General features: G+C 35.7%; 1 protein-coding gene across 1 annotated transcript; it reads right to left on the bottom strand.

The window, feature by feature from the left end:
• Window positions 1-31,468: 31,468 nt before the first annotated feature.
• On the bottom strand, window positions 31,469-53,411 carry LOC149223791 (zinc finger (C3HC4-type RING finger) family protein). The gene is made up of 6 exons (XM_089385925.1): window positions 52,441-53,411; window positions 33,997-34,106; window positions 33,622-33,879; window positions 33,413-33,523; window positions 32,344-33,265; window positions 31,469-32,213 (listed from the first exon to the last, which is right to left on the bottom strand). The coding sequence occupies exons 1-6, from the start codon at window positions 52,682-52,684 to the stop codon at window positions 32,131-32,133; spliced, it is 1,728 nt and encodes a 575-aa protein (XP_089242051.1). The 5' UTR covers window positions 52,685-53,411; the 3' UTR covers window positions 31,469-32,130.
• Between the last annotated feature and the right edge of the window lie 18,678 nt (window positions 53,412-72,089).

Genomic DNA, 72,089 nt, shown 5'->3' with positions numbered 1-72,089 from the left:
ATGCATCTTATAAAGTTGCATGCAAATTGGTGGTGAATGCAAAAATGTTTTACACGGAACTCAATGTTAAATGTTAAGATTGATACATGGTCTCATGGCAAGTGGAGATTTGACAATATTTACTTTCTTCGATTCTGACGGCGACCTCTATAACCACTGGGTACCTCTATACAAGGCCAGGGTAAATTTGGGGATTTGAACTCGTGACCTTCAATAGAAGCCCGCCTTTCTAATAAACTTCACCCCATTGTGATTACCAACTTACCTATACCGTGAGGCTAATATTTACTTTCGATAGAATGGCGTGTGAAATATTCTTACCATTTACAATTTCAATTAGGTAATTCACGTGGATTTCAAACAAACAAATGGATGCAATAGAAACCCAATCACCAATTTAAATGGAAAACTTTTATTTGAGTAATATTTTCAGGGAGATGGAGGCCATTCCTGGATTCTGGGGGCGAAAATGTAGCCTGTCTGGCGCGTTAGGGTTTTCCTTTGATACATTTTCTCAGATGATGCCGCCACAGACTTTGAGACCGTGATTTACAGAGGAGGCAGACCTTGGATTGCAGATGATATGCTCATTTTTCTCGAAGGGGATGAACACTGGTGACCCTGGGTTCATATTTCGAGGAATGTTTAAATTTCTCGAATGAGCGATGGCTCTGTTCATCGTTTTCTCTTTTAGCTTTGGTCGCACGACGCTTTTAGAACCAAGGTTCAGAGCTTTTACAAGTTCCCCAAGGTTCGTCGCCCTGGTTGGGGTATTACCAGTGCGAGGTGCCTGCGAATGGAAAGGCCAGCTGGGTCGGCGACCGTTTGCTTTGTTACAGGATTCCTTGCTCGTCAAACTCTGTTTGTGTTGGGGTCTGCGGAAATGGAGCGACTTCTTGTCATGAGGGCTTTGTCCTTCGATGGGATCTTCTTCTAGTTGAAGGAGGGAAAACGCTACAAGACTCCTAGTTGAAGGACTTTGGCATCGTGAGAACTCCAACATCATTTTAAACATGACATTGCGTGGTGGGAGCTCTGCGCTTTAGAAAACACAGTGGCCGTTTCTTTCAAGCAATGCAAGGGAAGGCTTCAATACCAGCAAATCATATCCAAAGCAACCTTACATCTTTGAATAAATGGAACAAGCACTATCACTATCCATGGAAGTAAATCTTGAGACAAATTCTCTTTTTCTTACTCTTCAATCCAAGGCTGTAATATGTAGAGCCAATGGAGCTATGGGAGTAAATTTTACAGAGACAAATTCTCTTTTTCCTACTCTTCAATGCAAGGTTGTAATATGTAGAGCCAATGGTTTTCAAATCATGTTTAACAAATATTAAAGTTTATATAAGAATTATATTGCGAAAATTTAATGGGACTATAGTAATAGATATAATGGTGTGTTCTTCTTTATTATAAGGTAATTTGTCTAATCATTTAAATAATTGTAATAAGGTTTTTAAAAACAATTTATCTAAATGGAAGAGTATAGTTTATTACACACAAATATATTGAAAGCTTTATATTAACATTCTAAAAGTACAAAATATAAATATAAGAAACTTAGGTTTAAAGTAGTTTTAATATCTTAGTCAACCAACTATTTGAAACAATATTTTAACCAAAACCAATCTAGAAAGCTAAATAGTTGGAGAGAAGCTTTAGACCAACTAGCCCTAAACGACCTCCTTAATTCTAGGAACAAACTCCTTTTTGGTAGAGATTGGAACTCTATCAATAATAACCAATAATCCAAGCAACAAATATGATCACACACACATAAGATAAGTAGATGTTACACATTCCAACAAATAAATATATAGTATTGTTTAGAGAATATCACTACAATGTCTAATCCAAAATTTAAAAATATAACTATTTAAAACTTCCTACATATCATTTTTCCCTAGAATAAATATAACTTATTAGAATATTGTTCTAACTTTAATCATTGATGCACATGTGCATTGTATGCATTATGATGCAGAACATCATTTAGATTAGACATATCAATAACATTACCAAATGTTTAAATTAAATACCAATTATTTAGTATAAATTTCTAAGAGTAAAGAATCAAATTTTCTTTCATTCTTTTGATTCTTGGTGTGCATTGTCATGTCTTAAATGTGTCTAGAATTTAATGTTATGGCTCCGAAAACCCTTCGAAAAGATTCAGTGACAAGGTTTGTGATTCCCTAGCCCCACATGGATGCATACAATTTTGTTATTGTAAAACATACAAGTGTTTAAAAAATCAAAATGGACAATTCTGATCACCGTCCATTTAAGAAAATGATATATCACATTGAAACGAGAATAAGAACATAATGCAAGGAAAATAGAAAATAAAAATACATACAAGCAGCTCATTCCAAGAAAATGATCTCTAATTCATAACTACGAGTATGATATCTATAGTTGTTGTAATTTATTGCCACAAAATAAAGCCTCCATATAATTTTACCTTTTAAAAAACAATAAAAATATAAGCCTAAATTGAGCGATAGGGGATCACCTTAGTTTGCCTTGGTGGACCTTTCCCAAGTGAGTTTCTAGCTCAATGGATCCCATGAAAATAAGTCATCAAAATCAACTAATCAGCCAGTGCCCAACTAGGTAGGGCTTGCCCTTCAACGCAAGCAGAGGCAAGGCAATGTGATTTACCATATACTCCCCTCTCCTTTTCTCAAGAAACCTTATTAGATCCTTTTGATGGGGGGTTATTTAAAATGCACTAGATATCATAACCATAACAATAATAATCATAAGCTTGTAGACTATGATGACAGAAACTCATACATGGTCAATGTAAAATTCATAAGCCTTGTGAATGAATAAATGGGTCCACATTACCACTTTTAATCTTTCTATTTCTTGAGATCCTTTTAAAACTTGTTTTTATTATTCATTTGAGGGTCAACAATGCCACACGACATCTCAGTTCTAGTTTTTAAAACTATGGTTGAAAGGGTTATTTGGAGATTGCAGAAGAAAATAAAGGGATTATGTGGTGTTATGATGCAACAATTAGTTGCATTACTTCCACAAAGAATCCATATTTCTAGGAAGAATCAAACCTGGATATAAGGAATTATTTTGTGAAAGAAAGTTGTAATTGAGTTGGATTTGAAGACATGGTAGGAGCCCCACATATTGGAATTTTTCCAGAAATGGAAAATAATAGGAAATGGGTTTCTTGACACATGCATTGCAAGAGTTAAAAATTATCAGGAACATGGAGCTAGATTTCTTAGGAAACCACAAGAAAAATGCCATGAAACAGTTCCTAGAGTAGGAAACAAAATTTCCCATATTAAAATCTATTTACTATTAAGACAAAGAAAAAAAAGTTAACAAACCCGACTTGGTAAATGAATTGTTTTGGCCTAAGGGTCGAGAGTCAACTTGAGACTCGGCAAGGATTGAGGGTTGACTCAACAATGACATGGAAAATAGAAGACATATACAATGACTTGAAAAATAGAAGAATTTAGCTCTCTCTCTCTCTCTCTCTCTCTCTCTCTCTCTCTATAGATATATATATATATATATATATATAAACCCAAGGGTTTAGCTCAGTTAGTCATTGCCAGTAGCATTGTTCATTTGGCTAGTTCCATGTCAACAAGTGCCTAGTTGAATCGTCTTTCGTGAGTTGCCCAAGTCTCCAATGCGTTTACAAGGGATGCCATCCACAAATGTGGGGAAGTATCCTTGGGTTACCAATGATGTTTTCCTTGGAATTTATATTCAAGTCTAAACATTCTATTTTTCAACTTTTTATGGTTTGTCATCATTGGAATCTGGCCAAGCATTCTTTGCCAAAATTTGCAATTTTGGATTGATGAAATTTTTATTTTTAACACAAGTCGATTAAGCTCCCTCAAATTCTCAGCTGCAACTAGATTGTGCAATGTTAACATCTGATATTTGCAGTTCCATCAATCCAAAATGATTCTTGTTGAATTTTAAGCCAAAAATACTAGTTTGCATTCTTGTTATTTTGAGTAGGCAAGAGAGAAAAAAATTGTACTGCATTTAGACCATGGTTATCTATTTTTCTTTGAGATGAAAGTTAACAATTTACATAATTTGAAATTAATGCATTTAATCTGAATATACTGCCAAAATTTAATTTTTGTGCACCTTCTTCGCACCCTCTTTGATTGTTGTATGGTAGTTCCAAGCAATCCCTTTCCCTCAATAGTTTACAAATCAGCTGAGAAAAATCTAGAAATTTTCTACATTAGTTGATTCAGCTAAGAAGATATGGAAAATGCTCCCTTATCTCTACAAGGACACTACCTAAAATTTTATGTTGAAGATAAACCCCTCAGTGAATTTCAGCTTATAAATCATTTGAGAACTATGCCCTTACTGCCATTATGAAGTCTACAAATTTTATGAAGAATTGAAACATTAATATGGTGAAAATATACAGAGAGATCGTTGTTGGCTTAACAGGGTTGTCTCAGATGTTGTTTGGGTGCTAGAAAAATGTTGCAAAGGATGCTCTAGAAAAATGTTCGTAAACTGTTGAAAAAACAAGCTCAAATGAAGTTTTAAGTACATTTTTGTCCCAAATTAAATTCATGACCAAGTTGACTCTCTGAGTATGAGCGAGTCAACTTCATAGACCCAGACAGATACAACCTTGGGTCTAAGTGAGTGTGCAAACCTGGAAGGGTTTGACCTGGTCTATATGGGTCTAGTTTGACTCAACCTATTTTTAGACCTACATCAAATCAAACTTCTGATTCCATTCAAATCTCATTGGCTCTAATAACTAGGACTCACTTTTTTTCTTCCCTATTTTGCTACTCTCTTTTTGCAAAATCTAAAATTTGTCCTCTATTTCATGAGGTTTTTCCTCATCTTCAAGTTTCAAGGCTTACATTTTTACATGTGGGGTTGTCTAGTCCTTTTTTTTCCTTTTTCTCGTTTTTTTAGATTTAGACAAACACAAAAAAAAAATCAGAACCCACTGCAAGATTTTGAAAATAGTTGGGAAACCACTCAAGAAATTTCCAAAGGTTTATGAAAATTGGAGCCTTTTTGACATTTGTTAGACATTAATAAACTTATCTTATCTTACATTCTAGTTACGTTTTAGGGAAGTTTCCAAGGTCCTAAAACATTCACAATATCATAAATGCATTCTAGGCCTACTGAGAATGGTTACCAGGATACATTGGGTAGTAGATATCATTGCTAAAGCCCTCTTGTGTAAGTTTTAATTACATTTTAATCAATAAATGTGTGCACGTGATCTTTTAGTCGATAAAAGAATGTGGGACTGTTGAATGACAACCTAGTATCAATGGTCTTGTGTTAATAGTTAGGAGAGGAGGCAAAAGATTGGTAGATTCATTGGCAGCTCAATCGTTCTTGTCCATTAGTAACCTCTCACAAGATACGGAAGTTACGCATATACACATATATGCTCAACTTCCGTATATGTGCATATCTTCTGTATATAAACAAATCTTCTATATATGTGTATCTTTTATGCGCATATCTTCCATATATGTGCAACTTTCGTATATGCGTATTTTCTGTATGTGTGCAACTTACGTATATACGAAAGATATGCACATATATGGAAGATACACATATACAGAAGCTGCACATATACAGAATATATATGCATATATGGAAGATACACATATATGGGAGTTGCACATATAGAAAAGATATGTGCATATACGTAAGATAATACACATATACGTGAAAAAAACAAAAGAAAAAAACAATAATTGCCACCCCACATTACTATTATGAAGAACATTGTACAAATTTCAAGCGAGTCTAGATTTTGATGTCTTGCATGACGTATTGTCCATTTAAAATCGTATGAACATGGTTCAGTAACTGACATCTAATTCTACACTAATATTTTGTACGGGTGGTTAGATCACATATCATGATTATCTTACAAAGAGGACCTTGCAAGGTAATTTTAGATGAAAGACATGGGCTTAATGCATTACTTCCTAGGGCTGAAGGTATGGCTAGGTGATGGTGAATTGAAATACTTCAGAGATTTCACATAGATAATTGCAAGCCTATGGACACACCTCTAGCTACAAACTAGAGGAAGGAGAATACCACTTCAGGCAAAGAGGTTGATGCTACCATTTACAGATAGCTTATGGGATCTTTGATGTATCTTGTGAACACAATACCCGACATGTGTTATGTAGTAAACCAACTTAGTCAATCTATGGTGAGGCCTACCAAGATGTATTGGAAGGAAGCATAGTACCTCAGAGGAACTACCAAGTATGGATTACGGTATAGGAGGACAGAGGAATTGAAGCTCCAAGGCTTTACAAATTTAGATTTGGCAGGGAGTCCATCATACAAGAAAATTACTTCAGGCAGTATCTTCAGTGATGGGTCCACAACTATTTCCTAGTGTAGCAGAAAGGAGAGGTATGTGTCGCTTAGCTCAACAGAGGTTGAATACATGTCTGCGAGTTAAGCAGCAAGTGAGGCCATATGGATGAGGAAAATACTCGTGGGTCTTTTCAATCAGGAGATGGATCCGAAATTGATATATTATGATAATCAAAGTTGCACTAAGCTTTCTGATAATCCAATATTTCATGATAGGTCCAAGCACATTGATATCTGGTATCATCATTTGCGGGAATATGTGCAAAGGAGAATTATGTTGCTACAATACATTCCATCTGAGGAGAAAGATGTTGACATCTTGAATTATCCTATTCATTCACATCATAAAAAACATTGGTTCATCAAAGCTTCATTATGGTTTACCAAGATTCCCCTAACATAATAGAAGATTGACACTCTACAAGATGCATTGGAGAAGTCTATGAAGATTAAGTCAATGGTGGGATACCCTCATGATTACAAGATATGATCTTCCTCTAGTGACCCTGTTATCATTAGGTTACAACATCATATTGATAATCTAACTAAGAGATTGAAGGACATGATCATTATAGAGCCATCTCGTCCGCAAGTTTGGTGTACCATATTTCATGTTAAAGGCCATCATGCTATGGAATTGCCAAGGTCACGAGGTGAAGGACCTTCTGTTGTACCAATGAGACCACCAACTCCGCAGTCAGGAGCTTATGGAGTGGTTGCACAAGTTTCAATCGATGTTCCTTACCAAGGGAATACCTAATCTCACGCTTTTCCTAATCAGCAAGGTATGTCTACTAATGAATATCATGAAACATGTCACACTTATGGCCATGACCTTTGACTTTCTCCTTTGTTGCAAAAATATTCCAATGTTTCTGTATTCAAGCTTCCGTGATCCATAATGAATTAAACAAAGTCTTTTGGTAGAAATCACATGAGAGAATTTTTTTGCTGACGCGTTTCAAACCAACAAGTGTAGTTCATCATCAGGACCAGATGAAGAGGCAGACTATGGCAAAGGCTTAAATAGGGAGCAATGTAGAGACATAATTTCAAGTAACGGCTATATTTGAACAATAATGTTTAAATTATAATATTAATTTATTAATATATTAAAAACAAATATTATCAAGTAACGGATATATTAAACGGCTAGTTTTTGAAAAAACTATTTAAATAATGATATTATTTCATTAATTTATTAATTTATTAAAAATATTAATAGGTAACGGCTATATTAAACAACTAGTTTTTGAAAAATAATATTTAAATTAATTTATTAAAACCAAATATTACTAGTTCTTGAAAAATAATATTTAAATAATGATATTATTTTATTAATTTATATTCCAATGTTCCAAATAATATGTTTTGTGAGTTATGTGGGTATCCAACTCACCATACTGACCAATACAAAGCTTTGGATTCTCTAGATGATTCTTCCTTCTTCCAAGGCGACTTGAATCTTCTCGATACATCCCTTCTTGTCACTGGTCGTTCGGATCTAGATTCTTCAACCAAGACTCTGGCCTAGGTGTCCTTCGGGCTCTTGAAACAATTATAGATCTTGTCTATCGTTCTTCCTTGCTTATACTTCCATGGCTTGGTTAAGGAAGTTCAGTTACACCCACTGCAATTCCTTAGACAGGGATCTCTACAATCTCCCCAAGGACAAGTTCTACCACCACGCAAGCTTTATCGAACCAGTCTCCTTGATCGTGGCCTTGTCTATAAGGCCTGGTAGACCTCAAGATCCTCTTCAGGGTTCCGCCACTCTACCAAGGTTAATATAAAGCTTCTCACGATGTTACCACTCCTGAGCTTGGGTGATAGCTACATTGAGGATTTTCTAGCCCATAGGCCTTCCCTTCCCCTGGGTAGGGAATTCCTCGCATGGCGACATTTATGGATTTTCGACCTGCTTGAAATATGAGGTTGTAGGGCCTATAGATAAAGTGGCAGGACACTTAGGGAAATTTGTAGGGCTCGACTGGCCTGGGAAATCTCTCCTTTCCATTCACCCATTTCTTGCCTAGCGACATAACAACAGAACTTGGAGAATCCCACTCAAAAGTGGATGATGGTTATCAAGACCATAAAATTGAAACCCATTATGTAAGCATGCATATGGATGAAGAAGATGTAACATAGATTGAAAAGAGAAAAGTTGAAGCCTCTGTGTGTGAATCAGAGCAACAGCATATAAATTCTCAAGGACTCCACTATAACACGGATGGTGCAGATGATGGTGAATCCCACAGTGAAAAAACACATGTGGATGATGACTGCAAAGTGAGATGTGAATTGTTGCATCCAGACACAGCTGATGGATTTGATGAAGTTGAAATTGTCAATGAGCACATGCATGCTCGGATAACCCACCATAGGGTGGATGAACATTATGTCACATGTTCGAAACTATGTGGGTAAAAATCCAGCCACTCTAAGGGGGATCCACATCTCAAAAAAAAATTACACACTTCTTTGTATTCTTACCATACATATTTTGTGTGCCCTATTTATAGATAATAATAATAATAAATAAATAAAAAATAATAATAATAATAATACACCACTTATCAATAAAGTTTTCATCTTTAAATGTTAGTATTGAAGTGGTAAAGGCTCAAATCTTTATCTATTTTTGCAGATTTTCTTATAAGGCATGTATAGTGTACTTTTCTTTTTCATAAATTCAACTTTAGTTTTCTTTTTCGTAAATTAAAAAATAAAATAAATCGAAATCCATATATATGTTATCTTCATGTACATGAAACATCTATTATTATAACTGAGCAAAGTTCCTTGGTAATGATATGTTGGTTCATGCATGCAACATTGAGTAAGATATAAATATAAAAGCAACTTAACTTGCAAACTTGATAATTTGTAAATGAAACAAATAAATCCATTCTAACTACATTCATCAAAACTAATGTAACATTGATAGAATATAACATCAAATCCACATCATGAATTTAAAATTCAGTGAAACATTGTCATACACACAAGTTCAAATTCATGTATTTGTATTCCAAATTTGTCTAGCTATACATTTTTATTTTCTAAAAAATGGAACTTCATTCCCAACATAGATAATGGAAGTTCATGCCCATGAATGACATTATGGAAAACCAACCTCATCACTGATCTAGAAAATGGGTGTATACGTCACCATCGCCACTCTTGGCACTCCCAAGTGCATTTCCAAATTGATATTGCTGCAAAAATTCAATAACCAATTAGTTGTAAGATCAAAAATGCAAATAATCAATTTCGTTAATTAATGATAAGTTTTTTATCAACTACTCATTCTCACCATGAAGATCTAAGGCAATGGAGAAGACTGCCCTTCATAGGTAGATGGTGGAGCACTTGGTGATGGATATAGGCACGGTTCAGGGGTGATGGATAAAGGCATGTTGGGAGAAAAAAAGGAAAAAGGTAGTGGGTTTGGGTGATGATACATCCTCGTCGGTTGTACAATAGTGGGAATAACCCTAGGGCGAGGGATCACCCTAAGGGGAGGAATTGGAATGTTAAGGGTGGATGATTGGAACAATGAGAAGGGTGGATGGTTAAAGGTTAGGGGTGGGAATTGGGAAGGGTTTGGGGAGGCAGTTATAGGCATGGGAGAATTTATGAAGGAAAAAGGTGGTGGGTGTGGCCGACAATACATCCCCATTGGTTGTACAATAGGGGGAAGCACCCTCGGTGAGGAAATTGAGATGGTACTGACTGGAGAAGTGTTCCCAATGCTATAGTTTCTTTCACCGACATGCTCATCAAATAATTGAAGTCGAAAAGTTGGTCCCTCAACTGTAACAACAAAAAAAGTTCATATAGTTATGCCTATGCATTGCAAATGATAATATATCATATTTCACATGAAACAATGCATAACATCAAATTTCCATACCATTTTTGTGTATAATAGAATGTTGCACTAACTCAGGCATGTGGTCCACATTTCTTTGTTGTTGAGAAGATAACTCCAGTTGTTCATTCATGCTCTTTTTTTTGCACGAATTCGTCCAACCCTTTCAAATTGTAGTTTATCTTTCCCTGCTTTTGACTTGTGACCACATTGCCTTTTCTTATTGACTGGGCTCAAGAAACTATGTTTTCTCTTGGTAGTGATCTTGGATGCAGTTATAGTATTGAAAAACATGTTGTATTCTTGACTTGCTTTGTCTACCAAGTTGTTTAATGCATATGCCAGTTACAAATTTGTAGGTATGATGGATCTCAATTTCTCATGAGTTGATGAGTTAACACGTTTCATCTCATCATCTTCAAATAATGCATTATCTGGTCGTACATTGGTTTATTCAACATTATATCAGAAATTATCTAAATCATCAATGCTTGTTTCGTTATGATAATTTAGATTGGGAGGAGAATCAAAGCATGGCAGAAGCTTTGTTTGGATTTCTGGGCCCAATATAGCTGATTCATTCAAATCAAATAAAATTCTAGGAATTTATGTAGTAGGATTAGTGACATTAGGCAGTACATTTTCACCCAAACTAATGTTACTCACCAACATCTCAACTTTCAATACATGTTTACAGACATTTCCATTTAGGCCCCACTTGCAATTACAAAATTGGAGATTGGAATCTTTATATATGACATTGTACCAAATATCACAAGTATTCTTATTTTGGCTACGAACCCAATAATTTTTGTTACTATTTTCATCAGGCACTCAATCTTCATTTGGGATTTGGTTAGCTCTACACTTGGATGAATTCAACTGTTCCTCAATTTTTCTGGGTCGTACAAAACCAACTTCTTTTAAACGTTGCATATGATTGTAATATAATACAACCTTTGTCAACAATACATAAATCAATCAATCAACCCGCCTATGGCATGCATTATTTGTTAGGTCCCTATAATACTAGTGATTACCCCATTACTATTGTAGTTGTATCCCTTATTGATATTGTTGTGCCCCTATTGTCCCCATATTGTTATTACTGTGCCCCATAGAATCCCTCTATTGTTATTTTTGTGCCTTTATATTATTATTGTTAGGTTGGCTGGGTTATATTGTGACTCCTTAGACTCCTATATATAGAAAGGAGGTTTTTTCATTTGAATCATCAAAGAATCATTCATTTGTGCAATGTAAAGGAATTTTCCCCCTCGAAGAGGTTGAATTCTAAGGCGTTGATCTATCTTTTCTATCTTTTTGTGAGCTGGTTTCATAACATTTGGTATCAGAGCTTTGGATTCTATGGTTTCGCTGCTCCAAACAGGTCATCATGGAATTTTCGCTATAACTTTTTTTCTACGACGTTTCAGAAGCGAAAAAAAAAAAAACCCATTTGATACGAAATCACACTGAACCTCAGATCCGAATTTTAGATATTTTTGCACTATATTTACGGAGATATGATCTAAGGAAGTTGGTCTTTTTGTAGACTCCTGAATTACATTCCAAATAGGTGACCTGGGGAAAATCGTCATAAATTTTTCTCTGAGCATCGAATTGAAATTTCGTAAGAAGGTACAGAAAGAGGACAGACTTTAGTTTCTTGTATATATTTTTTAGAGCCAAAGGTCGAAACAGTGACACGTGGAATGTCGTACAAGTTCGCTCTATTGGACTAGTCTATAATCAAGTCATTGTGGGATATTTGGAATAACTCTTCCCTAGAGAATCCAATTTGGATCAGACTGGTGGCATTGGAAAGAGGACGTAGAGGGCTACTACAAGTCGAAATTTCAGAACTTTATGATCCAAAATTACAGAGATACATCAGATTCAATATCAAGCTCCTAAAAAGTGAAAAAAGGTGTGTAGTTTTTTTTTAATTTTTGCAAAAGCTTGGTTTGAAAAATTAGTTTGAAGGAATTCAAAGGGCATAGTAAAGCATAATTATCGGTAATTGATGCCCCAAGGAAAGAAAATGCAAACACCTAGTAAGCAACCTGGAAGCTCTAGCATGACTCATGAAGAAGAGGAAGAAATGCAACATGATATATCAAAATTACGAGACCAAGTGCAACAAGTGTCACTTGCACAAAAGGTAACAGAATCTAAGATGGATGGTTTAAAGAAAGATGTAGAAGCTAAGATGGATTGTTTAAAGAAAGGTGTAGAAGCTAATATGAATGACGTGGAAGCTAAGATGGACAATTTGAAGATAGATTTGAAGACATGCATGGAAGATTTGAAGACAGATTTGACAAAGTTTCTACAAGAAATGCTTACTAATGGTGAAATGGTAGTAAAGGAAACTCATGATGAGAACAAAAGAAATGTTAATCATGATTTCATAGACTCTAATGTTGGATCGAAGACCCACCATATTCCAAAAATCGATATGAGGAAGTTTGATGGCAAGGATCCCGCAACATGGATATTACAGATGGAGCAATTTTTTTATCTCAATAATGTGCAAAACACACAAAAGGTATGTATTGCAACTTTATATTTGGAACCAAATCAGTTTGTATGGTATCAATGGCTTTGATCTCGTAAACAAATTATCACTTGGGCAATTTTTACAGAAGAATTGACAGCACATTATGAGGATACAAAAAGCAACACTTTTTTTAGCCAATTAATAAGTCTCAAACAAAAGGGTTCAATAATGGAGCACACTGAGGAGTTCCAAAAATTGAACATAAGGGTAAAAAAATATTCCAGAGGAGCATAGGATCGATGTGTTCATAGGGACTTTAAAGGATAATATCCAACATGATGTTCGCCTTTGGGAACCTGATTCATTAGAGAAGGCATTCAGGTTAGCGAGAAAAATGGAAAGCAAAATTATGGCAACCAGGAAGCATACCACTCACAACTATAAAGATGGAAGTGTTGTTGCCCCTAGTCTTCTACAACCTATAAGGTTGACACCACAACAATTGGAACAAAAAAGAGCAAAAGGGCTTTGTTACAGTTTTGATAGCAAATACACTAAAGGTCATAAGTGCGCTGAGAAGAAATTATTCTGCATAGATTGTGAAGAGGAAGAAGAAAAGGAGCAAGAAAGGTCAAAAGAAGAGGATATACTCCAGGAACAAATCCTAGATAAAGAAGAAATGAATCTGACCATATCTTGTAATGCATTGGCTGGAATTACGACTCCTCAAACCATCAAGGAAGGACAAATCAAGAAGAAAAAGGTAATACTGTTGATTGATTCAGGGAGTACCCACAATTTTATTCATTGTAAGATAGAAAAAGAATTGAATTGCTTCCTATATCCAGCACCAGAGTGTCAAGTGATGGTTGCAAATGGGGGAACGATAAATTGCTCTGGAAAGTGCCATAATATCAAGCTATCCATGGGAGAATATGTATTGACTAGCCCAATTCTTTGCATTCCAATGGGAGGTGTTGATGTTGTACTAGGAGTCCAATGGCTACAATCCTTGGGTACAATAGCTTTTAATTTTCAAAAACTTTTCATGAAATTTTCTGCGGAAGGAAAGGAAGTTGAATTAAGGGGTATTGCAGGGAAACCGGGAAATATAATCAGCTCTAACGGTATGACAAAGCTTCTAAAAAAGGAACAAAGAGGTGTAATTGCACAATTATGTTCGCTAGATGTTTCCACATCGAAATCATCTATTTCTCTAGATCTACAAAAAGTCATGGACAATCATTCCAAGGTATTTGAGACTCCCAAAGGTCTCCCACCTATTCGTGATCATAATCATGCTATTCATCTGATTCCAGGAAGTGTTCCTCCAAACATCAGGCCGTACAAATATCTGTATGCCCAAAAGAGTGAAATTGAACGTATGGTTGCAGAAATGCTAGAGGCTGGTATAATTCAACCTAGTCAAAGTTCTTTCTCTGCTCTAGTAGTATTGGTGCACAAGAAGGATGGATCATGGTGCATGTGTCTGAATTATAGGGAGCTCAACAAGCTCACTATTAAAGATAATTTTCCCATTCCTGTCATTGATGAATTACTGGATGAATTGCATGGATCAATTTACTTCACCAAGTTGGATCTTCGTTCAGGATATCATCAAATTAGAATGAAGACTGAAGACATTCCGAAAACAGCATTTAGAACTCATGAGGGTCATTATGAATTTTTGGTCATGCCTTTTGGCCTTACCAATGCACCTTCTACATTTCAAGGTTTGATGAATTCCATTTTCAAATCCTTCCTTAGAAAATTTGTGTTAGTATGTTTCGATGATATACTATTCTACAGCAAGTCTTGGAAGGATCATGTTGAACATGTTGACAGGGTGCTACAACTATTGAAGGAGAAACAATTATATGCAAAAAGATCCAAATGTTTCTTTGGAGTACAAGAGGTGGAATATCAGGGTCATATTGTATCTCATGAACGAGTTAAGGTAGACCCTAGCAAAATTAAAGCCATTAAGGAATGAAAAATCCCCACATCCATAAAGCATCTGCGAGGATTTCTCGGGTTGACAGGGTATTATCTCAAGTTTGTTAAAAATTATGGGAGAATAGCAGCACCTCTAACAACATTATTGAAGAAAGATGCATTTTCATGGACTCTAGAAGCAACAAAGGCCTTCGAACATATTAAAGAGGCAATGTGCCAAGCATCGGTCTTAGCTACACCGAACTTCACAAAAACCTTTATTGTGGAATGTGATGCTTCAAGAAATGGAATTGGTGTTGTTTTAATGCAAGATGAAAGACCCATTACTTTTGAAAGTAGTCCAATGAAGGGAAAGTTTTTACACAAACCTATTTATGAGAAGGAAATGTTGGCAATATTACATGCACTTAAGAAATGGCGACCCTACCTAATGGGAAGACACTTCAAGGTAAAAACGGATCATGATAGCCTTAAATACTTTTTAGAACAAAGATTATGCTCTGAAGAGCAACAAAAGTGGGTCACAAAGATGTTGGGTTATGACTTTGAAATCATCTACAAAAAATGGAAGCAAAATGTGGTGGCAGATGCACTCTCAAGAAAGGATGAGGATGTGGAAGCATTGTTGTGCGCCATTTCTATTATCCAACCAGATTGGATAAACTAAGCAAGGGAGGAATGGAAGAATGATGAAGAAGTGTGGGCACTTATTCGAAAGTTACAACAAGATTCCAGTACATCTGATACATTTAGCTGGCAAATTGATTCGTTATGGTACAAATATCGCTTATACCTCTGTAAGAATTCCCAACTCAAACAAAAGATTCTTATGGAATTGCACACTTCTCCGTTAGGAGGGCACTCAGGATTTTTAAAAACTTACCACAGGGTTAAGAAGGAATTTTTTTGGGATGGACTTAAATCGGATATTCAAAAGTTTGTGGCAGAATGTTTGGTTTGCCAACAAAATAAAGTTGAAACAATTAAGACCCCGGTCTATTACAACCTTTATCCATTCCAAGCCAATGTTGAGAGGAGTTTTCAATGGATTTTATCACAGGTTTACCCAAGTCTGAGGGAAAGAGTGTCATCATGGTGGTAGTTGACAGACTTACCAAGTATGCACACTTTTGTGCATTATCACATCCATTTAAAGCCAGTACAGTTTCTACTGCATTTATGGAAACAGTTCAAAAGCTACATGGAAACCCAAAGATTATTGTAAGTGACAGAGATCCCATTTTCACTGGAAATTTTTGGATAGATTTTCTTGTCTTGGTACTCAGTTAGCTCATGGCTCATCTTATCATCCTCAATCTGATGGGCAAACTGAGATAGTAAACAAATGTTTGGAAGGATATCTTCATTGTTTTGTATCTGATAAACAGACACAATGGGTCAAATGGTTGCCTCTGGCTGAATGGTGGTATAACACTTCCTTCCATACAACAACAAAAATGACCCCATTTATGGCACTTTATGGATATCAGCCACCATCCATCACATCATATTTAAGAGAAAATTCTAACGTTCAAGCAGTGGAACGTCACATCGAGCATCAACAACAAGTCCTCCAACTCTTAAAGGATAACCTCGTGTTGGCGCAGAATAGAATGAAACAACAGGCAGATCAACATCGCAACAAAAGAAGTTTTGATGTAGGTGATTGGGTATTCCTATGGCTACAACCATATGACAAATGTCCCTCAAGCAAGCTAAGAAGGATAATAAATTATCACCAAAGTATTATGGTCCGTACAAGGTGTTGCAAAAGATTGGTACTATGGCATACAAATTAGAGGTTCCTGTAGCTTCTCGAGTGCACCCAGTTTTCCATGTTTCATGTTTAAAGAAGGTTATAGGCAACAAGATCCCAGTTCAAACAATATTTCAAGAACTTGATGAAGAAGGAAAAATTATATTGGAACCGGAAGCAGTCACAGAAACAAGAACTCTACAACTACGAAATCAATCAATTTCGGAGTATCTCATCAAGTGGAAGAACTTATCCACTGAAGATTTCACATGGGAGGATGAGAATTTTAGACAGAAGCATCCAGAACTACTCAAGCGTTGAGGACAACACGTTTTTGAAAGAGGGGCATGTGAGGTCCCTATAATACTAGTGATTACCCCATTACTATTGTATTTGTATCCCTTATTAATATTGTTGTGCCCCTATTGTCCCCATATTGTTATTACTGTGCCCCATAGAATCCCTCTATTGTTATTTTTGTGCCTTTATATTATTATTGTTAAGTCGACTGGGTTATATTGTGACTCATTAGACTCCTATATATAGAAATGAGGTTTTGTCATTTGAATCATCAAAGAATCATTCATCTGTGCAATGTAAAGGAGGTTGCCCCCTCGAAGAGGCTGAATTCTAAGGCGTTGATCTATCTTTTCTATCTTTTTGTGAGCTGGTTTCATAACATCGTTCTTCTCACTTAGGTACCTTTGCTTGATATATCGATGGTAAGACTCAATTGCATTATTTTTATCTTGATTGGAATGTGGAAAATTTATGTACGCTTTTGCCCACATATCTGTAGAAAGAAATTTATTAATTATGGATTAATAACTATACATATGACATGCAAAAAAGAGTCATTAAAGCCACTTATAAGAAACTTACATATTTTTTTGTTGGCTAACCAAGTTGTTTTAAAATATTCCAAAAACTTTGTATGGTCATTGAATCCTTCAAATAAATTTTCAACTTCCTTTTTTACAGATTCATCATCTTCACATGTGTGCATGATTTCTCCTAAAGCATGAAAAATGTGGATTTGGTTTTCCCTTCCTTGGACTTTATTTCCAACATTCTTCAACCATGCATGACGAACATGCCACACACATAATAATATTGTACAGTTGATTGAAGACTTGGAATAACATAATTTTTAGAGAGAATATACATTAACAATATTTTTATGTCTCTTATAAAAAGAATAAACACATCACCTTAACGCTTCAATTTCAGCAATAGCATCATCTGTAATGAAGGCTTGAACATGCCAATTTGGTCGCTCTTTCTTCCCAATGGCAAAGAGAGTTGACATCCATTTAGAAATATTAGCTATAGTATTGTGTGATGATATCACCCAAGCTACTGGAACCCCATTGTGATTTTTGTTGGAAACCATTAAAGTGTAAAGTTGATACTACATTACAAACAAAGTACATAATTATATTTATATAAGATACAAGCATTAAAATGGGGTTGAATAAATGAATTAGATTTAGGATAAATTTGTACTCACCCCATACTTATTTGTACTAAATGTTGAATCCATTGAGATTATATCGTTGTGAGAATATTTTAGCATCATTGATTGCATCCACTTTGTCGGTATGCTTATGATAAAAGGGATGTTTTTAGGAAGATCTTGTTTCGGGTAGAAGAAAAAGCTCTCAGAGTGTTCCTTATACCAACATTCTACACTGATTGGATCACTTTGATCTTTAACATACTCTAGCCTTGTAGTATCATTGTAAATTTTAATATATCTTGTATTGTCATGTATGTATCTCGATATGTCCTTGTGTATAACTCACCGAGTCCATCCTTCACATCAGAGATGAACTTGTCCCATATCATTGTAACATTAAAACCTATTTGGATTAAATGTTAGACAATAGATCGCATATCCCTCGTTAAATGTGGTGCATAACTGAATCTCATAGGCCAACTGATTGCATCTTTTCCATGACAAAGAACATTGGATTTATCAATATGCCTACATGCATTATATATTATTATAGCATCATATGGTTTAAGTTGAAGTCGTTGCACAATGAAGTGACATTGACAACCAACTTTAATAGTTTCATGTTGATTGTGTTTTTCGTTTTGATCTGAGGATGCACTCATAATTTTGTTTTTGCACTTCGGACCACATGCACACCAATAACTATATATAAAACATTTACGACAAATTAGATATAACATTTATGCATATTGAAAAAAATTATACGTATATTGAAAAAAGATATAAAGACTCACATAATGTACTCTAGATATGTTGAAAAATATGTTTGTTTGATATCCTCTACTTTTTTACTTCGTTGAGAAGTAAGAAGAAATTGAGTGGGTGCATGTTCACTCGATTCCTCTCCTCTTATAAAATCATCAAGTCGACAATATGGAATAATTGCAACTTGGTCCCCATCAATCTCTGTCCATGTTAAGTCTTCTGCTGAAAATTCAATCATATCCTCTAGGTCTTCAACTTCCAACCCATTAATCCTCTCCCACTTATTCATTCTTCAAATACCTATAAAAATTGCATTGAAAATAATTTGGTTTGAGTAAATATTATGGTCTTGATTAATGCATATCACTGAGAATATAAATCACATTTTTAGGTAAATATTGTATAGTTTTCAGGTAAACCACTTTGGTAAAGGTAATATTTGGGTCATTAATCAACTTAGAGATTTCTGACAAATTTAGACTAACCATGTATGGCATATGATGTCTTTGTGGAGGTGGTGTCACCATGTTGGCCTCATGGTACAACTTGTGATGAGTGGTTGAGGTGGAAGGGGTCAAAGGGAATCTCATAAAAGAAAGGATGTGCCCAACACCGAGGCATGAGATGGTGTGCTAATAGAGGCCCTTCAAAGAGGGACCGAAGGGAGAGACATAACACCTCTCTCAAAGGAAGAGGTTTTGTAACCTCCTAGATTGACGGTTTGGGTCAAAACTAATGCAGGAATGTCACACCACTTTGAGTTTGATCAGGAAAGAAATAAGTTTACTAAAGTGAGCAAGACTCGACACATTGTCCATAGAAAAAGTGGACATTCTGAACAAAGTTGATTTAGACAATTTAGAGGCTACATCCATATGAGGGAAAAGGTGATTTTGATGCCTCCCTTCAAATAACCTACAAGGAAACCTAACTTTACCCTTTTCCCCAAGAACTTAAGAATCACTAGTCAATGGATCAACCATAAGTTGATGGGAATATTTATACCACACTTCTAAGACTCTAGGTATACCAGAACAATCCTTAAGAAGGTGAGCACCCTTACAAAGCTTGCAAAGGTATTTGGGCTTGCGTTGCATGTTGGAGGGTTCCTCAACATTACCAACACTCACAGCCATGGTTGGTTTGTTAAACCCTTTCTTATGTTGCTTCTTCTTCTTCTTCCTTCTCTTATTCTTCTTAGCCTCCTAGTTACCAGCATCAAGACTTTCACCAGGAGAAGAAGAAGAAAGGGTAGAAGACATGATGGGAGAAGAACTGATTTATTCATGATAAAAGAATAATAAAGTTTTATACAAGATTAATCAACATCCTACTCACTTGGCCCTTGTTCTCCTAATGGTGTATTTTATTAATTTTGTTAAAAGTATAAATATGAACATTCATTAATCAACTAATTAGCTAGTGGTTGGGTTGTTGAAATAATGGCCAACAACACAAACATTCAGTAAAATCTTGGAAGTGCCATGAAGCTTCAGAAAGCAACGACGTTTGTTTCTTTTATCGTTAATCAACATATGAAGAACTGCTACTTTGCATTTCACTATGTAGTCTCGGAAGGTCCTTCACTCTATAGAAATTTAAAAATATATTTAATATATTTATGTGTTATTCTTGTTATAAACAAAATTGAACAAAACAAAACATTGTTGAAGAAGGTTTATACCTTGATGAATGTCATAGATCCATCAATAAATTTCATTCATATTAAAAAAAACCATAGTAAGTAGATACTAATTAGTTAGTTTCTGTAAAGACAATGTGAATTAATTTTTAATATTTATTATTTATCGTATACCACTTTTTAAAATGCTAAATTGGAAGGTCCTAGTGGGGACCCAAGTTTTCTTTCCTATAACCTATTAGCTAGAGTCTATGATTGTTTCCTACAAGGATTTCTTTACAATGCACATGAAATTATTTTTATTTATACAATAAGTTGCATTTATCATGGGATGATATATTGTGCTTTGTTTATCATATACTTGTGTTTTATGTTTTTTTTTAAGAAAGTTTCTAATATTTTTCGTTTAAAACAAAGAATGATTATTTATGTATGGTACTCCCAAGTGAATTTCCAAATTGATATTTCTGCAAAAATTACATTAATCAATTAGTTGTAAAAAATATAATGCATAGAATCAATTTTATTAATTCATGAAGAGATTTTGATTAACTACTCATTCTCACTATGAAGATCTAAGGCAATGGAGAAGATTGCCCTTCCTGGGTAGATGTCGGACCACTTGGTGATGGATATAGGCATGGTTTAGGCTTGATGGATAAAGGCATGGTGGAAGTGAAATAGGAAAAAGGTAGTGGGTGTGGGCGATGATACACCCCCACTGATTGTACAATAGTGGGAATCAGTGTGCTAATTGGGGCCCTTCGAAGAGGGATCAAAGGGAGAGACATAACACCTCTCCCCAACAAACCCCCCAATATCGAGAGTAAAACCACTAAAAAATGTTGTGAATTAAGACAAGAGGCAATCCCCTCTATTAAATCTTCTTTGAGAAAACAAGACACAATGGTGGTGACTTACTAATGTTATAGAATAGGATAAGGATCATGCAAATCAACTAGCTCCGAAAGTCAAGACTCACCAAATCAAACCTTATTTTGCAATCTAGTTCCTCTAGCTAAAAATCCAAAGCCTATAACCATAATCCCTAAAGAATAAAGGGTGGAACCTCTCGCCAGATCAAAATTGTGTGGAACCAAATAGTTGCTCACGTAAGCAACGTGCGGATTGATTTGCATATATCTCGATCAAGGCATTATGCTCTGTTAAAGTATGCAAGAAGTTAACCCTAGAGAGGTCTTAGATACCTTCTTCACCCACTTTAGTATTAAAGCCAAAAGAGTGTTCAATGGAGTAATGTGAACCATACGCCTTGTTACATTCTAAAAATCCATCACCACCTTCAAAATTTGAAAATCAAAGTTAATGGAAGCCTTCAAACCTTTCCATATTGTATAAGATTCAGCATGATTATTTATTGAAATATCAAGATCCCAAACAAATGCACTTTCAATTAATCCTATAGGATCTATAATAACCCCTCTATCACCCACCACCCCACTATATAACATGTTAATTAGTAAGTTAAGAAAATTAGTAGAGTTTTTAGAATTTCAATTGAATCATCAATAATTATTAGTGGTAGGAATTTAATTTTGGTGGAATGTTCTAGAATATTTGTGTTTTTTTTGTCTTTTTAATTAAATTGATTAATTGAAAAAAAAAATTATACAACCAAGTGTCATATAAAACAAGTTATGGTTTTTGGTCATGTGGTATTGATAAGCCTTGATATCCTATCAAAGCTTATTTACATTAACAAATTTCCATGGTAAAGTGAGTGCAAATCCTCATGACTAAAAATCTAGTTACATGTTTTTCTAAATGTATAGATGTTTAATTTATGTATCACTTGTTTTTGTAATTAATAATAATAATATAATTTAAAATAAAATTATAATTTAGTTAAGTTTTATGTTTTTTTAAATCTTAATAATATGAGATATACTAAAGTAGTGCGTATTATTATTGATTATGAATTGATATCTATTGTTTACTAGTCATCTAATTTATATGGTTGCACTAGTTTCATTAAACTTTTGTAATCAAACACATTTTTTTTCAAAAACACAAGCTTTGGAAGTAAATTTTTTACTTTGATATATATTGAGAAAGGCATGTCTCCTTGAAAATTGATATCTACCAATATTTATTAGCCATCTCATTTTTACGGCTGCACTAGTTTTATTATTTTGAATTTTTCTAACCAAACATAAACTTTGCAGCTAGTTCTAAGAATTAGAATCTTACTTTTGTTATTTCATTTGACGAATTTGATAGGTTATTTATTTATTCAATATGTCTGTGCTTTTATTAAAATGTGTTAGTTATATTTCTTTCTCCACTTATAAATAAATGTTAAGAAAACTGATTTGGCTCCTAAAACATAAAACTTAATAAACCATAACCAGTGCTATATCATTTAGTAACAAATTTCAAAATCTCAATGACAAATACGTTTATTATTTCCATTTTAATATAACAAAATTTACATTTAGATATTAACAACAGTATTTTGGGAACATATTTCAATTCGTACAAAATATATTATGAAGTAATTTTACACTTATTTTCATTTTTTTAATGGATAATTCAAATTTTATTAAATTATTAAATTTTGTTATTAATAATAGTATATTTTACAATCGTAATTACATTTCCACACTAGATAATGGACAAAAAAGAAACATTATTTATAAGTAATTAGAATTTATAATTATAGTGAATGAAATATAGTTAATGGTTTCAATTTTCTTAATTAATTATAATTTGATTAATTATTTTTATTATTTAAAAATATTTTGTTCGTAAACTTAAATATTTCATTTCAATTTTTATTTGTAGAATTTATTTTAATGTATATTTAGATGAAACGGGAATTGGAATGTTTTGTGTATCATTGTCTTATTATTCTTAATATGAAAAAGTAAGGTATTTATGTATTCTTAAATGGATTGTGTGTCACTTATGTGGTGGGGCAAGGGATATGTATACAAAAAAAATTACATACATAAAACAAAGTGAAAAATAAATTGTTACTTTCTCTTTAAGTTAAGCTATGTGATCAATCAAACAAGAAAAATGGTTTTAGTTTGTTTTGCATATGATAAAAGATCCTATGAAGACCTATTCGTCCTTTCCACTCTCAAAGTAGTTGGGCCTTACGGAGATATCTTTTATGACGGGTGTTGGGGCTATGTCTCAAAAGCACTGGTGACGCTTCTAGCAGCCAAAATAATCAACCAAGGTAATGAATGAGGCTTTAGTGCTTCCCGCACGTCCACCTATAGGGAAATATTCCCTAAAATTTGGCCAATAAGATACCTTCGTCTCACAGGGGCAGTCGAGTCTTTAGCTTCTTAGTAATCAGTTATCAGTACCGAGCATTATACAAGTCGGGTAGCCCCATATAGTACTGCACGCACTGAGCCTAAGTCGAACCCCCTCTGAATTGAGTCTTTGTGTTGCTCGGGTAGTCTTTTCCGTAGGATGATTGAAGGATTTGAAGCACCCTAAAAGACAACTTCTCTGTTTCAAAATGTAACATGACCATGGTGGCTTATTGGATGCCTAACCCCAACATTCCTAACATAAACTATAAATTATTTTATGGCCCCTATAGGGAAATTTAGTTTTTTCAAGTTATGATTGCTTTTAGGCGTCTTCTTTCACTTATGGTGTGAAAAAAAAGCTCTTGAAACTTGATGTTGTTCGTTCAAAGTATAGAGTAGCTTAGTGTGTGTAGTGCAATGTGTGTGTAAGTAACAAAGTGAACATAAAAAGTGTGAAGTGATGTGGATATACGATGATCCTTTACAAAATCTCCTACTTACATTAAGTTATGTTTGTTCCTTCCCTGCAAAGAAAATAATGTGTGGTTGATGGGCCACTCACTACCTTCCTATTACAATATGTGAACCTAAAAAGGGAGATGGGAAACCAAGTTTTTTGAGAAAATTTTCAAATGCAAGCCCAAGATCGTCTAAAAGACGTAAGGGACACAGGGGCTACTCCCTTTCTTTAATAACACTTTGCTCCTAGTCCCAATGCTAATGAAGTGAAAATGATTTGGTTAGTAAAAATTATATGTGGATTATGGACCACTTACTCCTTTACTAATTAAACTATGTGAGGTGTGAAAAATAGCAAAACAAATTGAAAAATATGTCATTTCATTTCTCTTAAGAAACTAGTTATAAGCTTTCATTTATAAATATAATATTCAATTAAATAAACAAAATTATATTTAATATTTCCATATTTTCACAAATGTGTATTATATATTGAATGTATTTAGATAAATATGAGTAAAGATGCAACTTTGAAACCAAAATCATAACAAATTCACATGCAAAAGTAGGCCAAATTAAATTAAATTGAAAAAGCATGCAACCCAATATGGTAGAAATATAATGTCATACTCAACCCCGTCAAAATAAAATAAAACATAAAATTAATAATTATAATTTAATTAATTATGAATAATAATTAAATCCTAAATCTATTTCACCTCTGAATCTACCGAGCTCCTATTATGCAACTTTGAAACCAAAATCATAACAAATTCATATGCAAAATTAAATCAAATTAAATTAAAGAAACATGCAACCCAATATCGGGATGTGCACCCCTTTTAACCTATTATTATTATTATTCTACAAATTCAAATAAATAAAATAATATATATACTTTATATTATAAATCATTCTTTATAATCCATCTATATTTTATAATTAATATGTATATTTATTTATTTATAATACATGCCTAACAATAATTTTATCATAATCACCTAAATTATTACCAAAAATAAATTTGGGGAGATTTGGTTTAGGAGCTTTGGGTAATTGTTTTTTTAGATTAAATATGTTGTGAAACAAAATAAGATTGGAGCGATTAGGAGATTTTTCTAGCCCTGAGTATTTAAATAAAATTGTTCTAACCATGGCTTTAAAATATTCGGGTCATTAAGTTATCGAAAAAGATTAGAGTAAGGGAGATTGGAAGCTTATTCTAACCCCGAATGTTGTGAAACAAAATAAAATTGGAGAGATTAGGAGATTTTTCTAGCCCTGACTATTTAGATAAAATTTGTTATAACGATGGCTTTAAAATCTTCAGGTCATTAAGTTATGGAAAAAGATTAGAGTTAGGGAGATTGGAAGCTTATTCTAACCCTGACAGTTTAGAAAGAATTTTTTGTATGTTTCCAATTTTGCAGAGTTTGGGTTATGGTGTTTAGATTAAATACTCTACGAAAACATAATAGATTTGGGGAGAGTCGCAGAGTTTTCTAGCCCAATTGTTTAGATAAAATTTGTCATATATTTCTAAATTTGCAAAGATGGGTTTGAGAGCTTTGGGTTAGGTTATAGAGATGAAATATGTTATGAAGGCAAAATACAATTGAAGTGATTGGCTAGCTTTTCTAGCCTTGATTGTTTAAATTATGAATATTTTATATTTCCAAATTTGCAGAGATTGGGTTTAAGAGCTTTGGGTCATCGTTGTTTCGATGAAATGTGATATGCTTCCAAACATTGTTATAACACTGTCTTTGCGCCCTGAGAAGGTTGACCCTGTGAAAGAGCAACTGGCTAATATACATCCTTTTCTTAATTTTGTTTAGGTCTAAAATCAAAAAATTATATATTCGTGAATAAAATGAAGACTAAGAGTTAATGCAATCTGTGTTTCACGAGAAACAAAATTGGTAACCACCAAAAATGAGTAAATCATTTATGAAATGTGCATTTACGAAATGCGAAGTTATAACAAAACTTTGCCGCCTAAGAAGATTCACCTTGTGAAAATGAAGTTAGCTAATATACATCCTTTTCTTAATTTTGTTTATGTCTAAAATCAAAAAATTATCTGTTAGTAAATAAAATAATGCAATATGTGTTTCATGAGAAATAAAATTTGCACAGGTCAAAAATCAACACAGTAAATCATTTATGAAATGTGCACACAAGCTGTGTTTCACGAGAAACAAAATTGGCAAACACCAAAAATGAGTAAATCCTTTATGAAATGTGCATTTACGAAATGCGAAGTTATAACAAAAAATACTTTGCGGCCTGAGAAGATTGACCCTGTGAAAGAGCAGTTGGCTAATATACATCATTTTCTTAATTTTGTTTATGTCTAAAATCAAATAGTTATCTATTCGTAAATAAAATGAAGGCTACAATTTTAATGCAATATGTGTTTCACGAGAAACTGAATTTGCAAGGGTCAAAAATCAACACAGTAAATCATTTACGAAATGTGAATTATAACAAAAAAATACTTATAACAAAGTTATTGCAAAAAATACTTAAAAACGTCGTTGATTACCTTAATCTACGGATCTTGTGGAGTGGAAAGTTGAAAACAACACTCCCTGCAAACACAAACGATGGTTATTTACCAATTAGATCTTACTGTGCATATGCTCATTCTTCAGACGCTACCAGGAAGGGTAAGGGTATGGCTAAATGAAGCTGAGAGTAACTAGCGGAAATAGTTGGGGACATCTCGAGATAAGATTCAGTGGAAGATTTTTAGGCCGGGTTGCATTCATTGCTCGCCAATTTGCATGGGATGGTGATGGTATGATGGGGTGCGTCTCATGGTCTTATGTCAGACTGCATACATAAGGGTTGTTTAAAGGGAGGTCCCGTCAAGGTCTTGAGCTACATTAAATATCGTATAGCATAGGATCTATTGCTTGCCAACTGCGACATCTATTTAAGCCAAGCCATCGATCCATATACCTAGCATCGTTGTCGCTATGTAATCCCTTATATAAAGGCAGACAACTAAGAGTCTTCATGGAATTGTCAATCCATAAAAAGGTGACTAAGTGTAAGTTGGTGGATGAAGAAAGGCAATGAGTATCATGTGGATCAAAATCAATCCCATCCATAAACAACTAGCACTGGCATTGGTTTCTCCGAGCTCCTTAGGGTTTTTATCACTCTATGGTTCCTATATTTTGATGTCACAAATATAGTGATCCCATCAATGCCAATATGGGTGAGACTATTAAATCTCCCTCTTCCCTTCTAGCACCCTAAGGTCCTAAAAATATTGAGAATACTCTAGGAAATTCAAAAAGATGGACCATGAAAGATCTAAGAAATGACGCTTTACTTTTGCCAAAATTTGCGTAGAGATAGATCTCAACAAAAATTTACTTGACCACATTCAACTAAAACATAAATTTTCAGTGGACCCGAGTATTAGACTACGAGAACAAGACATTTCGATGCCAATTATGCTTTCAAATAGAGCACTTACAAAACACATGCCCACAAGCTAAAAAGACTAAAAAAAATGTAGGCCCACAAACCAAAAAAATGGCAGGTCTATGATCCTCTCCTCGAAGAAGAAGAAGAAGAAGAAGCCATCGAAAATAATCCAATCCAAGTTGATGTGGATGCATAGAACCAACACGATAACCATATAGATGGGGGCGTTGAGGTTCAACATGAAATTGCTCCCCATATTCTTATGAGTATCGAATCTATTGTAATCTGAGTACCAGATTAGCAAAAAGAGGAAACACACAATGGAAGGGGCGTTGTGGTGTATAAAGAGAACTCATGCATCTAAGAGTTCAGACTCAGAGAAAAAAGCCCCTTTGCACAAAGTTGGAAATGAATTGGCAATGGTACTAGTTGACCCCAATCTAAAAGGTTGGCAAACATTCAAATAAAGAATAGCAATGTATGCGCGCGAAGGTGCTTTAGGAGATATAGCTTATCACCATACTAAGTAGGGTCAAACAGCAAGGAAAGGGTTCCCTCCTGGCATGAAAGCCCCTCAATCAAAGTTAGTACGAACTCCGCTAGGCCAATCCCAAGAAAGGTTTCAGAGGCAAACAACCAAGCTTGGGAGCTATGTATATTCGGTAAGGGATATCACCTCAAGAGTCTAATGAGAAAGGGGGTAAGGGGGACTCCCTATCGGCTCCGCGGAACCCAAAAGAGTATAGGGAGTAGGTTAACTCCCTATCCTATTGGTTGGGCAATGTCTGTTGGATCTTCAAATTGCGAATTAACGTATGTAACGCATCGTCATGGCATCCAGTTGAGGTAGGAACATATAATGTTCCATAGATGTAAGCCCAGGGGTATGATGGGTAAGTTCTCTTCTCGTAATGTAAGGGTAACAACCTCTTTTCTAGCAATGATGGGGCTAGCTATCTATGACAGGTCCCTTCTCTTCTCGACCATTGGGAACATCTCTCAAAAAAAAAGAAGTTAAGTAACTTTTATCACACTTAACTTTGATACATTGATGTAAATTTTTATGTTTTTTATCTGCGTATAAGCTTTGTGGTTTATCTCTCTAAATGCTATCAGCATATTCAAAATGTAATTTTATTACTTGTTTCAAATTGAATAAAATTAAAAATAAAAGCTCTATAGAAAATATATATATATATATATATATATAATAATATATATATATATATATATATATATATATCAAAATAAAATATATGATTGGTTTTCAAAATCTAGTATAAAAAGAGTGATAAATATTTATAATAATTTTACCAGCTCATATCAATTTTTTTCAAAAAATAGTTACATAAAAGTGTTTTATAATATAAACATTATTCAAAACTAATATGAAAAATGACCTGTAACTTTCTTTACGTTATTAAATAATTTAATGGGCAAAATGACTTGTAACACTAATTACATAAAATTTATGTTATTAGGGAAAAATTGGCATCAGATTCTTCTGAAAACCACTTTTAAAAAAACACCCTATTTTATAATTTAAAGCTTATATTCACCTAAAACATAATAACCACTACATAATTCTGGCCTCCCTCCGTGTTATTGCATAGACTAATAAACTTCATTTCCCTCCATGTTATCGCATAGACTAATAAACTAATCTAATCTCCCTCCATGTTATCGCATAGACTAATGCACTTCATTTCCCCGATAAAGTTGTCTTGATTTTAGTATCATTGCGTATATACAGCTTTTTCATATATTTTTTCGTTTTGACTTTTGGTCCGGAATATCATGGAAGTATTTGATTTACATATGTACAGCTTTTAATATTTTTAGTTTGTTTTGCCCTTTGGTTCAGGTTTGTAAGACCGTCCTGGTTTTAGCATCGTTGCACATGCACAGCTTCTTAATACATTTTTTTTGCTTTGCCATTTGGTTCAGGTTTGTAAGACCCCACTATCATGACTTACGAACGAAAACTGCCGTGTTTTGTTATATACTGAGCGTTTAGAAGACTTTAGACTGGATTAAACTTTTAAGTACTTGTTAAAGTTTGTTGGAACATTATATAAATATATATATATGAAAATCTTTTTCTGAGCTCAAGGGTGAGAGTGACGTGTAGCCATTACATTACTATTTCTCACCATCATATCATATCACGTGTAGCCATTACATTACTATTTCTCACCATCATATCATATCACTATCACTTACAGGGAATTAAACCTGGCTGGGGACACAGCAACGATTCTGCCCAACCAATAACCCTAAGTGTATAATATTTTTTTTTTTATTTGCCCTTTGGTTCAGGTTTGTAAGACCCCACTATAATAACTTAATAAAGAAAACTGCCATGTTTTCTTATATACTGGGCGTTATCACTATCACTTACAGGGAATTAAACCTGGCTGGCTACATAGCAACGATTCTGCCCAACCAATAACCCTAAGTGTATAATATTTTTTTTTTTATTTGCCCTTTGGTTCAGGTTTGTAAGACCCCACTATCATAACTTAATAAAGAAAACTGCCATGTTTTCTTATATACTGGGCGTTTAGAAAACTTTAGACTAGATTAAACTTTTAAATGACTTTAGACTGAAGTAATTGTTAGAGTTTGTTGGAACATTATATATATAGGAAACACTCTTTCTCAGCTCAAAGGTGAAAGTGGTGTGTAGCTATTACATTAATATTTGTCATCGTTATATCACTCACAGGGAGTTGAACCTGGCAGACAGCTATATATTTGACAGATTTTCTTAACGATTGCACAAAACATCATAACTAAAAACTACATATAAACCTTGCATACATTTACTGGACCATAATAGAAAGTTATATATAAACCTTAAACACATTTACCGTTTCTGAAAATCCCTTCATCGTTATGAGATTATAGCCAATGATATTGATATAATTTTATTAATTAATAGTCAAGTATATCACACATCTTTAATACCGACCGATACTATCTTCTTCCTGGTAAGAAATGCATATGAATAATGTATGCTGGTATTTTATTTTTTCCATGTATCTGTGTCGTAACCCTCCTAGTAATACACAAATTATAGGTTTTATCATGGTACAAGGAACAGTTACCATGGTTATGCTTCAAGATGAACTTGAAATACTGGTACAAAGAACAATAATTATTTTTATTTCATCCCAGGATATATAATGACAATAATAATTGCCACACGTGATCCGGAATACATAGATATCCCACATTTGATCACGGTGAATCAGCCAATTCAGTAACACAAAAAAGAATACACCTCAAATAATTTTAATTTACAGACAGTAATTTAATGCCTTACAAATAACTGTTCTAGCTACCATATTTACCCTATTTTTTTAGCAGATTCAAACCCTGTGCCATACAACAGACCACATTTATGAATAAAATGATCTCTCTACTTACCTATTTCAAAGGTTCTCACCTTAAATAGTCTTTAACAATGATAAATTTTATAATAAAACCCAACGAAATCAGGCTCTAATATTGGTTATGAAACACAAAGCTTCTGAACAGAAAAAGCACAGGCACTAGCAGCTTAGATCTACTAGAGGACCTATCAATAAGAAAGTGTCAAATAACTTTCAAGTATGGTACAGAATTGTTGCAAACATCATCATCAGCAAATTCAGAAAATTTTGCAAACTTGACAAATACAAAATACATAATTTTTTAAATTACCAAAAAGAGAAAAACCGAACAACAAAAATTTGGCAATTTTTATGGGTGTTTTTTTTCGTTTTGGAGCAAAAAAAGCGAAAAGATCATGATGTTGCTGATAAATCAGTAATTTTTGCAGCACTGCAGTAGAGAGTGAACTTGATCTGATTTGGCATTCGTCTTCTAAAAGATTCCACCTCACGATCAATTCTCATGAGACACTTTTGAAGAAAACTAGAAGCATTGTTAAGAACTTTATTGTACAAATTGCCTCTGCTTAAGTTGAAAGCCAAGGAATCTTATCGGTGAAATAATGCACTAGTTGGATTACATTGCTCAATGAAAAATGCCATATTATTGACAATATCCCTTCTTGAGGACCTCGTTCTACATTAATGACTACTAATATGTGTAATAGTTGGCCTGCCACCTTTGTGGCTTTGACCAGGAAATACATCTTTCATGGTGCTTTTAACATAGACAGGAAAGCTTTGTCGTGGACCAGTGCTATATATACAAATTGATGTGCATTCAGCTTAGACAAACCAAGAACCTGTCCTATTACCTAAGATTAAGCATTCCTGTTTGCGAGCTGCATAACTTCTGACGGCCATATTGCAGGACAAGCAAATAAGCAGGTTGCAGCAATATCAATTTGGCCAGCAAAGCAATTGCTGGGATAGCAATCCAAAACTGAGTCTGCATCAACATTTCCATTATGCTGATGCAATATTAAGGAGCTTCTCTATAGCGGAAAGAACCAAGGTGAAAAGTGTCTTTACAATGTGTGTACACTTAACTTCTGGAGCTGGTCACATACTATAAAAATTCCAGACAAACGCAGGAAATTGCGACGACACCAACTTCTGTGACCTTCAGCTGCCTTAAGGGTACAAGAAAATCAGAAACATCCCCACTGAATGTAGTAATGTAAACACAATTTGAGTAGAAGGTTTGACACCAAAAGCTGCAAAAAGCAGAGAAACAAGGCTAAGAGAACCCATTTAAGATCATACATTGATTAAAACTTAAAGGAATCAAGTAATGTTGTGTTTAAAAATATATATATATTTCATGAAAAATGAAATGAAACTCACGTGAAGCTGAAATAGGTGAAAACGCTGGAACTGGTGATTTCTTGTTGGGAGGCTCTGCATCAAAATGCCTAGATTTTTCTGGAGAAGGAATATTAATTTGTGAAATAAGCACAGAATTTGGAAGGGAAAATGAGGCACCTGAGGCAGATGGAGTCGAAGGAGTGTCTGCTGGAAATGCTGGCAAAGAAGTGAGTTGACCACCTAATGATGAAGGGGCAAACATAAGAAGTAAACGGGGTAGGTGACAATGGCCAGACTGTGCTTTAGAACATGGACCACTCTGTGGAGAATGGGCATGAAGAGGAGACTCAGCAAGAGGTGCAGAAACAACATTGTGATGATGAATGCCAAGAGTGCCATGAGGAGACTTGGAATAAGAAGGGGAAGGAGATCCACCCAATCTAGACTCTGGAGCATGTCTGAAATGATGATGATTGTGCAAGGGAACAGGTGATACAAGTCTATAAGAAGGAGCCAAGTTATAGGGTTGGGATGAGGGAGAAATGTCACGGTCACAATGATGATGGTGATGATGGCAGTGGTGGCTGTGATGATGATGGTGATGGTGATGGTGATGGTGATGGTGATGGTGGTGGTGGTGGTGGTGGGAATGTGGGGGTGGGTAATATGAAGGTGGTGCTGCAAATGGTGATGGCACTGATGGTGCTGGACTTGGTGCTCCATAAGGTGGTGGAGTTAATGAGTACTGTAAATATGATGACAGCTGAATTTGCTTTACATTACCAAAAGTAGTGTGATTAAGCCCAAGATTTTTTGCAGGGGATCCAGTGATATCTTGAGCCAATTGCTTTAACCTTGGACTAGGGAGACCAGTCCCTACAACTGACATAACAGTTGTTTGAACAATAATGGGAGGATCCACAGTTGACCCATTCGAATTTGTCAACTGAACAAACAGATTCTGCAAATCACAGGCACAATTATACATTACAATTGTTATCATATACCTGTCATTCTATAAAATTAAAAGATTGAATTCAAAATTCTGGCACACAAAGAAGACAGTCCAGGAAAAATTTACTATGTATGGCAAAGGTTGATAGCAAACCTCAGAAGATCTGACATTTAAAAAAAGCTTCAATTGGTGCTTCAATTCGTCCAGATTTTTATCAACTCGAAAAATAGAGTAGTTTAATGTAAAGTTGAAAAGCACCAGGATCTGACATGTAAACCAAGCTTCAATTGGTCCTTCAGTTCATCCAGATTTTGATCAACTTGAAAAATAGAGCAGTTTAATGTAAAGTTGAAAAGCACCACCTGTTGTAGAGGAAAACCACTCTGTTCTGGTGCAACTGTAATTCCTCCTGGGAACTTCAACAACTGGAACTGGTATACTTTCCCAAAAAGGTCTGGGGTTAAATTCAGCTCAGAGTCCTGCAGAACTAAGGTCTTCAAGTTTGACCTTAGCACACTTAGATCAGCTAAAGACATAGACGAATTCTTTGGATTTGGAGAAACACCAATCACCACCTTTGTCCAGTTTGGAGCCAACGGCTCTAATGATATGATTGTCACCTGAGATTATTCAACCTATTAAATTTTGGAAGGATTGAAACCAGATGGTTGGCCAATAAAAATAATACTTCATAGAAGATACTTCCAAAACTTGGTAAAAATTGTTGCCAGGACTACCTTTGCATTTTGTACTCCTATCTCTGCCCATATGTCGGACTCCAATTTAAAAGCATTGGCTTTGACATCTGAAACTGGTTTCCCCAGACTAAAGCTTGCTTCAATTTGAACTGAGAAATATAATCCAAAGTTAGCAGAGAGTATGTAGAATCACCTTGTGTGATTTATGAAATCAAAAATTGGATTACCCAAACAGATTAATGTATTTTAATGATGAACTAGCACCAGTCAAAATGCATGTTAAATTGCAGTGGAAAAGTCAACAATATGATTTTGGTCTGTCCAGGAAAAGTCCTGAAGAAAGAATTGTATTTTTGGGGGCTTTTTAGATTAAAAATAAACATGTCAATGCCCTGAAGAAAGAAATATGTTTCTTTGGGCATTTTAAATTACATAAAACCAAAATGCCAATGTGAGGCTAATAAAACTGATTCCCTGCCTAAAGAAAAATTCCCAACTTCTCAGAAAAGTAAGAATGAAGAAATAGGTTAGGGACTGCAATCAGAATCTCTAAAAATATTCAATAAACTGTGTCTTGATCTTTCATATATACACTGTATTATACTGCTTTAATAAAATGAAAACCTGCCCTTTGGGCAGCATCCAAGAAATACAGCACTCCTTACAGGCAAACAGAAAAGTACTATCAGAGAAAAAACTAAGAAGCATACATCTCTTTGACTAAAGATGGGAACCTACCTCAGCTCATATAAAGAAATTTGATTCAGTTGTTTTCTTACAGTGAAAAACAATATTATGCTGAAATGTATGGAATAAACTCCAAAGCACATATTTTTAACAACAACTAGGTTGAGGAAAGTCTGCACATGATTTGCATTGATTCCCAATTTGATCTTTATCCGTGAGGAATGTACTCCCCATGTACCCTAAGGAGCCAGCTTCCCACCAATTGGTTGAAGAGTCTTTTATGGCCCTCACTCCATCTGCTATGGAAATGAATGCTGCAAATAAAAAGGAGGATTATGGTGGCAACACAAACTACAAGTTTGTTGTTATATAAAAAATTAGTAAATTGTAATTAATAGTTTATTAGGCAAAGGGCATGATCAAAGAGATCATGCCCATTCACCAAGAGGCACCCAAGGCAGTATAAAGCCAGGGCCTCCCACAAATTTTACCATCATCTATCTATTTAGTAATAATAAAATATGTTTTTTGCTGAATAGCTGAGTTCATCTATTCCATCTGGTATATCACAACCCTAGACTTTAAAATTAAAAGGACATATCAAGAAGAACAACGTAATGGTTCTCATCAACACTGTAGCACCCACAATTTTTTAGACTCAACCATGGCAAAGAGACTCAACATTTTCACATTTCCCATGCCCAACATGAAGGTGATGGTAGCCGACAGTAAGAAGATTGAAAAGGTATGGAAATGCCATAAGGTCAAATTGCAGATTCAAGACTTTAATTTAGAATCTCCGTTCTACATTGTACCATTAGGAGGAGTAGATGTGGTCTTAGGTATCCAATGGCTACAAACCCTAAGCACTTACTCTGCCAACCATCAAAAGCGGTTTAGAAGCTTTAAATGGGAAGGGCAGAGGTACAAGTTATATGGATTCCAAGCACCATAAAATCAAATCGTGTCGTCATCCCAGATGATGAAAATGATTTGAAAAGGAGCACCAGCATATGTAGTACAATGTCACTAGTTAGAAATGTTATCTGCAAAAGTGATCAGCAAAGAGTCACCAAAAGTAGAAGAGCTAATTCAGAAGCACGGAAAAGTATTCCATGACCTACCCATGAAAATGTCACCTAACAAGGAAATCGAGCATACAAGAGAATTCAAAGCAGGATCAGACCCCGTCAACATCAAATCATATCGATATCCACATCACCAAAAGACTGAAATTGAGAGATTAACCCAAGACCTTTTAAAATGTGGGATCATCTCAAAAAGTACAAGTCTGTATGCTGCTCCAGTGGTATTGGTAAGGAAGATGGATGGATCGTTCAGGCTATGCATTGATTATAGAGGATTAAACAAAATAACGATTAAAAACAAATTTCCAATTCCCTTTATCAATGAAATGTTGGATGAACTACATGGCACAAAATACTTCTCAAAATTGGACTTAAGATCAGGCTATTACCAAATCAGAATCATGTTGGAAGACATACCAAAAACTGCGTTCCGAACAGACGAAGGTCACTACGAATTTAAAGTAATGCCCTTTGGGTTACCCAATGCACCAGCGACATTCCAAGCAACTATGAAGTTATGAACGAGTTATTCTGTCCATATCTTAGCAAGTTTGTATTAGTATTCTTTGATGATATTTTAATTTACAGTAAAACTTGGAAGGAGCACCTACAACATCTGGATAAAGTTCTTACACTACTGGAAGAGCATCAGTTCTACGCCAAGAAATCCAAATGCACCTTTGGGAAGGAAGAAGTAGAATATCTCGGACACATAATATCCCATGAAGGAGTAAAAGTGGACCCTAATAAAATCAAGGCTATAAAGGAATGGACCAAACCAGTTACTATATCCAAGCTAAGAGGGTTCTTAGGATTGACTGGATATTACCGAAGATTTATTAAAAACTATGCACATATAACTGCACCTCTAACAAACCTTTTAAAGAAGAATTCATTTCAATGGAATGAGGAAGCAAGAAGGTGCTTTGAAGAATTGAAGGAAGTTATGTCTAATGACTTGGTATTGGCAACTCCAAATTTCTCTAAACCATTTATCATTGAGTGTGATGCTTCCGAGTTCGGTATAGGTGCAGTGTTAATGCAAGAGGGGCATCCAATAGCTTTTGAAAGTAGGAAGCTCAATAAACGAGAACGTCTTAAATCCACATACAAAAAGGAAATGCTCACTATTATGCATGCATTGGCTAAGTGGAGACAATATCTTTTGGGAAGTAAGTTCTCCATTCAAACAAACCATAACAGTCTCCAGCAACTCCTCCAACAAAAAACACTTTACGAAGAACAACAAAAATGGATTGAAAAAATTGTCGCCTTTGACATGGAGATATTACATAAAAAGGGAAAAGACAATGTAGTAGCAGATGCCCTGTCTAGGAAGGACGAAGAACCAATATTACTTGCAGTCTCAGTTGTTTTTCCTTGGCTTAATGAGATTCAAAGTGAGTATGCCAAGGATCTAGAGATAACTGCGATAATCAATAACCTTCCAAACAACTCAAAATTTGAATGGAAGAACGATATTCTATGGTACAAAGGAAGAATCTATTTGAATTCAAACTCCAAGTTTAAATCCAAGATACTCAAGGAGTCACATGATTCACTGTCAGCCAGACATGTAGGATTCTTTAAAACTTACTACAATGCACATCAATCATTCTTTTGGAAGGGGATGAGTCGCGATATTCAGAAATATGTAGCAAAATGTGACAAATGTCAAAGAAATAAAAGTGAAAATATTATGACACCTCGATTACTTCACCCCTTAAACATTCTGAATCATAAATGGGAAGAAATATCAATGGACTTTATTGAGGGGCTAACTGTATCCGATGGCAAGGATAAGATTTTCGTAGTAGTCGACAAACTCACCAAATATGTTCACTTTATTGCAATGAAGAAATCAAACTCAGCTAAACAAATCGCTGAGATATTTCGCAAAAATATTTATAAATTACACGGTTTTTCGAAAGCCATTGTGAGTGATAGAGATGACAAATTTAAGGGTAATTTCTGGAAGGAATTGTTCAACAATATAGGAACCTACCTAAATATGAGTTCCGCTTACCACCCTCAAACAGATGGACAAACGTAGGTTGTCAATAAATGTTTGGAAGATGGACAAACGTAGGTTGTCAATAAATGTTTGGAAGCCTACCTACGTTGTTACACTACAAAAAAACAAAATAAGTGGGTTTAGTGGTTTCATCTCGCTGAATGATGGTATAATTTTACTTATCATACGTAAAAAAAAATGACTCCATTCCAAGCTTTGTATGGGTACGAACCTCCGAAATGGAAGGATCTAGCTACAGTCCAGACAAATCTACAACTGTTAAAAACCAACTAAAAGAAACCCAAAAAATCGTCCAAACCCTAAAAGAAAATTTAAATAATGCAAGAAACCATATGAAGCAACAAAATGGCCGAAACAAACCGAGAGAGAATTTGAAGTTGGAAAATGGGTATTTGTCAAGCTCTAGCCATACAAACAGTTGTCCTTGAAACAAAAAGGAAAAAATAAATGGACCATACCAGATCAACAAAAAGATCATCCAAGTTGCATATAGTTTAAGCCTTCCGGATAAAAGTCGTGTTCACAACGTCTTCCATGTCTCCTGCCTTAAAAGGGCACTGGGCGACCATCAATTAGCACAAACAATGCTTCCATCCTTAGATGATGAAGGAAGGGTCATTTTAGAACCAGAAGGTGTCATATCCACCAAGGAAAAGAAGCTCCGATCTCGTGTAATCAAGGAATACTTGATCAAGTGGAAGGACTTAACAGAAGAAGAAGCTTCTTGGGAGACTGAAGCATTTCGACAACAACATCCGTCATTACGTATGCTTTGAGGACAAAACATTTTTTGAGAGGAAAGCAATGTTATATAAAAATTAGTTAATTGTAATTAATAGTTTATTACGGAAAGGCCATGATCAAAGATCATGCCCATTCACCAAGAGGCACCCAAGGCAGCATAAAGCCAGGGGCCTCCCACAAATTATATCATCATCTATCTATTTAATAATAATAAAATATGCTTTTGCTAAATAGTTGAGTTCATCTATTCCATTTGTCCCAAAAATACATGATGTGATAAGCCAAAACCCAACCCAATTTGGTCTCTAGAAGTTTTGCGTAACCAAAGCATTGTTTACCTGTCAGGGTCTCACAACCTTCGTCTGTCAGTTTTCTGGCTTCTGCGCCGATGGTCACCCAAGTAAATCATTTTTCCGCTCCCAAATATTTTTCACAAGTTGGTTTTGAGAGGGGTTTTCCTCCAATGGTCCCACCCCCTCTTGGTTCTGGTCTGCTGGGGTTTTCCTGGTCGTTTTCTACCAGCTTTTTGGATTTGAGTCTGCCTTTTCCTGCAGTAAGCAGTGGGGTATCATCTTTTTTTGGTATCTTCTTCCGGGGATGGTTTCCCAGTGGTGCCGGAGGCTCTTTCTATCGCCCCTATTAATATTGTACCTCTTCCTCTGGTGGGGGTCAATTTACCTCAGTTCCCTGAGATCCAGGAGGGTCCTGTTCTTGCTGAGGATGGCTCGTGCCCGGCGGCTCCAGAGGAAGTTTTAGAAATCCCTAGTCCTTTGGATTCTGGCAAAAAAGGAAACCCTATCGACAAGAAAAAGAAGCTTCAGGTTTTAAAGCGGAACGCATTTCCGGCCCCATACAAATTATGCCTTGGGGACAATGTGGAGATGTCCCAGGCGGTGGACCTTCCAAAGAAATCACTGGTCGGTCATATGAGCAGTCAAAAGTTTTGCAAGGAGACCCTTATCGAATGGCAGGATCAGTTGGTTTGTTCAAGGGTTTCAGAGGTTCTCAAAATTCTCATGTTCGCAAAGGGTTGGATTCAGCTCATTTTCAATTCTCATGAGGCTGCAGCAGTTGTAGTTAAAGATGTTTGGTCTATTGATTCCACTCCCATCATATTCAAATTCTGAATGCCTTCATTTGATGCTAGCAGGGAGAGACTTGATGTTGTCCCTGTATGGGTGCGGTTTCCAAGGTTGCCAACCCATATGTGGAATCCCCAAAGCTTTGAAAATTTGGGGAATAGCCTGGGATGCTTCCTGGAGGCTGATTACTCATTTCAGGAGTCGAAGGATCTGTCTGTGGCCAGGATTTTAGTCAGCCTGGATCTTAGGAAGAAGCTACATGATACGATGAATATTGGTAAGAGCGGGGTTCAGCTTCAAATTCTCAACTATGAAGGGCTCCCTTTCCGGTGCCAGAGCTGTCACAAATATGGTTATTTGGTCCAAAGTTGCAGACTTCCTTTCAAAAACCAGTCTGGCTCAGAACAGGCCTCGAAAAAACAAAAGACTGAGGCAGTGGTGGTGGATGTCATAGGGGGGTTGCTTTCTGATGAGGGGTGGCTGAGGATTTTCCAGCATCATTAGGCTCTGCGGTCCCTAGTTCAATGTTCACTGCCTCGATGGTCTCTTGTTCAGTTGAATCTGCTGCGGCACCTATGTCTACTGAATATATGTTGGCGGCTCACACTCCATCTTCGGGGAATGGAACAGGGTTGCTGACAGGCTTTCTAAAGAAGGCTTGTACATGGATCGGGGACTTTGGCAGATGACCAAAGTGGCAAGGGCAGATCACTATCAGTTTTTCCATCATCCCTTCATGGACGAAATTCATGCTACTGCACAGGACTGATCTCTGGATCTGAGTCCTTATTTATTGTATATATACTTTCTGTTTTTGGACTATGCTACATACTATATTAACATAGCATATATTAGATTAGATATTTATTTTTGCTATTTTTAATGAGTGGTGCTTAAATGCAAAATGACAGTATCATTTTGATGGGCCGTTTAGACAGCATACTTCACCATGTTTTTGCGGACAGGATTGTAAAACATTTATTGTTTTTGTTTTTAGACACTTACACCACATGTAGGATCTGAGCAGATCCTACTGAATGCACTACAGGTGTATATGCAAAATGTTTTTTTTCACAGTAATATGAATGAAAATACGGTTTTTTTTCCAGGGAAAAAAAAGAACCCAACCCAATTTTCATTGACCTTGATCGCTCTGTGAAAGTCTGACTTGTTGACCTATTTTGTTGCTTACATGTCCTCCAAGAATATGATCAGAGACTGGGTGAGTAAGGATTTGAAACCCCATGGTGTGTGAATGACATCTGAAATCTGGATAGAAGTTCCTATTCCAATTTGAAGACCAAACTCACACAATCAAGTGATTAGCTTTGGGTCATGAGGTTGCAGTAACAGCCTTAATGTTTTACTTTTTCCCCAGTGGGATGAGGACTCTGCTGATAAAGTAGCAGAGCTGCATTGTCCTGTTTGAATTGAATTTCTGGGTCTCCCAATATAATCCTGGCTGTTTTTGGAAGTTCGGAACTACTCATCCAACAACATTCCCAAGATTGTTTGCCATGAGACATGATGCATGTTTAACCCCAGGCCAAATAGCCATATGTTTTGTTCAGGTCGATCTTTCCCAGGAACCCATGGCATTTATCAGAATACAAGCAGGGACCAATAAATTCCTCCAATCTGTGTTTGGTATATCAATCTCCCAGTACTTGTTTCCTTGTCAAAGTATGAACCACAAGATTAAAGACTGCCAGTTGTTTGCAAGAAACACCAAGGTTCCATCCCCACTCCCCAAGTTCCTTAAGCTCCTGGATTGGAGAATACAGACTGGACGTCAATTGTCAAGAGACAACCATAGGCTAAAGCATGCACAGACCCAAAGGCAGAAAACTAAGTACCACCACAGTCAAGGGAGTAAAACTGCAGAAAGAAGCAAAGCTCGTTTTCCAATGAAGACTATTAAAATGTAAGTAAGTTGGCCCTAGTTATTAAGGGCCCAAGGCACAGGCCCATCAAAGGCTATTCCTATGAATGTTGCAAACATTGGCATTGGGATAAAATTGACAAGGGACCAAAAATTCACAAAAATCGAGAAAATATCGGTAAAAACAGCAAATATCGGAAAAATTAAGATACCACAACCAGAAACGTCTCAAAAGTAGCTAATGCTGCTGTGCCAACCTTCCGCCGAAAGTCAGGAAATGGCCAGGAAACATTTCTCTGCCATTTCCCAAACAGGGATGGCATTTTTGTAGCCTGAATATGGCCAGAAATACCATTTTAATGACGTAGCAGGAATTAGACCCATGCCAGCAATTTTGAATTTTAAAAAAGGCCAGTAAGCCCTAGAAACACAATTATGGACATGAAAATTTTTAGAAACATTTTTTTAAAGCCAGGGCTTTGAAAGAATTTTTTTTATAAAGCCATTACACGCTCATTTTTTTTTCTTAGCTAGTTTGAAAGTGCATTTGGGAGTTCATTAGCCATTTTGGGGAGCTTATGAGTGCATCCAGCAAGCTTGTGAGTTTAACAGCAATCAACAACTATTTTCCTGTGACTTTAGCATTAAAACTTAAAATAGCTCACTTCACATTAAAGTGCAGACCAAGGAGCTAAAACCCTTGGCTGGGCTACTTTTCAAAGTGATTATCCTATTTGCATGTCACAAAATTGGCTACCATGCCAAGGGGAGGAACACGTGAATGGAAGTGCCACCAAATTGGCTGCCATGCCAAGGGTCTTACGCTGATGTAAGGGCCCATTTTTTGCCTGAGTAGTTGAGAGGCTGAACTCTGCCACTATACACTCAGCATGCAGGACCGAATGCCTTCTATAGGCATGGATAGGCAAACTAAATAAGAGTGTGTCAAGGGGAATGCTCCTCCATAAGGAGAAACAATCACTCAACTTGTACCTTTGATTATCCAAGAAGTGAGACACAGGAGTCATACAACAGATGCCATGGGAAATATTGGAAGATAGAATAAGTTGATAGCAAGGATGTAAGGTGCATGTTTGCATCCTGATGCCATTTGATGCCATTTGCTCATCGTATTGGAACATATTTTGTCTGTCAATAAAAAAGTGAGGGAATACAGGGGGGCTATTTAGGAAAAGATAGTAGAGGGAATATAAAATCCAGTTGGAATGTATTTATGGCTTCCATTATTTCTGATGGTCAGAAAAGCACTGCTCCTAAGCCCTTCATCAATATCATTGATTCTTTCCTAAAAGGTTCCAACTTCTATGTTCATTCCTGCCACAGACTGCTCAAAAAAAATTGCAGAATTTATTGCAAAAGTTATAATGGAGACAATTGAGAAAATTGAACCCCATTAGTCATGCAAGTTGTCATAAATAATGTGCCTATTTGTAAAGCTGCAGGCATGATGGGTGGAGAGCAAGTATCCTTATGTCTTTTGGCCTTCATGCACAGCACATAGCTTAAACCTGGTTCCTCACTCTCCAACAAATTTCTACTCAAACATGATTTGGATTGTGCAACTTGTGAATGCAGGATGATGGTTAATTTCATCACAAACAGCCACATGTCTCAAACTAATTTCAGGAAAATCTCTAATTTAGGAATTATTGAAGTAGTTGAGACCAATGTTGCAGGAACCATGTCCCCACCCCCAAAAAAAAATGCTCTCAGCCCTGGACCCACACTCCCAAAATCCCGGAGTGTGCTCTAGACCTTTTGGGCATGCTACCTGCCACTTTGGAAGCATGGCACTCCCAAGGACACTCCTATAGCCAAGGAGCACACTTCTTGGACCCTCCCTAGACACTCCTTAATGATAATGTTAAATTCTTAAAGTAAAAGTTACTTAAATTTTTAATATTACCATTAATTGTTTCAAGATGTTTGAGAGTGGCTCCAACCATATCAGACTTCATATGGAGAAAATAGAATTTCATATCCCATCAAAATTTAGAAGACTTAACAGTTTTAAGATTTTCAAGATCAATGGGATTGCGGAATTTCATTGGATTTTATCATGTATGAGGGTATGTGATTGGCATTTAATCAAGGGCACCAAACCCTATATGTACCTCAGCACTGGTGGTGGTGATTGTTGAACTCCTTTATCATGGCCTTAGCAAAAAAAGTACCCTTCACTCAAACCAAAATTGTTGATCAGATATGTTAAGATTTTTCTACCATATTTTAAGGCTTATTTGGAAGTTTCATCAAAATTGGGTGGTGTCGATTGATATCCCTAGAGGATCGAGGTCAAAGCAAAGCCTGGAAAAGAGGAGAAGGATGAAGGATGATATCAAGAATGAGGATCCCAATATAAGCAATGATGGGACACTGATTGTCAAGGAGTGGTCGAACATCCATGGCGGTGCCACACCACAACTACAACATTTGCCAACATGGGTGCCTTCACAATTGGTGAACACTTCTTCTGTAGAGACTTGAGAGGTGTTTAGCAACTAGCTCAGTTTATTGGTTTTGGACTTTTCAACCTTCATATTTCGGTGTGTAGATGGCCTAACATTGAACAGTTGTAAATAGAACTATCTGATCATGTTATTGTTAATAGTTGGCTAGATAACCTATTTGATTCCATAAGTTATTGGTCTACTTTCTATTATATGGCTTAAAAATTTATATGTTTTTTTGTAACTGATAGAATCTAGATTCTAAAAGGTTGATGCTCGAATGATTAATCATTAATATACTATGGATACCATTTCTATCTTCACTGATGTACAAATATGCATGTTTTCATATATTCTGTGACTAATTTGGCATTCTAGATGTTTTTTTAAATAAATGCAATGTGTGTGTGTAATAGACGCTCCCAAGACTCTTTGCTCCCAAGGATTTTTAGAAATGACACTCCCACTCTCAAAAATGCCTCCGCTCTGTGCAATCTTGGTTGAGACTAGATATTATAGCTTCGTTTTTATGACAACTCTCCTAGAGGTTAAACAGAGATTGTTGAAAACAGTCATCCATGAGATGTAAAAAAACAAGAAAGCTAACATGATTTAACTTGCATTTGTGATGATGATTGGCGGCCAAAAAGTAGAATCCATGGGTATGCATCACCTTAGTTTCCCTGGCATCAGAGCATTAGCAAGGACATTGCCTACTATCCTCAATACACAATGATGTCCCTTGCTGATACTGGACATCTCTGATACTTGGGGATGATATCCCCATGAACTGGGGGCATATCTAGTAGTACCCTGATGCATGGGGTACTCCTTAATGCCCCTTACGAGGGCAGGGAGCATCATTCTAAAACATACCTTCAAACATAATACTAAAAGAATGCAACAAAAACTTCATTTGTATGTTTCCCTCTAGACTCTAGACTGTAGGATATAATATATAGATGATATCTATGAGTGTTGATGAAAAGCCTAATCTAGATGAAGTTTACACTATGTACCAATCGACACATTCTATTATTATTAATTGCAATCCAAAGAGAACTGGACAAGTATATTTTGTTGATGCTCCATTAATATTTCAGCCCTCGTTGAAGTCATATGCCAATCTAGTACCTAGGAAATATAAAGCAATTCCAAGCAGGTTTGGATTCTTTAAAACCCTCCCTACAAGGAGAGACAAAGTTTGATTTTAACGAGGCAACCTAAGACATGCTGCGGCTGGAGGGATCTTTAGGGACTTCCAAGGGAAAGTCTTTGTTGTCTTGTACAAATTTCTAGGAGACAAAGCAGACCAGGTTGGCCTTGGTAATATGGAACGTGCATTCTCTTAAGCAAGATACATCTATGAAGGGGACTCCAAGGTCATTAGTGATCATTTAAAAAATTAAATGGTAAAAATTAAGTCTTCCTCACAAAATTGCTAGCCAATTGTCATGGAGTGTGCAAGCCATATCAAATTTTGTCTCGTGCAAGTTTGAAAATGTGAAGGGTGAGGCAACCAGATAATGGATTGCCTCACCGAGAAAACAGTTTCTAGTCAAAGTGATCAGTTAATGACCTTAATGAATGATGTCTTGATCAAAGAGGATAAATGGAATGAATCTATAGTTTGTTCGTTAACCCCTAGGGTAGGCCTCCTTCCTCTCACTAGAATTCTCCCCTCCATTTCAGTTTAGACTAAATTCAAACTCCTTACTGCCCCCTACTCAACCAGGTCATGATTTCCCATCCTTCCAATGAGATTGTATTCTCACTCTGTAATAACATTTATTCCATAACCATCCAGGAGGGCTCTTATGCACTTATGGGAGGACATATTTTGCATCCCACATTTGTATTGTACAGCATGTTATATAGAGTTCCATGTCATCCTCCTCATTTATTGGCAACTTTCTCATCACATAACCTTCCAATCATATCCATTGAACATTAAGCAAAGGAATGAGAAAGGATATTGAGCAAATCAAGATCAATTCTTTCCGGTGAAAAGGTACATCCATGGTGCCCAGTAATAAGAACCTCAGAGACATATCGTGAGCATAGAACATACCATGTCATCATAAATTCAAACTCCTTACTGCCCCCTACTCAACCAGATCATGATTTCCCATCCTTCCAATGAGATTGTATTCTCACTCTGTAATAACATTTATTCCGTAACCATCCAGGAGGGCTCTTATGCACTTATGGGAGGGCATATTTTGCATCCCGCATTTGGATTGTACAGCATGTTATATAGAGTTCCATGTCATCCTCCTCATTTATTGGCAACTTTCTCATCACATAACCTTCCAATCATATCCATTGAACATTAAGCAAAGGAATGAGAAAGGAAATTGAGCAAATCAAGATCAATTCTTTCCGGCGAAAAGGTACATCCATGGTGCCCAGCAATAAGAACCTCAGGGACATATCGTGAGCATAGAACATACCATGTCATCATAATGACGTCAGCATGCACAGTAAGGCAAAGTAAAAACCAATCATGGACTGCCACATGGCAGTGCTGTCAAGTCAAGTACAAGTGGATAGGACAAGTAGCAACCCCATATGATGCCACATGGCAATTGGCTAAGTTTGGAAAGGTGAGTTTCTTAATTTTTTTTCAAAAAACTTCCTAGTGTTTGAGGTCATACTCGAAAAGGGAATTCAACTATGCTTCATAAAAATTTCAGCTTCACGGATCCTTGGACATGGGAACTTTTCCAAGCTGGTTTCCTTCTCAGATGTCAGAGATCTGCAAAAGCCATATTGGGTACAATTTCAGGTTTGTATACACAAAGGGTTTGAAAATGTTGATGGAATTCCCCCTCTTGGGACAACAGTTGTTTATATGAGTTGTTTTTGATAAATTGTCAGCTCTACGGAAGGGAAAATCACCATTACGGACATCAGCAGTCCACCAACACTATGAACCTCACAATTATCAAATCAACAGATCAGTGGAACTCGCAAGGTTTGGTGTGGGGATCCTATCTGAACAACAGACGTTCACTTCGATTCAAAATGATAAAATTTCAGTCCACAGACACAAAGGATACTTTCTATGTGAAGATTTTGCTCACTTGAGCCCCCATTGATCAAAAGCACAGGTGGAAAACCATACTGATTCTTGTGGCAGAATCTCAATGAGGACAATTTTAAAAAAAAAAAGATTAGCACAGGATTTGGCACTCAATCTTAAATTGAATTGTAATTGAATCATGCAAAGCTCAAAAAATAAATCTGATACAAAAATCAATGCCACGCGCCATCTTAAATAATTTGAAATACAAAATATTTATGGTGCTATAAGCATTTGTAAAAAATATCAAAACAAAAAAGGCTTGATTAGTTTATAAGGGTTCTCTACTGAAACTGCGCAATTGTTCATTCCCTGCTATTGTCATTGCATTTGTATTGTTTTGTTGCTGCTCTATTGTTTGCAGCCACAATTGCTACTGTTCTCATTGACTACGATTGCAATCATGGCCCAAAGGAGCCAGGAACCCATTAAAGACAGAACACCAAAGAGACCTTGGACCCAAGTGTACGAATGGATCGTGTATTGTAGATGCCTCAAAGGATCTCCAAGGCACTGCCTGCTGAACTCAGGAATAGTTCGAGCTGTATGTGTCCCAGATGTCATTGAGTGTAGAAAGTCAATGCATTGGCGCTGGAAGAGATGCAACCCAAGGACCAAGATAATCCTGTGGATGAAGCAAGATATCCATATGGAACCCCTTTAATTCAAAAGAATGTTCTTCCTCCCACATGCAAGGCATCATTTCACCAACAAGGATGTCCACCATTAAATCAATACCTACAGAGTCACAGCAATAGTTAATTCCTGATGTGACTCGTGAGGTTAATTCCTGACGTGAGCGCCCAATTGGTGGTAATCATTTCCTGACCAAAGGCTGTGAAATGAAACACCTGAAGTATCCTTTCCAAGAGTTAGCTTGGACAATGGTAAAATTGATGAGCCACCAATCTATGGAAGTTCTTCCAAGACATATGATATGTATTACAGAAAAGGTGGCAAAAATTCTACAATATTCCACTGAGGTAAGCTTATTTCTTAAGTAATTTCAAATCAGTTTCAGAATTACAGGGATAACAACAGTTTTGTGCCATCTTACATCTATTTTATGCAGTGTATTGCAACAATTATGAAGGTATCCAAGGAAGGCCAACCAGAAGGTCGAAGGAAATCCAGTTCAATTCTGGCATCCAATACTGTGGAGGAAGGACAAAAGAAAGAAATTTTTTGGCTTCTGCAACATCCAAGATAGATTCATCTTTGCCACCAGACAGATCATCACTGGTCAGTTGCCAAATAGGATCACCGAGGATACTAAGCTAAGGTGCACGAAGCGCTGAAACGTTTCGAAGTTTCCGAAACGGGTACGTTTAGAAACGTCACCTCCCAAAATTAGAAACATCGGCCGAAACGTTATATATATATATATATATATATATATATATATATATATATAAAGTGAATAACACATTACCTTGCAAGAGAAAAGGGAATAAGACCCATAGATGACAATTTAGAACGAAAACCGAGTCTATATTATCTCTCATACATGATTACATGATGGTCGAGTTTCGGCCGAGTTTCCAAGTTTCAAGTACAGGTACGGCCCAAAACATCAGGTTCCTAGAAGTTTCGTGCAACATAGATACTAAGGAATTCTTCATAGGAGAGCCAGGTTTCTTTGTACGAAACTGGAATATTGAGATTGAAATGTATCGGTTGACTATCAACTACTACAATGTTCCAACATTTGTTTGTGACTAATAAGTTCTTGACAAGTTTGCTAGGTATTTGCTAGGTAATTCAAGCCTCCACATGATCGTGTGTTTTGGAAAGGGTTGAAAGAAAATCCCGACTATTCCTTTTGGCTTTGAGTACATACATAGGAAACAAATGCCATTTGAACAATGGCGCAGACATTGGACAAGTATCAACTAACTGAAAAAAGAAAAGAAAGCCCTCTCCCCATTCTGATCATGAAAATATTTTCCAAAATTATGAGGTGGATTTCATGACCGATTCAAAAGATGGAAGGCCATTCACGTTGATGCGAAGGAAAGGGCCAGGAATATTGAAGAAGAGAAGAAGTAATGTTATGAGAACCGAACTGGTCAACCCCGAAAAACAGAATTGGACTGGAACAAGCAAAAAATCAGTTGACCAAAAATACATTAATTATTCAAATTTTGATAATAATAAGAATTCATGTACATCCAAGTACATCGAAACCATTAGACACAAATATGCAAAGTTTTATCATGTACATCTAGCATTGTAAGGGTGAATATAGTAAAATGGCATCGAATGTAATACACATCTAAACCAAAATACCACTACATTAATGCTCTAAATGACCTGCAAAGTCCAAGAACAATCACACAGTATAGTCTACAATCAAATCAAACTATATAAGCATCCAATTTTTTAGTTTTCCTGGGCAAATGAAGTGCATCGATATAAAACCGGTCAACCCAGATAATTCTAACTGATTTTGGCTTGAACTTGGCTGGTTCTGGGTGTTTCAGGACCAGTTCAAAGCAAAACCAATCATTTCTGGTCGAACAGGATAGTTCTACCCAAAAATCCCCAAAAACAATCCAACCTGTCAGTTTAGCCGGTTCCTGTCTGATTCTAATACATTGGCATCAAGAGAACAAATTTCTAGGAAATCAAGGTCTGGTGATTAGGAGAAAGAGGCCCAATGGAAGGATCCTGAATCATCTCAAGCCCAGCCGTCTACATCTTCTCTAGTCACCCCATCTATGGTAAGCAATTCCCCCTTTGGTTTTGCTCCTCAACAACCTCTTGCTTCCTTATGAACAAGGGATTGGAATCACTAACATCTATACTCAAGGCCAATCCCTTTGAGCTAAATGGATCATCAAAGCAATAGAAGGAAAGAGGCACAAATGATACTTCTACAGAAAGGTCTGATTACAATTTACAAGAGCACCATGTGGCAAAAGGTACCAAGGAGGCCACAAATGTTAAGGACGTGACGATTAGACTGACACCAAAGAAAATTCAAGGTTCTTTTCTAATACAAAAGCATTTTAAAAACCTGGGAAGCTATAATGCCACACTTATATGACTTGAAAGTAGGGTCTATTTCAAGCATGACTCCCTTGAGTTGCAACCAATGTTCCACCGAGTTTCCGGGACGGGAAAATGCTGGAGTGTGGATACGCACAAGGGGGGCATATATAAGTAACCCCAATATTTAAGGACATTTCAGGGAAACAGGGGACGTCAGAGTCATAAAAATTATTGAATTATTAAATATTTAATATATAAAAATAAAAAATAAAATCCCCACAATATGTCAATAACTAAATTAGTAGATAGTAAATCTTAATAATTATGATTGTACATCTAAATATGATCATCATTTCATATTAGACTATTATGAATCAGACTTATCATTTCACATTTATGCAATCATCAATGTAAATCTAATAATAAATTACTAAATTGAATCCATCATTTGGCAATGGGCATTAATATTATGCAAGGTACATCTAAATTAAATTCATCATTTGACAATTGAAATTACGCAATGCACATTGAAAAGTAAATTCATCATATGACAATGACATTATGTTGAAGTCTATAATAGCCATAGAATACTATAGGCTAAAAGTGAACAGAGAAAGCAGTGAAACACAAAAATCGTTTTATTTATTTATTTATTTATTATATTTAAATTTGTAATTTTTTTAATTTTTTATGTTTTAATTGTTATTAGCAAAAAAAATTGGTGCATCCCCCCGTCCCCCGCATAAGAGAAAACGTTTCGTCACCAACAAAAGTTGAAAACATCCCCCCAGAGTTTCCCCAAGTTTCCCAAAAAAAGGGGACATGGGGAAGAGTTTCCCCAGGAGTTTCCCGGTCCCAGGAGAGTGAGGAAGCGAGGAAGCGTTTCCCCAGGAGTTTCCCCATGGAACACTGGTTGCAACATCACTCCCTTGGGTAGCCATCAATTCTTGCAAAAACTGGAAAACCTTAATAGATATTCCCTAGTTCTCAGACACTCACCTTTTTAAAAGGGACATTAGATGGTGAAGGGCATATACACCTAAGAACAGAGCGATTAGGTGCCCTATAATGAACTCAAAGCCAAATTCAAGCTAAGCAATATATAAATAATTATCCAGATATGATTTTAGAGCTAATCCCTGACTCTATGTCATTAAAACTTGGTAGAAGGCCCATTCTTAATTGGGGAAAGATTGAATGTAGAACCATTCCAAGAACCTCCAGAGATGTAATCCTATTAATATTAATGGTTGAAGACCTCATCACAAATTGAATTTGGACTTAATCAACTTGGAGGCTCAAGTCCAAGCTCGCAACATACCAAGACTGACTTACAGTGATTTGGAAGGCTTCTATAGAAGCCAAAAAGCCTATTTTGCAGGGACTTTCATTTATGTTGATTTGGCCCCAAGATGTCGTTTGTCATTTGGGTGTTTTCACCCTCCATAGCGCTTTTTATGACGCCTCAAAGTTAGCTAAGCATATCTGTTGGTAATGAAAAAAGCCCAAGATCCCTAGAAATGAAAAGAGTGTCCGTATAAGCAATAAGATCCCTAGAAATGAAAAGAGTGTCCGTATAAGCAATTCAAACTTCTCTGGTCTCTTGGAAATTTGCCTTTTTCGAGGATGACCATCCTCCTTGGAAATTTTCCCTTTTTCCAGGATGTCCATCCTTGGCTTGGCGTAGTGTCAAGCTGACATTACTAGAGCCAATGTCAAACAGAGAAGATAGCTATGATGCCTTGGAAAATTCCCAGCACATTAGAAGAATGCTCCCAACTCCGTTAAGAAAGGTCCCATCATAGGCATCGTCTAACCATTTCAACCAGCGATGACAGGATTTCTCCCAACATGCAAAAATCAAGCAAGCAACAAAGACCTCTCTGGGAAAAGGCACAGCTGGAAAAGATAGAGTCATGATGACAGGTGCTCCCCACGCAAAACGACAAGATCCCAGCTGCCCTGCCTATAATCGCGAATAAACGTCCACATTCATAAATAGAGATGTGCCAGACCATAACTGCGCCGACTGGAGAGTTGTTCCATGGTGGATGGGAACCTGAGCCCAAAAACGTTAAGTATCATCCTTCCCTATCCCGAAGGGTCGACTAACGTGCTAGACTATATACGAAGTTATAGTTCTTTCATTAGTGCTTTTACTGATCTGGTAGTTATGGTATGCCCATTGATGGGGACAAACTATTATCATGCTTCTTTGGACTATGTGGCAGGTCGCTAAGTTTTTCCTTCTATTATCCTGGATTTTGATCATCAAATGCCGGATGGTATTGATAGTTTGGAGATCTAACTGATTGCTCATGGCATGCACAATGCTTTGTAGCATATAGTCTATTTAATATATATTTTAAAAAGAAAATTAATAACAACAGAAATATTCTGATCTATGAGACTTACTTTGGGGACTTTCTGAACCCTGTTTTCCAGCTGGATAGCCCTTGCCAAAGACAGGAAGAGAAAATATGGCAAACAACAACAGGTTCATGCCAAGAACCACTGCGATGATCCATTTTAGCGTAGATCTCAGGCAAACACGAGAGACGCTGCAACAAGCGCACGGGGCTACTTCTCCAGCATTCTCCTGCTCGCCCGCCGAGGCCGATGCCGATTGCGCACCGGCATCCAGGCCGCTTTTGCCCATGCCACCAGCTGTCTCAGCCTCTGCCTATGTTTGAATGGCAAGGAAGCTGCGCTTACTGCGAGGACACAGAGTTTCAAATCTTGTGGACACCTTCCCCATCATCCTCTAATATATGCTATGCCCAAAATCCCAAGTGAGCGAACCAGCGTGCTTAATAAGCAGGACGATACATTGGGGCATTGAGCCTCACCAACTCAAAATCAAAATCAGATCTTTCTACACGAACACTGATTCTGGTTTACAATTGCAGGCACCATATCCATACCCATTTCATTGACTGAAACCCTGATACAGCCACCCACTTACCTTCGGTGCCCATAACATATTTGATCAGTCTCCTTTCTGTAATAAAGAAAAATTCTCCTAGTCAAGAAAAAACTGAATCCAAAACATCCATCAAACCCTGCAACCTCCAAAACACTACTAACCCCAAACCCTTCCTTTTTACAAGCCCTAAAATAGCAAATCCTTGACCTGCAACAAGACAGAGGGCGAGAAATCCACATAAATGCGAAAGTCAGACATGGCGGAGTCTACTGGTAAAATCTCGTTCAAGTAAAACACAGAAGATTTGTCAGAAATAGCTCGTGGCTAGGTTGGTGCTGATCGCTAGCTTTTGGCTGGCAGTATGAATTTGATTGAATGTTTTGTGTGGTTAGCGCCCAAGTGGTTCGAAAAGTAAAGGAGTACCATTGATATGTATGTGGATGCAAGTGAAAAAGGGATTGGGAATTATCATTACTTATGGAAACATGTCCTCGCTCTTCACTTTTCAGCGTCATTAAGACGCCATTGCCATATACGCCTTTCCTTTTCAATAAATTTGTTTAGTGACCATTACAATAGAATGTGCAACTTGCAAGTGAACGTGGATTTAGGCAACAAACGCGCTACACAAATACGACTGTGCAGAATCCAGATTGAAAAGCAAATATGAACTAATAGCCATGTGCATTGAATGGTGTTTGACACCCTGGTAAAAATTTATGAATATGTATATTTTAGTGAAATGTCTATGTGTAACGAGTAGAACTTTTTAAATGTTATTGATATTCTCATTTATGCGCTAGTTTGACAAAAAGCCAAAAAGAATTAAGAAGCACATCAAAAGGATAATGGAGCATATTTTCAAATTTTATTATTTTTTTATTCCTAGTTTTGTTTGATTGAGAAAAAAGATAATTTAAGATGTGTATTGGAAGCATAATCGAAAAGAAAGAAAGAAAAGAAAATCATTTTAACGTTCACGAGGTTAAAGAGATTTTAGGAGACAAATTGCTTTTTCATTTGGTTGATATATTTGGCTCTTTTCATGTGAAGCCTCACAATAAATGTTCCTAGTTTCTCGACAAACCCCTCGCTAAATAAATTATCCCAAGAACTAGCTACCAGAATATCTCCATAACTTTCCTAGTTGTAATTGAAGGCCTCTCATTCTAAAATGAACTATTTTTCCTGTTTCCACTTTTAGAGTATCTTATGTAGTGTAAAATACATATCCATAGTTTTATTTGTCTTTTTTAAGAGGAGAGAATATGAACCTATTGAATGTGGAGATGGATAAATAATTATTTATAAATATGCAAGTAAATGTGGTATATATTATATATAGTGTAACTTTGCAAGATACTATAGGATATCTATATGTATAAGAAGATATAAGTATATACGAATATATAACTTATATGTATATGAAAATATATGGTATTGACAATATTATTTAACATCTCAGTTTGAAAGGACATGTTTATTTTGGTGTGACCAATTATCTCTTATGAGTGCCATTTTGTCTCTTTTGTTGATGTGAATTAACATATGTGGGCCAATGAAGTTCATTTCATTAATGTGAATATAATAAACATGACAAAGGTGTTCTTAGATATTTGCAAGAGATTGGCCCTCTAGACAATACATTACTAATATAGGCGTATGAAAGTCAACATGTATTGGAAGTGCACTCATGTTAAATGTTACAATGCCAATTGGCGCAAGAATAAGTAAGGGATTTAATTTGTCGGTAGAGTTGGCTATGAATGTATCTTTAATGCAACTAATTATGTAAGAGTTTATTGTCCCTATGGTACCTTGAATGATCATTTTGAGCACAAGGGTGGTTTTTGTTGTTTGCAGAGTGGGAAAGAACAATGTTAAAAGTTATGTGTTGTGGGGGGGATAAGGATTCCAGGGAAGGGGGCATTAAAGAGAGGAGATGTTGGATTTGAGATGGTGAATGGTTGAAGTTTGTGAATTGTATGGTTGTGTCTTACAAGTGTAAGGGGATATGAATATGGCTTCAGTGGTGGTTTGCATCAAATTTAATATGGCCAAGCATGTCAAGGTCATCGAATTGGATAGTATTGCCAAAATGGCACTCAGAAAAGATTTTCCATTTGGCCAAATCCATCAAGTGGCACGATGCATTTTATCAATGGAAGTATCTTTAGAATCAATGTTTTGAGGTTCTTTGCCTATGCAGTCAACATGTCTTTAGGGATTTTACATAAATTTTTATATAGGAAGAGCTTTCTCCAATAGAAAGTGGCATACCAATCCACAATGACAAAAGGGATGGAAAAGTAGTGTACAAGACACAAACAATCATGTAAGGATTTATTTGTTTCCATTGGCCATGCTTCTAACGAGCAGAAAAGGACCAAGAATGTCCAACTTCAATAAGTGGCAATACCTCTAGTGAAAGAGGTCCTCTCATATATGAAGCAATGAAAGTTGTTGTTGAAAGGGAGTCACCCATGCCATTTGCAAAATGCTTAAACAATCAAGGAAATCACTACAAACTAAGGGGGGAATTTCTAGCCTATGGCACCTATCTTGTGCTTCTATGTATTGGTCAATGATTATTTTTGTCAAGAGCTTTTAAATCACAACTACAATAGGATCCTTTCAAGGTGTAGCTTGTGAGATATTTCTTAACATTTTTTATAGATTTCTAATTTTGTGTAACATACCCAATTATCAAAATTTAAAATTTTATCAATATAGCCAAGTAGTTGACAAAAAATGACAATGTATAAGAACTTGTTATGTAAATTCTTCTCATTATCTCATTGTTTTCTTTAAATACCAACCCTTTAATATGCTCTATAGAAATGGGTTATCAAAATTCCTCTTATTTCAAACACTTTAAACCTCTTATCTGATGCCACAATCATATTCTACTCGTTGAGAGTTTTCCAATGATATGTATTTCATCCAAATCTAAGTTTTGTACAAAAAGTTATAACCCCATAAGTTTATTATTCTATGTCATGTTAACAACTGACATATGGCAACCCATCCACATACCATCACCCCATTTTGCCATATCACATAAAATGTGGTTGATTCATGGCATTCATGCGCCTATGTGTCGTGTTAGGTCCCTATACTACTAGTGTAACCCCTTATTGTTATTAGTACAACCCCCTTATTATATTGGTGTGCCCATGTAGTCCTCATATTGTTATTATTGTGCCCCATAGAAGCCCACTATTGTTATTATTGTGCCCTTACATTATTATTGTTATGTTGGCTCTGATTATATTATGACCCCTTAGACTCCTATATATAGAAAGGAGGTCTTGTCATTTATATCATCCAAGAATTTTTCATTTGTGTAATATAAAGGAGGTTGCCCCCTCGAAGAGGCTAAATTCTAAGGCATTCATCTATATTTTCTATCTTTGTGTGAGCTGGTTGCATAACATTTGGTATTAGAGCTTTGGATTATAGGGTTTCGTTGCTCCAAACAGGTCATCGTGGTATTTTCGCTATAACTTTTTTCTGCAATGTTTCAGAAGCTAAAAAAAAACCCCATTTGAGAAGAAATCTTGTTGAACCGCGAATTTGAATTTCAGATCTTGTCTTGCTATATTTTCAGAGATATGATATGAGGAAGTTAGGGTTTTTGCAAGCTCTAGAATTTCATCTAAAACAGGTCATCGTGGTATTTTCGCTATAACCTTTTCACTACGAAGTTTCAGAAGCTAAAGAAAAAACCCATTTGAGAACAAATCGTTCTGAATCTTGGGTCTGAATTTCAGATCTTGTCTCGCTATATTTTCAGATATATGATCTGAGGAAGTTAGGGTTTTTGCAGACTCCCAAATTACATCCTAAATAGGTGACCTTGGGAAAATCATCATAACTTTCTCTCTGAGCAACAAATTGAAATTTCGTAAGAAGTTACAGAAAGAGGACGGACTGTAGTTTTCTGTGCATAGTTTTTAGATCCGAAGGTCGAAATAGTGACACATGGCACGTCATACAAGTTCGCTCTACTGAAACATTATATAATCAGGTCATCTTAGGAGATTGGGCATAACTCTTTCTTGGAGAATCAAATTCTAATCAGACTTGCGGGGTTAGAAAGAGGACTCAGAGGGCTACTACGGGAGACAATTTCATAACTTTGAGATCTGAAAGTACATAGTTACAATCATTTCAAGATCGAGCTCCTGAAATCAAGAAAAGGATATATGAGGAAGTTTGATGGAAATGATCCAGTAAACTGGATACTACAGATGGAGCAATATTTTGATCTACATGGTGTACCATTGTTACAAAAGGTATGTATTTCATCTTCATATTTAGAACCGGATCGATTTTTATGGTATAAAGGGCTTTGTTCTCGTAAACAACTTGTTACGTGGGCAATTTTCACAGAGGAAATGATAGCACATTATCAGGATACAAAGAACAACACCTTCTTTAGTGCAACACCACAACAATTGGAAGAAGAACAGAGAAAATGGGTCACAAATATGTTGGGTTATGACTTTGAAATCATCTACAAAAAAGGGAAGCAAAATGTTGTTGCAGATGCACTCTTAAAAAAGGATGGGGATGTGGAAGCATTGTTTTGTGCTATTTCTATTATCCAACCAGATTGGATACACAAAGCAAGGCATGAATGGAAAAAGGACGAAGAAGTGTGGCCACTCATTCAAAAGTTGCAGAAGATCCCAGTTCAAACAATATTGCTAGAACTTTACAAGGAAGGAAAAATCATATTGGAACTTGGAGCATTCACAGAAATAAGAACCTGACAACTACAAAATTGATCAATTTCAGAGTATCTCATCAAGTGGAAGAACTTACCAGCTGAAGATTCCACATGGGAGGACAAGAAATTTGTATAGAAGCATCAAGAACTACTCAAGCATTGAGGACAACACTTTTTGAAGGAGAGGGGCATGTTAGGTTCCTATACTACTAGTGTAACCCCTTATTGTTATTAGTACAACCGCCTTATTATATTGTTGTGCCCATGTAGTTCCAATATTGTTATTATTGTGCCCCATAGAAGCCCACTACTGTTATTATTGTGCCCTTACATTATTATTGTTATGTCGGCTCTGATTATGTTATGACCCCTTAGAATCCTATATATAGAAAGGAGGTCTTGTCATTTATATCATCCAAGAATTGTTCATTTTGTAATGTAAAGGAGGTTGCCCCCTCGAAGAGGCTGAATTCTAAGGCGTTCATGTATATTTTCTATCTTTTTGTGAGCTGGTTTCATAATATGCCAACTCCATAGGGTAGACACATAAGATAACTATCCACATCTAGATTTAGAAAATTTTCAAAAGGCCTTTTTTATGAATGTTGGATCTCTAGATTAATAAATTTTGAATCCAAATTTCATCAGTAGATAAGAATACATGGTAGAAAAGGCACTTGATGGATCCAAATACAAGAAAACATAATGGCGTGATTTCTTTGAAAGACCGAATTTTTGGATTGACGGACTCTAAATATGTTTTTTGACATATGACAGAGAATATCCACAATGATAACAACTAACACAAACCAATTTGGATTCTCTTTAACGTATATGGATCCAGGAAAATAATTAAAGGCCCACTTTTTTGAAAAGTCAAATTCCAAATTAATGGTTTATCAAAAGATGGAAAAGATTCACGGTAGTGGCAATTAACAAAATTTGAACTAGACTCTGTCAAGCACATTTAGAACCAAGAAAAAATTTAAAGAGATATTTTTTCAAAAAGTTGAATTTTCATATTGATAGATTTGAGGAAAGATGGGAATAATTCGAGGCATCTATAGATGACATAATCTTATTTGAATTATGTTAAATACATTAAGATTTAGGAAAACCTTTCACTTCATTAATTCCACATCATCCCTACCACGTAGGTGCCACATCATCCTAATATGTCTTCATACCACATCATTCTCCCAATTGCATGGTTCCACATGCCTTCACATGTTCTACCCCACTAACATTTGGTTATGGAATTTTATAAAATGTTGGTTTATATAATATTTAGATCTGTGTACTTATATATATGTCAATAGAAGACCTTTGGTGGTCCAAGTTCTGCTGATAAATGCTAATGTTAACCGATGAACTCTTGTCTTTAGCTCTTTGGTTAACGAGCAACCCAATAAATGCAAGCCCACTCTGAAAGGAAAGAGGGGGAGCTATTAGGAAACCAAGCATGCCATGAAAGTCTTGTTGTGTTCAAGATGCATGCATGCCATGATACTAATCCCTCACTAGTTACTAGGTTTTTTGAAGAGAAATAGAGGTAGAAGAAAGAATAATGTACTCTCTAAAGAAATAACACTATAATATTTTAGAGCGACACTCGTTGTTTTTCTGTGCTTTTACTAGGAACCTTGTCACTAGGAGAAACAAGATATGAAATAACTCATATGGTACCTGTCTAGTTTATGAACAACATCTGGAAGAGCTCCCTCTGTCAAATGACATTTTATTAATCAAATCCTTAGCTAATCAGCCCACCAAAACTTCATACCACTGGGGATTTACAAAAGTTTATCTTCATTTTAAGGGTGGTCTAGTTGACAAATCTCGACTAATGGAAATAGGAACAAACTATGTCAACTAACATATTCATTAATCGAGTCATTAAGGAAAACTATTCGGGATGATCGACCACCAATCCACCGAGGTAATATGGAAAAGAACTTCGAAATGTTTTTGGTCTGATTAATGAACTTCCACTAACAGGAATAAAAAAAAAAATTGCATAAACTAATGGTTCTATTAACTAGCCACTAGCCACATGGGAAAATGTGAAATTTTATTTGTTAAGTTAAAGTCAGTCCAGTTAAGTACTTTCATGCTTACCCCATTTCTAGTTGTTGAGGCCTCATAAATCTTTGGCAACAACAAGGGGGATAACCACCTGGTCCGAACCTTAGAGCAGCTCCTTTTTCTGTTAGGGATAGTGGCTCCGACTGGATATGATGGGACCAGTTTCCCAATGTTTTGGGTTTATATTATTTGTGGGATTTTTCTGATGATTTGCAAAAGAATAACTAGAAATTAACACAGCTTTATTCTAAGATGCAAAACTTTGAATTAAATCTATTTTAATCTAACCTGGGGTATTGTTGGTTTTATGCGATATAAAAATATGTCTATGTAATCTATGATGATATAGATCAATTGCAGACTATATAGAGTTAATATATTGTAAGATAATTCCTTTGAGAAAATAGTTAATCAAAAGAATTGTGAAAAATATATCACATATTCTAATGATCACATATAAAACAGACCATTCTCTATTCTGATATCGTACAATAGTGCAACTGATACTTTAAACAGAGATGATAGATTCATACATAATTCATGAAAGATGAACTTATCACTATTACTAGAACAAAGATTTAGCAAACATGATAATAGCACCAGATGTGTGTCGTTCTGCTCATTTGACTAGTGACAATAGGCCATAATCAATCTTCTACCAATAAGCATCCCAAAGAATACAATAGTGCATCAATAGTGATCAACAAAAAGATATTTGATTGAAAAGACCATGTTCCATGATTCCATCAAGGCATCTACAAACTTACGATAGCACATTCTTTGTAAATGTTCTTAATAAAATTTTGGACCCTTCTCTAAATGCATGAGAAGGGTTTAAATACTATTCTTAATTAACTAAAAATAACTTATACAAAATATCTATGAGGAGGTTTCAAACAACCTTCCTCGTTCCTAGTATCCAACTTTCCAAAAATAAAATTGCTCAAAAATGACTCAGGTCTTCATTGATTAATCACCGCTGCCAGCTTTGCCTCTCAGCTCACAAATGTCAGACATTGGCCTGACTTGTGGTGGCATCCTGAATTGTGTTCTCAACTGCCCTACAAATATAACATCATGTAAATGTGGCAACATCCTCTATACTGAATCCAATGAGCAATTCAAGGTCATGATTTGACTGTTTGGTTTGACCAAAAGTTGCCATACTGCTTCCCAATCGATTTTTGATAGCCTCTCAATTGTTTCCTTCTGTTGCTGACTCTTATTCTTCCAATTCTCATCTAATGCTTTAAGACCAGGAAGTGTTTTTGGATCACTCTCCTTTATGAGATTGGATGTGTGCAACATGTGATTTATTGTTTTGACGATGCTTTTTGAAATACCCGATGCTTTGGCTATTGCTAGTTCGACCTGTTTCACTTGTGAGTCCCAATTAATGAATAGAATATCCTTATGTCTTTCATTGATCTTCAAGAGACTTGACCTTTTCCCTTCCTCTGAATCCTGCCACTCAATATAATCAGAGATCTTAGAATTGAGTTCATTGAACTCAATTCTTTGATTAATAATGATGTTTGTTAATTGTTCACTATTATTCAAAGGTGGAATGATATTTGATATATGTTGGAGGAAGAGCTGTTTTTGCTTTGTTAGTAAAGTATTCAGTGTTAGAGCCTCATTAATGAATTCCTCTATGGTAGGAATATACTTATATTTTGCTAGTTCACTCTTTAGCTCATGGATTTGTTTGTTTTTAGCAGATAAGTCATTTTCATGACTTATTTTCAGTACTTTCATATCCTGTTGTAGCTTATGCAGATGTTCCTCTGCTTGACGGTTCACGTTGGCTCTTTCTTCATCTAACTATTGCAGTAATAATGTGATATGGTCATCCTTTTCTTTAATCAAAGCAAAGACTTTTGTTGCTTTGTCGATTGTTATTGTAGCGTAGGCTCCCGCAAATTGAGATAGCCAAGTCAAATGTTCAGTCGGATTTATTTGTGTGTCCTTCCATAGGACATCCATAAATTCATGTTCTGAAGGAGTTTTGATTCTCCTCCTCTTTCTCTGTCTTTTTACAACAACTTTATGAAGAGGGTTGTAAAAGGCATCTAAAGGAGGGATATCTGTTACATTCAAGACAATTTCAGTGGTTCGATCTACAGGGATTACCTCTATTTCTTGGAAACTCGTTTTTGGACCTTCGGTTGGTCGAATGGTTGTTACTTCAGGGTTTTCATTCTCCAACATAGTATAGATAGTCTGCCATGTAGTGACACCTCCATCTGCAGCGCACATTGTATCTGTAAAGATGGACGGCATCTTTGTGTTTTCAGTTTCTGTAATAGATTGCTTGGTATGCTTCTGCACTTTGAAAGAAAAGATCTAGGGGCGAGTTTAGCATTAACTAACCATAATGAACACCATGATTACATGCATAGGGATGATAACCGTATTAAATCATCCTGACCTAACTCGTGTCCAACGTTAAAACACTATTAAACATCTGTCAAATTTGTCATGTTGGATATTTAAGCTATAGCGCTAATGACACTTTGTTTGATGGATCTTGTGATCTGCGATATGTGATATCGCAAAATCGCAAGATCGCCATATCAGGATATCGCAATATCAGGATTTTGATAGGTAACAATTAGACACTTAACATAATATCCTTCGATGTGCGATATGTGATCGGGATGTCGCATACAAAGTTCAATCGCAAGTCGCATATCGGTATTTTTTGAATGTGCTTAACTTTGCTACTAAGGAATCATGCAATTTCCGATTTGCAATGAGGACTTTAATATGTTTTAAGTTAGGTTTAAAAGGGCTTTTTTGAAAAGTGACCATTTTCTAAGAGTTGGCATTTTATTGACAAAGAGGGGAAAAAATCAATTTAAAAGGGTCCCTATTTGTATTATACATAATAAAAAATGGGGGGGGTTGTTGCATAGCACAACAATTGGTGATTCACTTGGGAGAACCAGCTATCTCTGATTAGTTTCTTTGACATTTCTCAAACTTTCAAAACAAGAAAAGTTGTGAAAAAATAAGAATTGTATGATTCATAAATTAAACAGTGTTTCTATGGAATATAAAGTATTCACCTATCTCACTTCTTTTCTTACTCAACTCTTTAGGTGACAAAACATAAATGTCTATATCAGTCAATACTTAGATTTATAAAGATAAAGTAGGTATTCTCTTAAAATTGGCTTTATAGATTTTTACTCATTTATCATAGATAGAGCCTCTACTGCTAGCAGGCGTTCATAGCCTCGACAGGGTTATCTTTTAACCAACAATGATTCATAGTCCCATCTGAAATTGATTCCTAATTTCAAAATTTAATCAAAATTTTATTCAATTTCCTTTTACTTGGAACTTGTTTCTTTTTTATGGTACTTTTTTACTTTAAATATCCTTAAAAGCCATTGTCCAGGCTTGGTGACCTGATGGTAACAATGTCATTCACTGGTTGTAATTTAAACTGAACAAGTTGGCTCGTGATGAGACCCCTTGTCTTTTGATTGTTTTAATCAATAGCTATTACCCTGTTATGATATGCAGTATTGGTAATATCAGTCTAAATTATTTTCCTGTGATCATGATAAACAAGCTCGTGATGAGACTTATTATCTTTTAAGTTTTTTGAATATTTTTAATTACATTGTGAAAAAAGAAAATTTTATCAGATGGGGTGAATCATTGGCTCATTTAAGAGTTATGGATGATAATTATAGAGTTGGTAAATACCTTTTTGCAGAGAACCCTTGCTAAGTTACTAGTTCTTTTCTTGACTGGTACAAAAACATTTATACTTTATAAGATCAAGAGTCTTTTCATAAACTAAATTTCTTTAGTAAATTCAAAATTCTCCCAAGGAAATAAGGTTTATTTAAATCTCATATTTATAATTATCCTTTTACTCTTCTTATTTATAAAAGCGAGAAAAATCGAGTAAATTATCAGAAATCAAAAATTTTGAACAGCCAAAAGAAATACTATTCAATCTTTATTTTCCTAAAACTTAAAATTTTAAAACTAATGTTTAACTTCTAGGAAAAATAATCTTTAAGAATTTGCCCGTTTACAGGTAAAGAGTCTTTTCTACCTGTCAAATCTTGTAACAAAAAGGTGGATGGGCCTAATTTCTCTATGATTTGAAATGGACCAAGCCATAGTGTTTGGAATTTGGTGTGTTTACCTTTTTCCTCATGTACCTTATCCCATTTCAAAACAAGATCTCCAATTTCAAAAGTTCTTTGGCTGGTGGATGTTTGTATCAAATGAAGTTTTAAATATCTAGTGATGATGAGCATGTGTTGCTTTGGATTCCTCCCTTTGTTCTTCTAATTTAAGGATTTGACCATGTCAAAGTTGAAGAGAAGAAGAAGGGTTTTCATCAATAAACTAAAGTAAAGCAAGAGATGGTATTGTTATGTTTGTTGGTAGAATTGCTTCTTTCCCATAAACTAATACAAATGGAGAAGTACATATTGAGGTCTTCTGAGTGATTCTATCTACCCAGAGAGCAAATATTAGTGCTTTATCCAGTTTTTATAATTTTGCTATACAATTCATTTGATAATTCTAATGAGGTTCTTGTTTGTATATTCAACTAATCCGTTACCTTGCAGATAATAGTTAGCTGAGTATTTCAGTTTAAAACCTCTTTTCAAAGCAAACTCTACCATAGCATTTCTGAAAAAGTAAGATGCATTATCAAACATTAAAGCTGATGGGAGACCAAACCTAGTAATTATAAATTGATCAATGGAATCCATAATGTTTTGGGTGTTAACTACCTTTAATGGGATAGCTTCTACCCATTTTGTAAAATAATCAGTTGCAGTTAGAATATGCTTATGTTGTTTGGAGGAGGTTGGAGTTATTTCACCAATAATATCTAACCCCCATTATTCAAATGGTTGTTGTATATTTACTGGCTGCAACGGGAGTGTTGATTTCCTTTCTCTTCTTGTTGTGGTTTGACATACTTTGCATTTCCTCGCATATTCATGTGCATCTTTAAAAAGGGTTGGCCAATAGTACCCGGCATACATAATTTTATGTGCTGTGGTATTTCCTCCGAAATGACCTCTAGCTAGCCCGTCGTGTAATTCCTGCATTACCTTTTCAGCTTCAGGTTTCTCTAAACATCTTAATAATACAACATCATAGTTTCTTCTAAATAACACATTATCAATTAATTGATACTGATTTGCTTTAAGCCTTAGAGCACGCTTAGCTATATAATTGAGATATAATGGAGCATCTCCATTTTTCAAGAAAAAATTCAGATCAACATATTGTGATTCAAAATCATTGAGGCTTACCTCAGATAATTGCACTTCAGTAGATTGATCGTCCTTTGTTGGTAAATGAGAGGCTCCGATTAGCATTCTGCAAAAACCTTGACCTTTAATAATTTTAGCAGGATGTATTTCTACATCATATTCTTGAAGTGCAATAACCCAATTTGTTCTCTTCTCTCCTACTTCTCGTTGGATTAGCAATTGCCTTACAATGAGGTAAGGGACTATTATCTTAGTGTGTGTTTGTAGGAGGAAAGGTCTGAAATGTTTTAAAGTTTTAAATACAGTAAAGGTCTATTTCTCCACAACTGAATAGTTTAGCTCAACACCTTGTAAGTTAGAACTAAAGAATGAAATAGGCGCTTCAACTTTCTAATCATTTAGCTATGTCAAAACTGTCGCATAAGAGGTATCAGAAGAGAATGTGTATAATACAAATGGTTTTAGGAAATTGGGAGTTGTTAAGGAAGGAGCCTCAATGATGGCTTTCTTTATCAACTCAAAAGAATCTTTCTCGTCTTTTCCCCATTTAAAAGTTGCATTTTTTCGGATCATTGACTGTAGGGGTAAGACGATTTGAGAAAAATCAGGAATAAATCTTTTTACAAAATTAATTTGTCCTAAAAATGATTGCATCGTTTTTTTGTTATATGGCAAGGGAATTTTTTCAATTTCTTGAATCTTATTGGGGTCGATATAGATTCCTTTCTTAGATACCACGAATCCTAATAATTTACCTTCTGCCAAGGCGAAATAAGATTTTTTAGGATTTAAAGAAATGCCGAATTTCTCACATCTCTCAAAGATTTGTTTTAGGTGATTGATATGGTTGTTTCTATTTTTAGAATAGACAGTGATGTCATCTAAATATATTACAACTGAATTGTTGATTAGTCCTCTAAAAGCTATGTCCATAGCACGTTGAAATGTAGCACCAGCATTAATCAATCCAAATGGCATCTTTTGATATGCATATGTTCCCCACTTTGTTCTAAATGTAGTCTTTAATCTATCATTTGGATGAACCATAATCTGATTGTAACCTGAAAATCCATCAAGAAAAGACATCAATTCAGAACCTGCAACTGATTGCAGAATCTACTCCATGGTAGGCAAAGGAAAATTATCTTTTTGGCAAGCTTTATTCAAATTTCTAAAATCTATGCAAATCCTAATGTCTCCATTCTTTTTTCTCACAGGAACCATGTTTGACACCCATTTTGAATGTCTAACAAGGAAAATGATTTTGGCTTTAAGCATTTTATTGAGTTCAGACTTAATTTGACTTTCTAAGTTTGGGTGGATCTTCCTAAGCTTCTGTTGGACAAGCTTGTCATTTGAAATCATGGGTATAGTATGTTGCATTATAGAAGTATCATATGTTTTGAGATCTGAATAATCCCAAGCAAAGACACTTTTATATTTTCTTAGCAATTTAATGAATGACATCCTTTCATCGGGTGTTAAGCCCAAACCTAGGTTTATGTTTTGAGGTTTATCAGGTGTACCAAGATTAATCAACTCAAATCTTAGAGTAGAACTTTGTGTTTTTGAATTGGTGGTCTTTTTAAACCTATCTTTTAAATCATAGAGATCTTCCATCTTGACTACAGATTTGGGAATTGGATTTGCATCCTGTTTATTTTCAATCTGTAGGTCATGTTCATGTTCGTCTACGATTTGACCTTCATAAGATCCATCTGATGAAAGAAAGTCGATTATATCTGTATCATCATTAAACACTCTCCAATTTGTTATGTTATCGGGAATGGAAGGCCTAAAAATCAACTCAATCGAAAATCTATTTGGACTAAATTCTTATGATGGTATCAATTTAGATGCTACATTGGCAAGTAAATTAGCACTTGCATTTTGTAACCTAGGGATTATTGAAATATTAAATGCAGTGAAATGAGAAGTGAGGTTCTGAGCTAATGCTTGATGACATTTCAGGTGTCCAAAAATACAATGGATTGTGTTCCTGACTTGCTTAACAATTATTTCAGAGTCCCCATATACCTGCAAATATTTAACGTTTAATCCAATGGCTTTGTACAGGCCTTGAATCAATGCTTCATATTCGACAGTATTATTCGAGCTTTGAAATTTGAGTCTACAAGCTAGCATTGTTTTCTCTCCTTGTGGATTGATTAAAATGCAACTTGCTCCTGCACCATCATTTGATTTTGAACCGTCAAAGTATAGAGTCCAGAACAAAGAATGATCTAAAGTTTTATTACTAAGATTAATACATTTAGAAGTGTATGATTGAGAAAAAATTTCAACCTAAGAAGTAATAGTATTTTCTAGGAAAGGTGAGATTTGAGCATTGAATGAGCCAAGGAATGATTCAGCGAAATAATTTCCAATAATATTATTAGTAAAAATCACAAGCTCGTTCGGTCCTTCTAATTCAGTGATTGTATGTTTCATGAATTTTTCGCGATCAACTCTAATTTGATTTGGCTTACCATTATATGGTAACCACATGTGTGACCAATCGGTTGCGAAATATCCATGTAGTTTCTCAGACCAATCCCTGCTTAAAATAAGACCATAAAATTCAGGGATGTCTGCCACTAAGACATCAATCACCTGCAACACCTTTGGGTTGGATGATAATCTAATTGATATTGATAACATTTCTCCAACAACCTCGACTTTTGTTCTGTCCAATTGGACTATATGCACAACAGACTTTTGAGGGGTAACGTTAAGTCTCGCGCACATAGATCTTGGCATGATATTCGAAGAAGCTCCTGAATCGATGAGACAATTATGAACATTTTTATTAAAAATTTCATAAGTCAAAAGGAAAGGAGGAGTGTGAGACTTAGATCTATCACCAATCAACACAAGATCATTTGGTTTTACCTTGTTTGAAGGTGATGGGGGTTTTCCCATATCTTTGTCAGCTTGGGCTATAATCGGTGGTGGTATGGGATCTACAGGAACTTCCTTAAGTTCTCTCAGTAAGATTTTCTGCTGCTGTTTTAGTTTGGTCATTTCATATAATGAAATGTTTGCTTTAGTCTTTTTCATGTCTTCAACTATATTGTATTCCACTGTATCTGAAACTATCAAAGTTTTAGAAGTATCTAGGGAAATAGGATCAGTTTGAACAGTTTTAGATTTTTTATTCACTGCTTTCTCCTTTGTGGGAGGAGATTTTTGTTTCTGAATTGGTACAGTTGAGTCAGCAGATGTTTTTCTCCTTGTATATGCAGGCATAGCTTCTCTTTCTTCTTCAGTGGGGAGAATAAAGTCCCATAACCCATTTAATTCGACCTCTTCTTTGGGCTCTGTTTATTCTTTAGTTACTGAGGCGTCTTCAACATCTTGATCTGATTCGGCACTTGAAATCACATTCGGAGGCTGAGATGATGAAGCAGGACTTCTATTGTATGGCGATATGGCTTCTTAGGAACTGATGATTTAGCTACTTGTTTCTTTATTTCAATCATATCATTTGACATAGTTTTCAAGAATTTTCGAAGACCTTCAAGATCGAATGGATCCTTTGGGGTTTTCTTCTTTGATTCTTGGCTAAAAGTCACTTTTTTAGATTTCTTATATTCCATCTCAGATCATTTTTCTAAGGCTAAAATACTATTTTCTACAAACAGGGTTTCTTTCATGTTTTCTAAGAGAGTAGCCTTACCGAATCTATCTACAAAAATGGCTATATTAGAAGGTAAAGCAGAAATGTACCACTCTATTTGTACATCAACAACAGGTTTAAAAGCAGTTAGGATTTTGTTTAATAACTTTTTAAATCTGGAGTTGAAATCTTTGATCCTTTCACCCGAATTTGTTTTCAGGTCAGAGAGAGCATTGATTAAAGATGCCACAGTTCTATCATCTCCAAATTTTGCAAGAAACAGTTGTTCAAAAATTACCCAGTTTGTTATAGTTCCTGCTAGAAGAGAAAAGTACCAGGATCCTGCAGATCCTTTAAGAGTATAGGGAAACAATCTTACTACAATATCTTCATGCGCAACCCCATTCAAATTCATGGCCAACATAAAATTGTTGATGTGTTCTTCAGCAGGAAGACCATCATCTGGATTGTATTTGGGTAACCATTTCTCTAGATGATCAGGAAGAGGATGTGGGTTTGCAAACAACACGGCACCAAGATTAGTCCAAGGTTGATTAGCCATAGCTTGAGTTAGGATTTGAGAAGATATAGAAGCAGATCCAGAAGTAGTGGGTATGGATGTAGAACTTACAACTGGACTAGTACTACTTGTGGTAGCACTAATTGTTTGAGTAGAAGAAATGGAAAGATGAGAGGATGTGAATGTAGGTGTTGTGAATGAAGGAGTAAATGGAGGGGAATTTGATGTGATGTCACTTGTATCTAAATTAGATCTAGACACAGGAACTTTCTTACGCTGTGAATGTATTGGAAACTCAAAAGGAGGTATTCTAAGTTTATCACTTTTTGATCACGTTAGGATACCATTTTCTCTTAATAGAGAAGTAATACTTTCTTAAGAAGCTATGGGTTTATTAGGCTTCTCAGCATAAATATATATTCGTTCTAGTTTATGAACTAAGGACTGAACTTCAGGAGATTCTGGAGTATATTCTGAAGAAGGTAAGTGTCGAGATACTTTAGGAGATGAGGGGGAAGTTTCTACAACTTTTGATTTCTGAGTGGGTGACTTAGAACGTGATTGAGAAGCTGTAGGATTTTTTGAGGGGGATTGACTCTTGTGAAGGCTTCGAGTTTGAGATTTAGATTTATATGCCATTCATAGTCGAGGCCCTCCTTCTAGCGCCAAAAATGTTGAGGCCTCAGAAATCTGTGGCAACAACAAGGGGGATAACCACCCGGTCCGGACCTTAGAGCAACTCCTTTTCCGTTTGGGATAGTGGCTCTGACTGGATATGATGGGACCAGTTTCCCAATGTTTTGGGTTTATATGATTTGTGGGATTTTTCTGATGATTTGCAAAAGAATAACTAGAAATTAACACAACTTTATTCTAAGATGCAAAACTTTGAATTAAATCTATTTTAATCTAACCTGGGGTATTGCTGGTTTTATGCGATATAAAAAGATGTCTATGTAATCTATGATGATATAGATCAATCACAAACTATATAGAGTTAATATATTGTAAGATAATTCCTTTGAGAAAATAGTTAATAAAAAAGAATTGTGAAAAACATATCACATATTCTAATGATCACATATAAAAAGACCATTCTCTATTCTGACATCGTACAATAGTGTAACTGATACTTTAAACAGAGATGACAGATTTCATACATAATTCATGAAAGATGAACTTATCACTAATACTAGAACAAAGATTTAGCAAACATGATAATAGTACCAGATGTGTGCCGTTCTTCTCATTTGACTAGTGACAATAGGCCATAATCAATCTTCTACCAATAAGCATCCCAAAGAATACAATAGTGCATCAACAGTGATCAACAAAAAGATATTTGATTGAAAAGACCATGTTCCATGATTCCATCAAGGCATCTACAAACTTACGATAGCGCATTCTTTGTAAATGTTCTTAATAAAATTCTAGACCCTTCTCTAAATGCATGAGAAGGGTTTAAATACTATTCTTAATTAACTAAAAATAACTTATACAAAATATCTATGAGGAGGTTTCAAACAACCTTCTTGTTCCTAGTATCCAACTTTCCAAAAATAAAATTGCTCAAAAATGAATCAGGTCTTCATTGATTAATCAACACTGGCAGCTTTGCCTCTCAGCTCACAAATGTCGGACATTGGCTTGACTTGTGGTGGCATCCTGAATTGTTTTCTCAACTGCCCTGCAAATATAGCATCATGTAAAGGTGGCAACATTCTCTGTACTGAATCGAAGGAGCAATTCAAGGTCATGATCTGACTGTATGGTTTGACCAAAAGTTGCCATACTGCTTCCCAATCGATTTTTGATAGCCCCTCAATTGTTTCCTTCTGTTGCTGACTCTTATTCTTCCAATTCTCATCTAATGCTTTAAGATCAGGAAGTATTTTTGGATCACTCTCCTTTATGAGATTGGATGTGTGCAACGTGTGATTTATTGTTTTGATAATGCTTTTTGAAATACTCGATGCTCTGGCTATTGCTAGTTTGGCCTGTTTCACCTGTGAGTCCCAATCAGTGAATAGAATATCCTTATGTCTTTCATTGATCTTCAAGAGACTTGACCTTTTCCCTTCCTCTGAATCCTACCACTCAATATAATCAAAGATCTTAGAATTGAGTTCATTGAACTCAATTCTTTGATCAATAATGATGTTTGTTAATTGTTCACTAGTATTCAGAGGTGGAATGATATTTGATATATGTTGGAGGAAGAGCTACTTTTGCTTTGTCAGTAAAGTATTCAGTGTTAAAGCCTCATTAATGAATTCCTCTGCAGTAGGAATATCCTTATATTTTGCTAGGTCACTCTTTAGCTCCTGGATTTGTTTGTTTTTAGCAGATAAGTCATTTTCATGACTTATTTTCAGTACTTCCATATCCTGTTGTAGCTTATGCAGCTGTTCCTCTGCTTGACGGTTCACGCTGGCTCTTTCTTCATCTAACTGTCGCAGTAATAATGTGATCTGGTCATCCTTTTCTTTAATCAAAATAGAGACTTCAGTTGCTTTGTCAATTGTTGTTGTAGCATAGGCTTTAGCTAATTGAGATAGCCAAGTCAAATGTTCAGTCAGATTTATTTGTGTGTCCTTCCATACGACATCCATAAATTCATGTTCTGAAGGAGTTTCAGTTCTCCTCCTCTTTCTCTGTCTTTTTACAACAACTTTATGAAGAGGGTTGTAAAAGAAATCTAGAGGAGGGATATCTGTTACATTCAAGACAATTTCAGTAGTTGGATCTGTAGGGATTACCTCTATTTCTTGGAAACTCTTTTTTGGACCTTCAGTGGTCACTACTGCTATTTTCCCTGGAGGGGTTTGAAATCCCGTGGTTTCTTGTGTTGATGATACCTTAGGGGTATCTTGTAGTTTGTCATTGAATGCATCCTAGAGCTTTTCTAACTCATC

The sequence above is a fragment of the Pinus tabuliformis genome, chromosome Q (assembly GCF_031772625.1).
Source record: "Pinus tabuliformis cultivar Carrire ecotype Pingquan chromosome Q, CPIR1, whole genome shotgun sequence".
NCBI classification, from domain to species: Eukaryota; Viridiplantae; Streptophyta; class Pinopsida; order Pinales; family Pinaceae; genus Pinus; species Pinus tabuliformis.
Note: the sequence above shows the minus strand (reverse complement) of the source record. Positions and strands in the feature narration are given on the sequence as shown.

What these genes read in the sequence shown, in the direction of transcription:
- LOC149223791 (XM_089385925.1), bottom strand. Translation starts at nt 52,684, where the DNA reads ATGGGCAAAAGCGGCCTGGATGCCGGTGCGCAATCGGCATCGGCCTCG. An exon ending in TAGGAGTACAAAATGCAAAG is followed by an intron (nt 33,880 to 33,996) that starts GTAGTCCTGGCA and finishes GAATAATCTCAG; the next exon opens with GTGACAATCATATCATTAGA. An exon ending in TAAATGTCAGATCTTCTGAG is followed by an intron (nt 33,266 to 33,412) that starts GTTTGCTATCAA and finishes TGTGATTTGCAG; the next exon opens with AATCTGTTTGTTCAGTTGAC.